At 44.5% G+C, this 72089-nt stretch overlaps 2 protein-coding genes across 4 annotated transcripts; both read right to left on the bottom strand.

The window, feature by feature from the left end:
- Nucleotides 1–9345: 9345 nt before the first annotated feature.
- Nucleotides 9346–17931, bottom strand: SNAI1 (snail family transcriptional repressor 1). Of its 3 annotated transcripts, none has more exons than XM_056547903.1 (4): nt 17792–17931; nt 11871–12149; nt 11168–11686; nt 9346–10453 (listed from the first exon to the last, which is right to left on the bottom strand). In XM_056547903.1, exons 2-4 carry the CDS (start codon nt 12070–12072, stop codon nt 10272–10274), a joined length of 903 nt encoding a protein of 300 aa, XP_056403878.1. In that variant the 5' UTR covers nt 12073–12149; nt 17792–17931; the 3' UTR covers nt 9346–10271. The 3 variants fall into 3 exon arrangements, with proteins under 3 accessions (XP_056403878.1, XP_056403880.1, XP_056403879.1); XM_056547905.1 differs by having other exon boundaries at nt 11871–12144; nt 17792–17900; XM_056547904.1 differs by lacking the exon at nt 17792–17931 and adding an exon at nt 16553–16731.
- A 13135-nt stretch (nt 17932–31066) lies between these two features.
- On the bottom strand, nt 31067–57909 carry RNF114 (ring finger protein 114). Its single transcript, XM_056547907.1, has 6 exons — nt 57691–57909; nt 52020–52170; nt 49160–49266; nt 36114–36228; nt 35926–36033; nt 31067–33927 (listed from the first exon to the last, which is right to left on the bottom strand). Exons 1-6 carry the CDS (start codon nt 57816–57818, stop codon nt 33862–33864), a joined length of 675 nt encoding a protein of 224 aa, XP_056403882.1. The 5' UTR covers nt 57819–57909; the 3' UTR covers nt 31067–33861.
- Nucleotides 57910–72089: the final 14180 nt, after the last annotated feature.

Genomic DNA, 72089 nt, shown 5'->3' with positions numbered 1-72089 from the left:
CTTGGAATCTTCCTCACATTAACCAGAAAGAATTGTGTAGAATGGTGCGTTATATTTGTCAGAGAAATAATAAACACCGCAACAGAAATTTGATTTGACTTTAAGTCAATGGGGACCAACAGGCGCCGTAGATGTCTACTGTGCATCAGCTTTGTGGTTCTGCTCTTATGAGCAGAACCAAAAGCCGCATCTACAAATCCACACCAAAATTGGCACAGTTTGGTGCAGATTTGTCTTGCGGACTGTCTGCTAAGATTTTGTGGCAGAAATGATTCTATGTAATAGAGGATCAGGAGGCAATTAGTATATATAACATCATACCGCTCTATATACACTTGCTGCAGGTCTGTAACCAGGTAGGGGCTGTGTGCAGGAAATACGGCACTGTGCAGGTGTGTACTGAATTGCACCAGTAGGGAGCAGGTAGTAAAAGAATTGGGGACAAAAGGATGAGCTGCTGAGAAGAAAGTGACAATGGGAGCTTCAAGTGCGGATGAAAGTAGGAGAGCTTAGAGAACAATGGGTAAAACCAAGATGGTTTTTATGTTGTAGGAATCAGCAGGGCTCAATTGTCTCCTTAGTAATACCTGAGCTCTACATTACGATTAGACAGTACAGGGGCCCATTCTATTTCACAATGACATACCTGACAAATACCCAGAGAACACCAGGGATATTGCTGATATGAATGAGCACCTAACAGCACCCAAGGGCCAATTCTAAAGGGCGTCATCATCCCTCCAGGTGGGTGTGCACTCAATTCCTTATTGTATTGTTACACAAGAGAACATGAGAATGACACAAAACGTATGGAACTGACATCTAGTCCCTATTCATTATGATTTTATAGCAGTGAATCCACTGAACATTACTGAAAGGTGTAAAGCCACATTCACACAGAGAAGAAAATTTTCCACTTTAGATAAGGCCAGGTGGATTTTGCTAAGTGCAAATCATGGTAATTGAAAAAACCTATTCACTTGCAACACGTGGCAGAATACTGTTAAAAAAACACAACATGCAGTCAATTAAAGGGTTAATCCAGTCCATAAAAATATATTACCTATCCACAAGATAGGGGATATTTGCCTTACCATAGTGGGGGGGGGGGGGGGTACTGACCTCTGGGACCTGACTTTCCTCACTGAGCACTGAGTGAAGCATTGGGTCGGCACATGCTCCAGTTATGTTTATACCAGTTTAGTGCTGTACTTAGGTATCTTCAGTGCTCCCCGATGGATCATGCCTAGCATGCGTACACATCAAAGTAGGGGCCACATGCATCACGAATGAAGCCGTATTACAGCTCCATACAAACCATGACCCCGATTTAACAACCAGTTTGAGAACAAACACTGTTGGTTTAGCCCATATCAACCAATCCCAGCTCAGCTTTCATATGGTACAAAGTTCTGATAAAATGAAAGCTGAGCCGTAATTCATTCTTATGGGAAAACCACGCTTTTTTTTCCTGGCCTATGTGACACATGCAGGAGCCCTAAGATCTACAGCAGAGTTTTCCAAACTTTTTATGTTGGTGACAACATTTTTAGACATGCATAGTTTTGTGACAAACTCTACCAATTGATACCATTATCAGCATTACAAATGTGGCTGCTATCCCCTTGTGCCACTTGATCAACCCATGTGCCCCTTCATCACCGTCTTAATTACCCCCTGTGCAACTTTATCACCCCCTTTATCACTGCCTGTGCCACTTTATCACCTCCCTTCATCACTGCCTGTGCCACTTCATCACCCCCTTCATTACCCATTCTCTCACTTCATCACCCCTTCCATTACCCCTTTGCCATTTCATCACCCCTTCATCACCCCTATGTCATTTCATTACTCCCATCATGACCCCTGTGCCATTTCATTATCCCTGCACCATTTCATCACCCCCTGTGCCACCTCATCCCCTCCTTTGAATGCCCCCTGTGCCATTTCATTCCCCTCCCTCTTGATCCCCCCCCCAAGTGTCACTCTCCCCCCCACCCCCCTCCTTAATTCCCCCATGTCCCTTCTCACCTGGCCTGTGTCTCTCAGTGTGCAGGTGAAGGTTTGTCAGCTTGGCAGGTCTGACGAGTGGCATCCTTTTGCGCGGCACTGATGAAAGACATCGGGAGGTCACTTGTCAGATGTCCAGGCAGCGCAGCTCACTGATTTAAAGTGGCTGTGGCCCTGGCTGCCAGTTCAAGATAAGGCAGCACGGACCATGGCCTCTTAAGAACAGTGACCAGCGGCTACTGCCCATTTTGGAAAGCACTGGTCCAAAGTAATATGGATATCTTAGGCAAGAGAAGGACATGGCAGCAAAGCTGTGCACATTCAATACATATTAACATCATAAGAGGAAAATTCTCCTCAGTGCCACTTTATTAGGCATTTGTGCTAGGACCTAAGAAAACCCGCTTACACACTGAAAAGTGGCGGAGAAGATAATGACAGGCTTTAGTTTGCGGCTTTCCATGTTTGGATTCCTTTCTGATTAGTCCCTTAATCACTACATCTCTCCATTAAATGCTGGCTACATAATATATAGGCCCGCTGAAAGCTCTGGGCAGATCTGTCCAATGATCCTCATGTTTTATGCAGGGAATGCATGGAAGTAAAATCCTAAATAAATCAACATGTGAATGCGAGCATGCCAAATAATAATGACTTGCCAATTACAAAAACAAGGAAACATCAGTTAACGTGAATTTACTTCTGAGCGTGGAAACCCTCAAAATATATTCATGTTTTCTTAGAAATAGATCCAAAACAGTCCAGATAGAAATCTGTGATTTTTCATGTTCAGCAGGGCTCTGTACATATGTATGCGTTGGCCCAGTACGGGATGGTGTTGCCCCATACCTTTCCTGCCCTGTCAGGCAGTGTCCCAGGGCCCCCTGTAGTTGTTTCCAAAAGATGTGTTATGTCTTTAATAAAAACGTACCATGTGATTGTTACCCAGGAGGTATCAGTGATCCGCTGACCCCCAGAGTGACCTATGGGCTCCCTCCTAGTCTCCCCTATATAAGCCCTGGGTGGAGCTTCTCTCTCTTGGTTCTTGCTGAGGTCCAGTGGAGTCGTGCCTAGTGTGTGTGTCCAGAGTAGTGGAGGCCTCAAGTCAAGTCCTGCAGCCACAAGTCAAGTGCAAGTAAGATAAAGTCACCGTCCTGTCAGTCACAAGTCAGTCAAGTTATCTGTCTACCCAGCGTGGCCTGCACTAAATTCTCCTGTCCAACTACAAGTCCCAGCAAGCCTGATAGGCCTCTGTGTCACTGGTCACCTCATTGGGCCCTGGCTGTACTGCATACACTGTTACAACTGTCTACCCCCAGTAAAGCTACTATTGTCCGTAACTTTGCGTCGGTGTCTTCATTGCCCCCGTGCCTAGCCCAGGATCCAGCGGTATACCTTCGGTGGTTAAGGCTGAACCACGCCCTGGCGTTACGAACACAAGGGGTTAATACCATCTGCCCTGCACCTCACACCCACCATACCACTGGTACAACATGCTTGTGATCTGCACAAAAGCAAAGCTTAAAGGGGTACTCCGGTGGGAAAAAAAATGTCATACCAACTGGCTCCAGAAAGTTAAACAGATTTGTAAATTACTTCTATTTAAAAAAATCTTAGTCCTTCCAGTACTTTTCAGCTGCTGTATATTACAGAGGAAGTTGTATGGTTATTTTCAGTCTGACCACAGTGCTCTCTGCTGACACCTTTGTCTGTATCAGGAACTGTCCAGAGTAGAAGCAAATCCTCATAGCAAACCTCTCCTGCTTAGGACAATTCCTGTATTCCTAGGATATGACATCACTTTATGATCAAACTTTATTTTATGATCCAAATTCTTATGATCCCACTAATCCAGAGAAATAAGGATCTCCAGGGCTAATTTAGCGCTGTGAACTCTTTCCCACCAGATAGTATGTGACTGAGGTGTGGCTGTGCAGGAAAAATACATAAGCGGATAAAGCCCTTAGTCAATAAGGGTGCCCCTTCATTCTCGAGATATGTGGGGGTCCAGATCCTAAAGAGATGACATCCCAATGATGTCACTTTGTAAGATCGGAATATCCCTTTAATAATACAGGCTGATAAAAGGGTTGGACAGAGTGTCACAACGGACAACAATGGATCACAGGTCACACTGACTTTGAATGGGGTTTGTTGGGTTCTTCTGATTAGATGTCTGTTATTTTGAAGGATTGCCTAACCACTAACCCCACCATTCCCCCACCAACTCCTGAAGGCACCACTAACCCTACCATCCTCCCACCAACACCTCTGAGCCCCACAAACCCAAGAACCCCCACCAAAACACCTCCGGGCACCATCAACCCCACTATCCTCCCACCAATATCTGCAAGCACTACTGTAACCACCAACAACTCTGGGCACCACTAACCACCACCATTCTACCACTAACCCCACCATCCCCCACCACCAACATCATCTTGTACCCCAAGTGTCATTATCCTGTACCCCAAGTGTCAGCATGTCATTATCCTGTACCCCAAGTGTCAGCATGTTATTATCCTGTACCCCAAGTGTCAGCATGTCATTATCCTGTACCCCAAGTGTCAGTGTCATTATCCTGTACCCCAAGTGTCAGTTTATTATCCTGTACCCCAAGTGTCAGCATGTCATTATCCTGTACCCCAAGTGTCAGTGTCATTATCCTGTACCCCAAGTGTCAGTATGTCATTATCCTGTACCCCAAGTGTCAGCTTGTCATTATCCTGTACCCCAAGTGTCAGTGTCATTATCATGTACCCCAAGTGTCAGTGTCATTATCCTGTACTCCAAGTGTCAGCATGTCATTATCCTGTACCCCAAGTGTCAGCTTGTCATTATCCTGTACCCCAAGTGTCAGTGTCATTATCATGTACCCCAAGTGTCAGTGTCATTATCCTGTACTCCAAGTGTCAGCATGTCATTATCCTGTACCCAAAGTGTCAGTGTCATCATCCTGTACCCCAAGTGTCAGCATGTCATTATCCTGTACCCCAAGTGTCAGCATGTCATTATCCTGTACCCCAAGTGTCAGTGTCATTATCCTGTAGCCCAAGTGTCAGTGTCCTTATCCTGTACCCCAAGTGTCAGCATGTCATTATCCTGCACCCCAAGTGTCAGTGTCATTATCCTGTACCCCAGGTGTCAGCGTGTCATTATCCTGTACCCCAAATGTCAGTGTCATTATCCTGTACCCCAAGTGTCAGCATGTCATTATCCTGTAACCCAAATGTCAGTGTCATTATCCTGTACCCCAAGTGTCAGCAAGTCATTATCCTGTACCCCAAGTGTCAGCTTGTCATTATCCTGTACCCCCAAGTGTCAGTGTCATTATCCTGTACCCCAAGTGTCAGTGTCATTATCCTGTACCCCAAGTGTCAGCATGTCATTATCCTGTACCCCAAATTTCAGTGTCATTATCCTGTACCCCAAGTGTCAGCATGTCATTATCCTGCACCCCAAGTGTCAGTGTCATTATCCTGTACCCCAAGTGTCAGCGTGTCATTATCCTGTACCCCAAATGTCAGTGTCATTATCCTGTACCCCAAGTGTCAGCATGTCATTATCCTGTAACCCAAGTGTCAGTGTCATTATCCTGTACCCCAAGTGTCAGCAAGTCATTATCCTGTACCCCAAGTGTCAGCTTGTCATTATCCTGTACCCCCAAGTGTCAGTGTCATTATCCTGTACCCCAAGTGTCAGTGTCATTATCCTGTAACCCAAGTGTCAGTGTCATTATCCTGTACCCCAAGTGTCAGCATGTCAGTATCCTGTACCCCAATTGTCAGCGTGTCATTATCCTGTACCCCAAGTGTCAGCATGTCATTATCATGTACCCCAAGTGTCAGCAAGTCATTATCCTGTACCCCAAGTGTCAGCTTGTCATTATCCTGTACCCCAAGTGTCAGCTTGTCATTATCCTGTACCCCAAGTGTCAGCTTGTCATTATCCTGTACCCCAAGTGTCAGCTTGTCATTATCCTGTACCCCAAGTGTCAGCTTGTCATTATCCTGTACCCCAAGTGTCAGTGTCATTATCCTGTACCCCAAGTGTCAGTGTCATTATCCTGTACCCCAAGTGTCAGCGTGTCATTATCCTGTACCCCAAGTGTCAGTGTCATTATCCTGTACCCCAAGTGTCAGCATGTCATTATCCTGTACCGCAAGTGTCAGCATGTCATTATCCTGTACCCCAAGTGTCAGTGTCATTATCCTGTAACCCAAGTGTCAGTGTCATTATCCTGTACCCCAAGTGTCAGTGTCATTATCCTGTACCCCAAGTGTCAGTATGTCATTATCCTGTACCCTAAACCTTAGCTTGTTATTGTCCTGGCTCCTTTATTTAACACACAATAGTTTTTGTATACATTGCTGTTCTTCCCACCCAGTTTAAATAACATTTTTTTTTCTTATTTAATCTTTCATTTTCTGTTCAGATTGTGGAGTTTTCTTTTCTCCTTTGCTTTATTTCTGTATAAGGAGTAAATACCTTCTAAAACCATCCATAATAAAACCTTTTGCCATCCTCAGAATTCCTTGATCTCCGGCTGGAGGCAATAAGAAGTTACGGTATTTTCACTCTCCAATTAACTTTTCTACACTCTGCTGTTAACCTGTAAGGAGATAGAAGAGCAGCGAGTCCTCAGGCCAAATGCAGAGAATGATGAGCCTCGATCACCAATCATCTGCAGCCCTGCAGGGCACCATAGGATTCCTCATATAGAAAGCCATCAGGACTATTTTATCCTCTAGGTTCAAGGATAAAAAAAAATGCTGCTGCCTTAGGCTGGGTTCACACTACGTTTTTGCCATACTGTTTTCAATCCGTTTTTCTAAAGAAAACCGTATGGCAAAAAAACGGATGGAACAGTATGGAAAAAAGTAAACCGTATGCGTTTTAAACCGTATACTGTTTTTAAAAGTGCATACAGTTCCGTCAGTTTTCATAGAAAAAAAAACCATACGTTTTTGAAAATTTTGTCCATTTTTAATGGGAGGGGTCTTGGGTGGGGACTTTAGGATTCAAATGCGCATGTGCAAAGTAAAAACGTATACGTTTTTCCCGTATGGAACCGTATACATGTGCGTTTCCCATTGATGTCCATGTTAAAAAAAACCGTATGCGGTTGCAGTACGGTTTTTAAACCGGAGTCAAAACCGTGGTTGACCACGATTTTGTCTCCGGTTTAAAAACCGTACTGCAACCGCATACGTTTTTTTTTAACATGGATGTCAATAGGAAACGCACATGTATACGGTTCCATACGGGAAACACGTATAAGTTTTTACTTTGCACATGCGCATTTGAATCCTAAAGTCCCCACCCAAGACCCCTCCCATTAAAAATGGACAAAATTTTCAAAAACGTATGGGTTTTTTTCTATAAAAACTGACGGAACTGTATGCACTTTTAAAAACAGTATACTGTTTAAAAACGCATACGGTTTACTTTTTTCCATACTGTTCCATCGGTTTTTTTGCCATACGGTTTTCTTTAGAAAAACGGATTGAAAACAGTATGGCAAAAGCGTAGTGTGAACCCAGCCTTAGCTGAAACGAAAAGTGCAAAGCTGCTGCAGAACATCTTATTCTAATCACCGCCATCACCTTGTTCTTCCTTGGGAGGAGGAGGATGGTTGACAAATGTAGCAATACAATAGCTGCTAGCTCTGTCTATTCAGAATATCCATTTAAAGAAACTTGCCCCACAGCAATTGACCCCCTCTCCCTCCCCAGGTCAGCTTGTCCCGATGTTGTTAACAGTTTAGCCAAATAGAGAATACACTGTCAACATTGCCAGGCAATTGTCCCAGGGTATAATCACCCCTAGGGGGGTCAGTTATCAATGGACTTAGTTACAAAAATTTGTTACAACTTGAACCAAAAAGAAGTATAATGAGAGATTTGAAGAAGGCACCAAAAGGATCAATATATAATGAAAGAGATTCTACTATACGGCAGCATTTTCCAATCAGTGTGCCTCCAGCTGTTGAAAAACAACAACTCCCAGCATGCCTTGACAGCCTTTAAAAGTGGTTTCCCAAGCAGTGTGCCTCCAGCTGTTGCAAAACACTTTTATAAGGACATGAAAGAAAAAAAAAAAAAGTGAAGACCTAACTGATAACTGTTGGGAATATATTGGAATCTTTATAGTCTTTTACTTTGTGATAAGAGGCTGGGAATCTGCTCGGTCACTTCACCTGCCTCTTACACATGAAATAGTTTACAAGAGAATAGCAGGTGTTTCCTAGTGGCATCAAGTGTACATTGTTCTGCATGACTTCCTCATATCCTCAATTGTTTTATGCTACATTGTTGGCAAGGCAGAGGAAACCTGGGTCGTGGCAGCTGCTGGGGAACTACAAATCACAGCATGTCCTTCATACAGCTGCAATAGGTTGCATGTATCAAGGCTTTTATGGTGAAAGAAAACAGAAAATATCCCTGAAATACCTCATAAGTATCACCGCACCAGTCAAAACGGACTTGTAGCTGGTAAATCCACCGTATGTGAATGTAAACTTGCCTAGGCTAAACGGATAGCTATTTTAAGATTAAAGGGGTTATCCAGGAAAAAAAAAAAAAAAAAATATATATATATATATATATGTATATATATATATATATCAACTGAAAGTTAAACAGATCTGTAAATTACTTCTATTAAAAAAAAAAAAAATATCTTAATCCTTTCAGTACTTATGAGCTTCTCAAGTTGAGTTGTTCTTTTCTGTCTAAGTGCTCTCTGATGACACCTGTCTCGGGAACTGCCCAGTTTAGAAGCAAATCCCCATAGCAAACCTATTCTATTCTGTGCAGTTCCCAAGAGAAGCAGAGATGTCAGCAGAGAGCACTGTTGCCAGACAGAAAAGAACAACTCAACTTCAGCAGCTGATAATTATTGAAAGGATTAAGATTTTTTTTTTTTTTTTTTACAAATCTGTTTAACTTTCTAGAGCCAGTTGATATATTAAAAAAAAAAAAAAAAAAGTTTTTCCTGGAATACCCCTTTAAGAGAATGTAACTAATAAAAAAAACAAAAAAAAAAAAGACAATCTTCTACGGCAGTGTTTTCCAACCAGCGTGCCTCCAGCTGTTGCAAAACTACAACTTCCAGCATGACCAGACAGCCGAAGGCTGTCTGGTCATGCTGGGAGTTGTAGTTTTTCCAACAGCTGGAGGCACCCTGATTAGGAAACCCTGTTCTATATTTCATTGATCCATGAGCCAATCCTGGGACCTTTACAATGTACCCAACGCATTCCGAACTCATCCCCCCCCCCCCACCAGGAAAAGAAAATATGGAAGCAAAGTTTTATAAATTAAAGTTTTTTGGTTTTTTATTTAATATCAAATAAATTGTGTTTAACTATAAAAGATTCATCAGTACAAAAAAGTGGAAGATAAAAAAATATAAATACCAGTGTACCATCGAAATGTAAACATTCATCTGTATGGGTTATGTAGAAAAATATGGATAAAAAATAAAAATAAAAAAGAGCGCGAACAAGCGACACCTTTTTTTTTTCTCCTGCACATAAATAGGAGGTTTTTCTTAAGGCGTCCACCTGTCCGTGGGCCGGCGCTCACAGGCAGCCATTGTATCGGCTGACAACTGCTGACTATTAATACGGGATCTCATGAAAGGCAGTTGTTTAAGAGTCGCATTAACAGGTGCTCGAGAACTCTGTAAACACAATTGTTGTTTGGTAACCACAAGCATCTCGCTCTTATTCCTGATCATTGTTAACGCTGCCCGTCAGAGTGCTGCGGCCCCGACAGCTGCCCTGTAAGTGGGAGATCATCATTGCATAGTAACACCTTCTCGGCATACAATTATCTATATACAATCACAAAAATATGAATGCATTGTAACACTTTGACTTTGTCCTTCATAAAAATAGAGGAAATAGCCCTTTTTTTTCCTGCTTTCATCGAGAAAGACTTTGGTTTTGACAACCTGCCGGTTTGGCGAATCACAAGTTTTTCAGCATTTACGGACTATGACCAGTCACAGTGGAATATCGCTGCTTTTCGTCACCTCGCAATGTAGTGTGCAGGTGTCCTGTAATATCGCAGTAAGGCTCTGGAATGCGGTGAGCTACTTTCAGCACCTAAGAGCATTATATAAGTGTCATAGATACCCCCCAAAACCACACAAGTGCACCCGCAGCACTTGGCCAAGGCACTTGTCTTTGGGGAAGGGGGGGCCCCCAAAAACCCTTTGTAAGTCTTTAACAGTCACTTCTGCGCAAGAAGAGATCAATGGTTCCCGGAGCAGCCCGACTCCTCGTGTTTATGAAGGAGGGACATGCGTGAGAAAGTCCTGGAGCAGGTTCTGCACTGATATTTCTTGACATCGGAATGGGTCTGCAGGTGGGCGCGGAGATTAGAGCGGTCGGCAAAGGCTCGGTTACAGTGTGTGCAGGAAAATGGCTTCTCACCTGAAAAAAAAAAAAAAATCAAATTAGTGGTTGAGGAAAGAAACTAAATTCTGCGCAAAATGTCACCATCCACACATCACGGTTGTGTACGAGGGGCGTGAGATTTCCATTAGGAAGAAAAGACCTTAACGAAATGGTCATTCAGTCTTTGTATAAAATGCTAACGGGCCTACGAGTCATTGAGCGGACACAATCGAGTCTTTAGCACTTGAAGAGGGTGTGAAATCAAAGCCGTACAAGACATAACAATCAGAGCGGGGACCAAGGTGTGGAGTGAATGTGATCTGTTGCTTGGAACGTGAGCCCGGGTGGCAGCTGGGGGGGGGGGGGGGGGGACCGTGGCCTCGCCACAACTGTACCAACAGGTGCAACACACAACACACTACTCTACCAGCAGCCGCTAGCTACCCAGCACGTACAGCAGCTACTCTGAAGGTGTCTAAGAGATTAGCTCTATCATAGTCACATGACAGCCAGGACTATACATCTATCATAGGGGTCAACAATATATCTCAGCTCACAGAAACACTGATAAAAGCAGTGTTTCCCAGTGTGCCTCCAGCTGTTGCAAAACTCCAACTCCCAGCATGCCCGGACAGCCTTCGGCTGTCCGGGCATGCTGGGAGTTGGAGTTTTGCAACAGCTGGAGGCACACTGGTTGGGAAACACTGACGTAAAGCATAGTCCATCCAGAAGGGGTGAGCAGACCCTTACCTGTGTGGGTTCGGATGTGTCCTTGCAGCAGCCAGGGTCTGGAGAAGGCTTTGCCACAGATCTTGCAGACACAGGGTAGTGTGTGGCTCCTGATGTGCATCTTGAGGGCCCCTAAACTGACATATTCCTTCTCACAGTATTTGCAGCTGAAAGACTTTCTGGTCTGAGAGTCACAGTGAAGCTGCTTGTGCTTAGAGAGTCCAGCAAAGGTGGAGTAAGACTTGGTGCATTGGTTACAGTGGAACTTCTCGGCTTCTGTGGCGGAGGAGGCAGGGCTTGGGGGGTCCGATGTTTTGCCCTCATCGTCCTCGCTGGAGAAGGAGGTGAGGTCCAGGGGTTTGGAGTCATCGCTGGAGGTGGAGATCGGAGACTTGCTGTAGTCAGGCTCAGGGGTGAAGAACGTGGTAAGTAACCCGGTGTCCCAAACCAGAGGAGGGAAGTAGGCGCCTGGGCTGAGGAGGTCAGGCTGAGCGATCACCGGGATGGAGAACTTGTCATACAGGAAAGGGGAGATGTAAACTGCGGAGAGAAGACGACGACGTGACGCCACTGTGCGAGGATACCCACCAACTCTGCTGCAACTTCATTACTAGTCAGCAGACTCAAATTATATATATATATATATATATATATATATATATATATATATATATATATATATATATATACATGCATATATATACCCTGCAGTTTGTGTCCTTACCTGTCTGGCTCTCCAACTCGCTGTAGTTAGGCTTCTTGGTGGCAGAGAAGTGTTTCTTGACCAGGAATGATCGTGGCATGGTGCCGGAGGAAGATGCGGCTTTCTGTACTGTCCTATACAGCGCGGCGCCCCCTAATATGCAGCCTCCGGCCCCGGGACCTCCCATGTAAATGAGCATTGTCAGCTTCCAGCCAATCAGCATGCAGGGGGCGGGACAGACACCACGCCCCCTTCTTTTAGCAGGTGCCTGGAGCGGTGGATTTTGGTGCAACTTCTACCCTGTAATAAAGTGGAGAAACTCAAGAACGTAGCTGGAGGCTGCAGAGACTGGGACACAGCCCTACCCGGGGAACACACTGAGCACCCAGCACCCGGACCTAATAATACAGCACCCATATCTGAGCACCCAGCACCCGGACCTAATAATCCAGCACCCATATCTGAGCACCCAGGACCCGGACCTAATAATACAGCACCCATATCTGAGCACCCAGCACCCGGACCTAATAATACAGCACCCATATCTGAGCACCCAGCACCCGGACCTAATATACAGCACCCATATCTGAGCACCCAGCACCCGGACCTAATATACAGCACCCATATCTGAGCACCCAGCACCCGGACCTAATAATACAGCACCCATATCTGAGCACCCAGCACCCGGACCTAATAATACAGCACCCATATCTGAGCACCCAGCACCCGGACCTAATAATACAGCACCCATATCTGAGCACCCAGCACCCGGACCTAATATACAGCACCCATATCTGAGCACCCAGCACCCGGACCTAATATACAGCACCCATATCTGAGCACCTAGCACCCGGACCTAATAATACAGCACCCATATCTGAGCACCCAGGACCCGGACCTAATAATACAGCACCCATATCTGAGCACCCAGGACCCGGACCTAATAATACAGCACCCATATCTGAGCACCCAGGACCCGGACCTAATAATACAGCACCCATATCTGAGCACCCAGGACCCGGACCTAATAATACAGCACCCATATCTGAGCACCCAGGACCCGGACCTAATAATACAGCACCCATATCTGAGCACCCAGGACCCGGACCTAATAATACAGCACCCATATCTGAGCACCCAGGACCCGGACCTAATAATACAGCACCATTATCTGAGCACCCAGGACCCGGACCTAATAATACAGCACCCATATCTGAGCACCCAGGACCCCAACCTAATAATACAGCACCCATATCTGAGCACCTAGCACCCGGACCTAATAATACAGCACCCATATCTGAGCACCCAGGACCCCAACCTAATAATACAGCACCCATATCTGAGCACCTAGCACCCGGACCTAATAATGCAGCACCCATATCTGAGCACCCAGGACCCGGACCTAATAATACAGCACCCATATATGAGCACCCAGGACCCCAACCTAATAATACAGCACCCATATCTGAGCACCCAGCACCCGGACCTAATAATACAGCACCCATATCTGAGCACCCAGGACCCCGACCTAATAATACAGCACCCATATCTGAGCACCCAGGACCCGGACCTAATAATCCAGCAGTGATAATACTAGAGCAACCAGCACCTATACCTGAGAACCCAACACTGATAACACCTCATAGTACCCAGCACTGACAATACCTGTTCACCCAGCACCCATACCTGTGAATCCTACACTAACACCTGAGCACCCAGCACTGACAATACCTGAGCACCCAGCACTGACAATACCTGAGCACCCAGCACTGACAATACCTGAGCACCCAGCACTGATAATACCTGAGCACCCAGCACTGACAATACCTGAGCACCCAGCACTGATAATACCTGAGCACCCAGCACTGACAATACCTGAGCACCCAGCACCGACAATACCTGAGCACCCAGCACTGACAATACCTGAGCACCCAGCACTGACCATACCTGTGCACCCAGCACTGACAATACCTGAGCACACACAAATGATAATACCTGAGCACCCAGCAATGATAATACCTGAGCACCCAGCAATGATAATACCTGAGCACCCAGCACTGACAATACCTGAGCACCCAGCAATGATAATACCTCAGCACTGACAATACCTGAGCACCCAGCACTGATAATACCTGAGCACCCAGCACTGACAATACCTGAGCACCCAGCACCGACAATACCTGAGCACCCAGCACCGACAATACCTGAGCACCCAGCACCCATACCTGTGAATCCTACTCTAACACCTGAGCACCCAACACTGACAATACCTCAGCACTGACAATACCTAAGCACCCAGCACTGATAATACCTGAGCACCCAGCACTGACAATACCTGAGCACCCAGCACTGACAATACCTGAGCACCCAGCACTGATAATACCTGAGCACCCAGCACTGATAATACCTGAGCACCCAGCAATGATAATACCTCAGCACTGATAATACCTGAGCACCCAGCACTGATAATACCTCAGCACCCAGCACTGATAATACCTGAGCACCCAGCACTGACAATACCTGAGCACCCAGCACTGACAATACCTGAGCACCCAGCACTGATAATACCTGAGCACCCAGCACTGACAATACCTGAGCACCCAGCACTGATAATACCTGAGCACCCAGCACTGATAATACCTGAGCACCCAGCACTGACAATACCTGAGCACCCAGCACTGACAATACCTGAACACCCAGCACTGACAATACCTGAGCACCCAGCACTGATAATACCTGAGCACCCAGCACTGACAATACCTGACCACCCAGCACTGATAATACCTGAGCACCCAGCACTGACAATACCTGTGCACCCAGCACTGACAATACCTGAGCACCCAGCACTGACAATACCTGAGCACCCAGCAATGATAATACCTGAGCACCCAGCACTGACAATACCTGAGCACCCAGCACTGACAATACCTGAGCACCCAGCACCCATACCTGTGAATCCTACTCTAACACCTGAGCACCCAGCACTGACAATACCTCAGCACTGACAATACCTAAGCACCCAGCACTGATAATACCTCAGCACCCAGCACTGACAATACCTGAGCACCCAGCACTGACAATACCTGAGCACCCAGCACTGACAATACCTGAGCACCCAGCACTGACAATACCTGAGCACCCAGCACTGACAATACCTGAGCATCCAGCACTGATAATACCTGAGCACCCAGCACTGACAATACCTGAGCACCCAGCACTGATAATAGCTGAGCACCCAGCACTAACAATACCTGAGCACCCAGCACTGACAATACCTGAGCACCCAGCACTGATAATACCTCAGCACTGACAATACCTGAGCACCCAGCACTGATAATACCTGAGCACCCAGCACTGACAATACCTGAGCACCCAGCACTGATAATACCTGAGCACCCAGCACTGATAATACCTGAGCACCCAGCACTGATAATAGCTGAGCACCCAGCACTGATAATACCTGAGCACCCAGCACTGATAATACCTGAGTACCCAGCACTGATAATACCTGAGCACCCAGCACTGATAATACCTGAGCACCCAGCACTGATAATAGCTGAGCACCCAGCACTGATAATACCTGAGCACCCAGCACCCATACCTGTGAATCCTACTCTAACACCTGAGCACCCAACACTGACAATACCTCAGCACTGACAATACCTAAGCAGCCAGCACTGATAATACCTGAGCACCCAGCACTGACAATACCTGAGCACCCAGCACTGACAATACCTGAGCACCCAGCACTGATAATACCTGAGCACCCAGCACTGATAATACCTCAGCACCCAGCACTGATAATACCTGAGCACCCAGCAATGATAATACCTCAGCACTGATAATACCTGAGCACCCAGCACTGATAATACCTCAGCACCCAGCACTGATAATACCTGAGCACCCAGCACTGACAATACCTGAGCACCCAGCACTGATAATACCTGAGCACCCAGCACTGACAATACCTGAGCACCCAGCACTGACAATACCTGAGCACCCAGCACTGATAATACCTGAGCACCCAGCACTGATAATACCTGAGCACCCAGCACTGATAATACCTGAGCACCCAGCACTGATAATACCTGAGCACCCAGCACTGACAATACCTGAGCACCCAGCACTGATAATACCTGAGCACCCAGCACTGACAATACCTGACCACCCAGCACTGATAATACCTGAGCACCCAGCACTGATAATACCTGAGCACCCAGCACTGACAATACCTGAGCACCCAGCACTGATAATACCTGAGCACCCAGCAATGATAATACCTCAGCACTGATAATACCTGAGCACCCAGCACTGATAATACCTGAGCACCCAGCACTGATAATACCTGAGCACCCAGCACTGACAATACCTGAGCACCCAGCACCCATACCTGTGAATCCTACTCTAACACCCGAGCACCCAACACTGACAATACCTCAGCACTGACAATACCTGAGCACCCAGCACCCATATATTAGAACCCAGCACCTGAAATTGAGCACCCAGCACCAATGGCTCAGTCCCTCCCCACTAATAACCGTGCCCTAGCCTGGGATTACAGTGGGGGGCACAGGGGGTCTATCGGAATTATCCCACATTGTCACCAGCACAAAACTCCATTGTGGCAGCTCCACATAGGAGACAATGCGGGAACCTGCAGAGTTTTCTCTCCCCCACCCCGTCCCCTCTTTACAGCTCTTTACCCCTGAGTTGCGCTGCTTTGTGCTCTGCTCCTTATTTACACTGGGGGACAATGCTGTGCGGTAAATGAAGCTGAGCCCGCTGTGCTGTTCAATGGGGAAAACACACAACAACACAACAACATGTTGTCTAGTCAGGGTCAGCACCCGGAGTCTGTCATGTGTCTGTATGAGGGATGTGCCGATGCTATTTACCACAACACTGTCTCAAGCTGTTGTAAAACTACAACTCCCAGCATGCCTGGACAGCCGAAGGCTGTCCAGGCATGCTGGGAGTTGTAGTTTTACTACAGCTGGAGACAGACTGTTTGGAAAACACTGCCTTATATAACAGGTTGCAATACTGAAGTCCTGTCCACCATTATCGTGACAGACAGGTGCCAGACTATCAGATAGTCTCAACTATCGGATGGATAATAGCCTAAAAAGTGTTAGGCTATGTTTCCACTTGTTTTTCTTCAAAAAGCCCCCCAAAATGCCACATGCTGCGCCGCCTTTTTTTTGGGGGGGGGGTACAAAAATAAGAAGCGTCCAGATATAAGCTGAAAGTCAATAGGGGCTTCTGAGATGCCATACCCACTTGGCATTTGTTTTTTTGTTAGTTTTTTTTGGCATTTTTTGGCTCAGAGGGCGATTTGAAAAATCACAGCATGTGGAGACGATGGCGTTTTTTTTTTTTTCCCTCATAGAAATCTGTTTCTCTCCCATAGAAGTCTATAGGAGAGAGACATACAGCCATAAAAAATGCAATGTAGGTTTTAAGTTGGCATTTTTTATTTTATTTTTTAAGTTAAAAGGGATGGACACGGGAACAGGACAAACTGCTGAAGGAAAAAAACACCAGAAAAATTTAAAAAAAAAAGCTGGTAAATGCAGTGGCGTTTTTTCTGGACGAAGAAAAATATAAATAAATAAATAAAAACGCTGGCAAAAAAAAGGGGAAACCTAGCCTGGTTTCACATATGGCGTTTTTCCCAGATAGAAACGCAATAGAAAAGTAAAAAAACAAACAAACAAAAAAAACACTGCTGACAATGAGGCAGTAGTCACCAACCTGTGGCTCTCTGGCCGCTACCAGACTACAACTCCCAGCGTGCCCAGACAGCCTGGATGTCTGGACATGCTGGGAGTTGTAGTCTCGTGGGGAACACAGCAATAGCGAAATCATGACTTGCAATGAGAACAAGGCAACAAAAATAACGCAAAGAAGAGGCCTTAGGGTATGTTCACAGTGACTAAAACCTTTCTGAGGAATTGTTGAGGAGATCCTTGCCAAAATCTTCATCACGAATCCTCCTCAGATTTGGAGCAGAATTTCAAAGCACAAAGGGGGAGATTTATCAAAACCTGTGCAGAGGAAAAGAGCCCAGTTGCCCATAGCAACCAATCAGATCGCTTCTTTCATTTTGCAGAGGCCTTGTTAAAAATGAAAGAAGCGAGCTGATTGGTTGCTATGGGCAACTGAGCAACTTTTCCTCTGCACAGGTTTTGATAAATCTCCCCCAAAGGGATTCGTCAAAACCTGTGCAGAGGAAGAGTGGTGCAGTTGCCCATAGCAACCAATCAGATTGCTACTTTCATTTTTGCACCACTCTTCCTCTACACAGGTTTTGATAAATTCCCCCCCCCCCAACTCCACACGGAATCCTCGCCAAGAATGAACGTCAATTCTTGAAGTGCGATTTCACATGGTTGCAGATTTTCCATTGAAATCAATGAGGCTTGTGTTTTAGGCAGATTTCGTGTCTTGAAACCGAGTGCAAATTAGGGTGCATGCATACCACGTTTTTGCAATACAGTTCCTGTATCAGGTTTTTGATGAAAAACTGACTGAACTGTATCAAAAAGTGTGTACAAATATTAACCCATATAAGGTTGAAAACCGTATACGGTTTGAAAAATGATGTCCGGTTGCATCAGTTTTTTAAGAAAAAAACCTATACGTTTTTAACTTTTCACTCCATTTTGAATAAAGTTTCACTTGTTTGATTGAAATTATAAGAAAAGAAACTGTGCAAAGTAAAAAAACGTATGGTGAAAACCTGATGGAACCGTACACACACACAGTTCTGTGCGGTTCCCATTGACTCCCATGTTTAAAAAAAAAAACGTATACGGTTTAATACAGTTTTTCACTCAGACCAAAAAATGTGGTAGACTACAGTTTTGGGTACGGGTAAAAAACTGGACAAAACCGTATGAGATGCAAAACGGACTAAACCGGATGATGCGTTTGACATACAGTTTACAATGTTAAGTCAATGCGTACAGTTTTCTATACAGTTCCATACGGTTTTTAACTTGAAACCGTATACGGGAACTGTATAACAAAAACGTGGTGCGCATGTACCCTGATTTAGGCTAACTTCGGAATACTTGCAGAACGTCCTTCCGGAAAAAACGGGCCGACATTCCACCTTGTGTGCGGTGCAGCAGAATCCCACTGAAAACAATGGGACTCTGCTGCAACAGAATTTCCGAGTGTAATTTTTCCACCGAATTCTGCTTGGAAATTCCGTCGTGTGAACACGGCCTTGGCGTGAACCTATTTTGAGTAAGGAAATCGGCTGCTCTGATTTTGTCTGCTCTGTACTGATTCTGGATTATTGGGTGCTGGATTAAAGGAATCTCATTGGGGAGCATTGGCTGTCCTATTTGAAGTGTCGGGGGCTGCGGTTTAACCTCTCCATGGTGCAGGGATTGTAAGGAAGAGCTGTCCAGGTTTTTTCGGGAGCCGCTCTTCAGACAGGCCCACACGTGTCGTCCAGATGCCACCTGACCCCTGTGCATTCCTCGGACACCACAGTATGGACAGGTGACAGTAGACCCAGGGGGATCCCGGCTCCTGCCGCTCACTTTTAACTTTCCAAAGTCTCTCATGTTGTCTGTGGGTGGCTGGGAAATGACTGTGAGGGTATACAGCTTGTATACAGCCAGTACAGATCCCTGGATGGAGCCCAGTAGTCTGATGTTTACTCTGAGCATCCGGTTGAAGAAGAACATTCCAGATCACAGAGTGGGGTGTAAAATGATACAAAGATCACTGAGTAGGTTATAGGACTGTATTAGACTCTAGGCAGGACTCCATAGTAAGGACCGCAGAAGTGATACAGACCAGGCCTGGGAACCGAGAAGAGCAACTATATACAATAGTCAACACAGCAACCCTCTTGTGTGCTTGGGTCAGGATCCGGGACCGTCCTATCAAACTCTCTCAGGGAAACACCTGCAGCCGTGGACCAATTTTTTATTTTTTATATAAAAAAAAATGTCAATTTTTTTTTCATTTGGCACCAAGCAAAATATAATGACCTATGGCTCAACAAAACTACTCATCATACTCATGTCATCATGGAGATGCTATACAGCAATGGTAATCAACCTGCGGACCTCCAGATGTTGCAAAACTACAACTCCCAGCATGCCCGGACAGCCGTTGGCTGTCCGGGCATGCTGGGAGTTGTAGTTTTGCAACATCTGGAGGTCCGCAGGTTGATTACCACTGCTATACAGTGTACCCCAACCCACGGTACTACAACTCCCAACATGCCCAGATTAATTTTGGTCAGTATTTTTTGTCTGTTTACCAAAACCATAAGTGGAATCCACACAGATAAATACACTGCTCCAAAATAAATAAAGGGAACACTTAAACAACACAATGTAACTCCGAGTCAATCACATTTCTGTGAAATCCCACTGTCCACTCAGGAAGCAACACTGATTGACAATCAATTTCACATGCTGTTGCGCAAATGGAACAGACAACAGGTGGAAATTATAGGCAATTAGCAAGACACCCCCAATAAAGGAGTGGTTCTGCAGGTGGTGACCACAGACCACTTCTCAGTTCCTATGCTTCCTGGCTGATGTTTTGATCACTTTTGAATGCTGGTGGTGCTTTCACTCTAGTAGTAGCATGAGACGGAGTCTACAACCCACACAAGTGTCTCAGGTAGTGCAGCTCATCCAGGATGGCAAATCAATGCGAGCTGTGGCAAGAAGGTTTGCTGTGTCTGTCAGCGTAGTGTCCAGAGCATGGAGGCGCTACCAGGAGACAGGCCAGTACATCAGGAGACATGGAGTAGGCCGTAGGCAACAACCCAGCAGCAGGACCGCTACCTCCACCTTTGTGCAAGGAGGAGCAGGAGGAGCACTGCCAGAGCCCTGCAAAATGACCTCCAGGAGGCCACAAATGTGCATGTGTCCACTCAAACGGTCAGAAACAGACTCCATGAGGGTGGTATGAGGGCCTGACGTCCACAGGTGGGGGTTGTGCTTACAGCCCAACACCGTGCAGGACATTGGGCATTTGCCAGAGAACACAAAGATTGGCAAATTCGCCACTGGCGCCCTGTGCTCTTCACAGATGAAAGCAGGTTCACACTGAGCACATGTGACAGACGTGACAGAGTCTGAAGACTTTGGCGATGGGTCAGTAATGGTGTGGGGCGGCATTTCTTCGGGGGGCCGCACAGCCCTCCATGTGCTTGCCAGAGGTAGCCTGACTGCCATTAGGTATCAAGATGAGATCCTCAGACCCCTTGTGAGACCATATGCTGGTGCAGTTGGCCCTGGGTTCCTCCTAATGCAAGACAATGCTAGACCTCATGTGGCTGGAGTGTGTCAGCAGTTCCTGCAAGAGGAAGGCATTGATGTTATGGACTGGTCCGCCTGTTCCCCAGACCTGAATCTGATTGAGCACATCTGGGACATCATGTCTCGCTCAATCCACCAACGCCACGTTGTACCACAGACTGTCCAGGAGTTGGCGGATGCTTTAGTCCAGGTCTGGGAGGACATCCCTCAGGAGACCATCCACCACCTCATCAGGAGCATGCCCAGGCATTGTAGGGAGGTCATACAGGCACGTGGAGGCCACACACACTACTGAGCCTCATTTTGACTTGTTTTAAGGACATTACATGAAAGTTGGATCAGCCTGTAGTGCTGTTCTCCACTTTGATTTTGAGTGTGACTCCATATACAGACCTCTATGGGTTGATAAATTTGATTTCCATTGATAATTTTTGTGTGATTTTGTTGTCAGCACATTCACCTATGTAAAGACGAAAGTATTTCATACGATTAATTCATTCATTCAGATCTAGGATGTGTTATCTTAGTGTTCTCTAATTTTTTGAGCAGTGTATTATAATGAAGAGACTTGCATCTTTTTCTGGTTTTGGTAAAGATTCTGACCAAAATGATCCTAAAAGGGGTGGGAACATAGCCCAATTTCATTTCAGTGACATTGAAAGCCAGTAAAAATCAATGTCAAGGCCCCTCTTTTTTTGCCATTTCTTTTATTTTAAAACATCTTTGGGCAGTTTTCAATCACAAAAAAATTCTGGTTTGCAAATTGCATATTAGCATTTGCAGTAGCCAAATAAATGGTTGAAAAACATTTACAAATAGGTTTAAAAAAAAAATTACTTAAATTGTAGAAAAAGTGACTAAAATGTTTTGAATGAAAAGCTGCCTTTTTGAGGCTGAAAATATGGACCAAGAAACGGTATGTGCTATAAAGATAAATAGCAAAGGAACTATTGTAGGTGTATAGCAAAGCAAAACACACAGTGACCTGACACCTAGTGGTGAAATGGTGGTATAACAATCACAATAATTTTACAGATCTGTGTTATATAGTAGATATAAAAAAAAAGTATTCACCCATTTACAATGCCAGGTTCTTGTCATACTAAACAATGAGACAAAGATAAATCATGTGATAACTTTTTCCACTTTTAAAGGGGTACTCTGTCCCTTAACATCTTATCCTCTATCCTTTGGATAGGGGATAAGATGTCTAGGGGCGGAGTACCCCTTTTAGTGTGTCTTATAAAGTGAACCATTCAATTGCAAAACCTGCATTTGATACACAAAAACAACACACTATATAACCTGGCTGCATAAGTAGGCACACCCTCTTGTAACTAGGGTGTGGTTGTGTTCAGAATTAACCAGATTCAAACTCACTGTAAATAGAGGTCATCACACACCTGCCAGCATTTAAAGGGGTTAGCCAGAAATAGAAAAAAAAGAGCTAATTTGTTCTAAAAACAGCACCACACCTGTCCTCAGGTTGTGTGTGGTATTACAACTTTGCTCCATTTAATAAAAAAAAATACCAGACACATCCTGAGGACAGCTGTAGTGCTGTTTTTGAAGAAATCAGCTCTGCTTTTCTTATCATGGACTCTGAAAAATCCAGCTTTTCTAGTCTGATTGCCTGCAGCATTGATGTGTTCCAATATGCTGGATGGTCCTTAGGGCCAGCACTATACTCTATTATTATTATTATTATTATTAATGGGACATTAGATACAATGCTGGACATATATCTGCGGGCCCTCGTATCAAGTTGTCAGGGCACCAAGTGTAAGGCAAATAAACGGCAGGAAGGCCTGGAAGTGCCAAAACTTTATTTTAATTTTACATTTCACAATACAATTCTTATAAGATTTGTAATAACTGACCTAAACTAAAAATACCTCGGCCTTGAGACTCACATCCTGATGTTTGACATATAAGAGGAAGTTCCAATAATATGTGACAAGCAACACTGCGCTCTAGTGGTGGAGAGTGGTCATTACACCTTTGCCTTTACCCTGCATTTTTCAGTTTGTTTTCTATAGCCTCTAATGATTTTGCGCCACATGGTACGGTTTGGTGGCACATGGCGTTATGTAAACCATTGATAAAAGCTGCTGTGGTCGTCTGCACTCCGGGCGTGATCATTTATTTTCATTGTAAAAAGCTGTAACAGTGCAGAATCCTCTGTATTGCAGGAAGCCATAGACAATACAGTAGTTAGTAGTGATCTGTAAGGGGCTGTTCACATCACAACTTTGCTATCTGTTGAGCGTTAGTATTTGAATTAATGATAAAGAATATTGAAATATATGACTTGGTGTACTCCTCGACGACTTTCGCCTTTTTTATGATTTCCTTTTTTTTTGTAAGATACGAGAGTGTCGTGTATAAGACACTCTTCCGTCATTCTTGAAAAAAAGTATACCCAATGCATATGTATATAGAATTTTAAATTTAAATATATATTTTAATATTTTAGCATTAGTCAATAAAAAACAGAGCCTTTAATGTAGCTATATTTTTTTATGTTTTGTCATGTGCAAAGCAAAAAATTGTCTAGAAACTAAATATTAAAGCTGCTGAGTTGCTCATAGTAACCAATCAGATCTCTTCTTTCATTTTTAAAAAGGCCTCAGAAAGATGAAAGAAGCGATCTGATTGGTTGCTATAGGCAAGGACAGGTTTTGGACAGGTTTTGATAAATCTCCCTCATGGTCTTTAACATACACTTAAAAAAAAAAAAAAACATTCATATAGTTGCACATGTTTTGTGAACCTCTTATGAATATGTTAAGTGTGTATTAGTATGTTCACTATGTGATTCAAGGATTTCTAATAAAGAATTTGGAGAGGGGGATGGGACACAGGAAAACAAACGTTCACATACATGTACACATGCGTTGTTTTGGGCTTTTTGTTTTCCACCCATACAGGCCTACGAGAGGAAAAAAGTCACAAAATTAGGAAAAAGAAAGAAAGCCGGAGAATTCCACCACATAATGCAGGGTTCACACGGCCAGAAATGTGCGGAATATCTGCTCTGAAAACACACGCGGACATTCTGCACATTTGAATAATCCGGCAGGCAGAAACATCTTCCGTGGAAATTCCGCAGTGTGCACAGTGCAGCAGAATCCCATTGAAATCAATGGGTCTCTGCCACAGCAGAATGTCCGTGCGGAATATTCCGCCATGTGAACATACCCTAAGGGTTAAAAAAAAATTACAAAAACACAAATCCATCCACCTCCCTGACCCCAATTATAAAACAACACTCTTGCCTTCCTTGCTGACGGTATGACGGAGCTTCAGTCCCTTTGTTCAGTGCCCCCTGGGTACTTGGATGTGATGTAACATGCCCGCACAGCCAATCAGGGGCTAAGGCGGGACACCACTAAGGCCGCTGACTGTATGAATGGGCAGGGGCTGTCAATAGCGCATATGTCCTGGATGGAGTCCCTAGGCGACTGTACGGCCATAGAAAGCAATGGGGTCCACTGTCCCGTGAACAGTATACGTTGGAATCCAGTTTTCAATGGCAGAAAACCCGTAGTGTGAACCGGCACTAAGGCAGTTTTCAAGCGAATGTCTTGGGTCTAACATCCTGGTGATCTATGACGCTTTCAGTTCAGGTCACTAGACCAGCTGTTGGGCCAGGATTTGCCGCCATATTACACTTGTCTTAAATTGGCCTTAGTTGCAGAAAATTGAATGTGAAAACAAATACAACAATGCACTACAAGGCGATTCTGTGCTGATCTTGTGAGGTCTCGGACCACTGACACACTGAGTGGAATCGCACAGGATCCGGGAAGTGTCAGATCAAACAGTCATAGGTTAACTCTTAATGTTGCTGGCCATTTACAAAACCAAATTAACTCTTTGACACATTCCCCAACACATTTATTAATGAGGTGCGCAGTGAATCCACAAGTACCAGGCACCTGCCCGCTCACACATCATCCAGAGAATGGAGAGGTGATAATCACAATGGATTTTAGCATAAGGAGATGCAAAGTAGGGTGTAAGGAGGGAGCGGTCTGGGGACGAGCTTCCTGTTGTCAGCCAGGTAGCAATATACAGGACAGGTGTAGAGGGCTGCGTCTGGACTGAGGACGAATCAATACATAATCTAGCGGACATAGATGGGGAGATCAATAAGAACTGTGCATCTCATTACAGCTGCTATAGAGGTTAGCATTCAGCTTTCTAAGATCTCTAAGAGGCAAATATACATCGTTGATGTTCCCCCCCCTGCTCAGGATTTGGTGTGGACAAAAATCTGGGCCATTAGGCTGACAGTCTTGTAAAAGATATAAAATGATATAAAAGGGCTATAAAATGGTAGCCATATAAATGGTCTCCTATATTTGTCAGGAAATAGTTCACCCCAAGGAGTGGCTGAATACAGTCTGTTTATGCTAGCCTGCTGCTCCTTAAAAGAGGTTATCTCAAAATTATTTAAAGGGGTACCGTACTCAACGTTGATTTAAATCAACTTGTGCCAGAAAAATAAACAGATTTGTAAATCACTTCTATTAAAAAAATCTTAATCCTTCCAGTACTTTTGGGGGGCTGTATACTAAAGAGAAATCCAAAAAAGAAATGCTTTTCCTCTGATGTCATGACCACAGTGCTCTCTGCTGACCTCTGCTGTCCATTTTAGGGACTGTCCAGAGCTGAAGAAAATCCCCATAGCAAACATATGCTGCTCTGGACAGTTCCTAAAATGGACAGCAGAGAGCACTGTGGTCATGACATCAGAGGAAATGCATTTCTTTTTTGGATTTATCTTTAGTATACAGCCCCTAAAAAGTACTGGAAGGATTAAGATTTTTTTAATAGAAGTGATTTATAAATCTGTTTAACTTTCTGGCAACAGTTGATTTACAAAACAAAAGTTTTCCACATGAGTACCCCTTTAAAGGACTGCTGGACCCCCACAATCATGAGTATTGAGGTCACTTGTTCCACTGTCTTAAAAGGGGTACTCCAGTGGAAAACATTTTTTTAAATCAACTGGTGCCAGAAAGTTAAACAGAATTGTAAATGAGTTCTATTAAAAAATATTTACCCTTCCAGTACTTATTAGCAGCTGTAGGCTACAGAGGAAATTCTATCTTTTTTAATCTCTTTTTTGTCTTGTCCACAGTGCTCTCTGCTGATACCTCTGTCCGTGTCAGGAACTGTCCAGAGCAGGAGAAAATCCCCATAGCAAACCTATGCTGCTCTGGACAGTTCCCGACACGGACAGAGGTGTCAGCAGAGAGCACTGTGGACAAGACGAAAAAGAAATTTAAAGAAGAAAAGAATTTCCGCTGTAGCATACAGCTGCTTAAAAGTACTGGAAGGGTTAAGATTTTTTTTAAATAGAAGTCATTTACAAATCTGTTTAACTTTCTGGAACCAGTTGATTTAAAAAAATAAAAATAAGTTGTTTTCAAAAGTGTTTTTTGTACTTCCGTGGAAAACTTTTTTTTTATTTTTTAAATCAACTGGTGCCAGAAAGTTAATCAAATTTGTAAATCACTTCTATTAAAAAATGTTAATCCTTCCAGTACTTTTTAGGGGCTGTATACTAAAGAGAAATCAAAAAAAGAAATGCATTTCCTCTGATGTCATGACAACAGTGCTCTCTGCTGACCTCTGCTGTCCAAAGCAGGAAAAAATCCCCATAGCAAACATATGCTGCTCTGGACAGTTCCTAAAATGGACAGCAGAGGTCAGCAGAGAGCACTGTGGTCATGACATCAGAGGAAATGCATTTATTTTTTGGATTTCTCTTTTAGTATACAGCCCCTAAAAAGTACTGGAAGGATTAAGATTTTTTTTTTTAATAGAAGTGATTTACAAATCTATTTACCTTTCTGGCACCAGTTGATTTAAAAAAAAAAAAAAAAAAAAAAAAAAAAGTTTTCCACCGGAGTACCCCTTTAAGGGAGCAGCAGTTGAGCATGCACAATGCTGCTCCATTCACTATAGGACTGTCAGAGATATCCAAGTGCTGAACTCTGCTATCTCTATCAGCCTCATAGAGTGAATGGATCCACAGCTCAAACACAGGGGGTTCCAGCAGTCAGACCCCCCATGATCAGATACTACTGTGTATAGGCGAGAGGTTGTAATTTCGGGATACACCCTTTAATTATATCTGGTTCTAGTGCAGCTCCCACAAGTTTTTCTTACACCAGTCTTTCCAAACCAGTGTGCCTCCAGCTGTTGCAAAACTACAACTCCCAGCATGCCCGGACAGCCTTCGGCTGTCCGGGCATGCTGGGAGTTGTAGTTTTGCAACAGCTGGAGGCACACTGGTTGGGAAAGACTGTCTTACACCTTTGACATGGAAATAAAGGACTAAAGAGAGTATTAACAATTTTACAAACAAAGCTATGCTGCTGTTTCCTCGGATGCTGCTGTATGTAGCTGATGTTAACCCCTCCCATACACACAAGGAATGCACACGGCTCATTGAATTCCTCTAAGTGCTTTATTGCTGCTCAGAATTACAAACAAGGTTTTAAAAAATTTGTGTAAATTATCTGATACATTGAGAGTCTTTGATTTGCATAAATAAACAATTATAACAAAAAAGGAGGAGCTTCCCGGGGTCATCTGTCCTGGGAGCAGTGCAAGAAATCAAAAGGGGGGGAGGGGAACCCAAATGTGCCCGGTGAGGACACGCTGTGATGTTTATTGTCATTGATTTGTTAATTCGCACGTATATTGCCTTCTATGAAAGGAATAAAGACCGTACAGCACCAGAGGGAGACAAAAAATTACCTAATCACACATCAATGCGATCACCTGTTAACACTGCATGTGCCAGACAGGAGATGACTGTGCCAAAATGATTGAAATATGCTTAGAATCCTTAAGAGGTTCTCAGGGTTCATACCTTCACAGTAAGCAGTGGTAGTGATTAGGGATCGACAGATTATCGGTTTGGCCGATATTAGCGGCCGATATTCACGATTTTGGAAGTTATCTGTATTGGCAATTACCTTACCGATAATGCGGGCACTTTAAATCAATGAACTGCAGCGGCTTTTGCGGGGCCACCCGCTTCTCTCCCCCTGCCTGTCCTGGGGTCCTGTGTCCAACCTCCGCCGCTGCCCACCTCCTGCCTATCCTCTGGCCAGAGACTGCCGCCACCCGCTTCTCTCCCCCTGCCTGTCCTGGGGTCCTGTGTCCAACCTCCGCCGCTGCCCACCTCCTGCCTATCCTCTGGCCAGAGACTGCCGCCACCCGCTTCTCTCCCCCTGCCTGTCCAGGGGTCCTGTGTCCAACCTCCGCCGCTGCCCGCCTCCTGCCTATCCTCTGGCCAGAGACAGCTGCCGGCCGCTTCTCTCCCCCTGCCTGTCCTGAGTCCAACCACCGCCGCTGCCCCATTGCCTCCCCCATCCCCGGTTTCATAATTACCTGTTTCTGGGTCCCGCGCTACTTCTGGCTCCTGCAGCGTCCTGCGCTGTGGCTGTGCACTGCGCAATGACGAGTGACGTTCTCAACGCGACGTCACAGTCAGTGCGCACAGTGACAGCTCAGGACGCCGCTGGAGCCAGAAGTAGCGCGGGCCCCAGGAACAGGTAATTATGAAACCGGGGATGGGGGAGACAATGGAGCAGCGGTGGTGGTTGGACTCAGGACTGGCAGGGGGAGAGAAGCGGGCAGCGGCAGTCTCTGGCCAGAGGATAGGCAGGGGGATCGGGTAGCGGCGGTGGTTGGATTCAGAACCCCAGGACAGGCTGGGGGAGAGAAGCGGGTGATGGCGGCGGCTGTCTCTGGCCCCGCAAAAGCCGCTGCAGTTCATTGATTTAAAGCGCCCGCTTTAAATCATTGATTTGCAGCGGTTTCTGCAGGGCCAGAAACAGTTTATCCCGGTATACCCGCACACACACACACATTTTATCACGGATATTTGGGGGGTGGGGAGAAATAGCCGATAACTTATACCGGAATATCGGTATAAGTTATAGGCTATCGGCCTGAAAGTTCACAGGTTATCGGCCCTAAAAAAAAAAGTCAATATCGATCGATCCCTAGTAGTGATACAGAAGTGTGTGTGTGTATATGTGTGTGTATGTGTATGTGTGTGTGTGTGTGTGTGTGTATATGTGTGTGTGTGTGTGTGTGTGTGTATGTATGTGTGTGTATGTATGTATGTATGTATGTGTGTGTGTGTGTGTGTGTGTGTGTGTATATATATATATGTGTGTATGTGTGTATGTGTGTATGTATGTATGTGTGTGTATGTGTATGTGTGTGTATGTGTGTGTATGTGTGTGTATGTGTGTGTATGTATGTGTATGTGTGTATGTATGTGTATGTGTGTATGTGTGTATGTGTATGTGTGTGTGTGTGTGTGTGTGTATGTATGTGTGTGTATGTATGTGTGTGTGTGTGTGTGTGTGTGTGTGTATATATATATGTGTGTATGTGTGTATGTGTGTATGTATGTATGTGTGTGTATGTGTGTGTATGTATGTGTATGTGTGTGTATGTGTGTATGTGTGTATGTGTGTGTGTATGTGTGTGTGTGTGTGTGTGTGTGTGTGTGTGTGTGTGTGTGTGTGTGTATGTGTGTGTATGTGTGTGTCATAAAATGTAACTGTACATCATTTTTAATGCTACCATTTTTTTCTACTCACGTTAATAGATGGAAAAAGATAAGACATGTTTTTGGCTGCCTAGTGTGAACAGATCACCCAGCATTTGGATGCTTTCTATGAACCTCTACACTAAAACAGTGCAATAGACAATGAAAATGATAAGGTTTTTATGGGTTTTCAGCCCCTGGATGTATGCAATAAAGTATCTAAAATGATGAGAAATTGGAACACAAAGGCCATATTTTGCTGCATATTTTCCTTCACATTGTGAATGGGTAGCAAAATCAGCTGCCTATTGTAGGAAAATATGCAACAGCACATAAACAGTAAAATATGGCACGTGTGACCCTACGCTTAGTAATTATTAAATATTGGAGTAATGCTTTAAAAGAAGAAGTATCATGCATAAAAATGTATCCCCTATCTGCTATGGCTGCCGCTTCATGCAGGGGCAGCATGCCCGATTCCTAGGGAGAGCAGGGGGCTCGTACAGGAGATTGCGGGGGTCCCAGCGATCGGACCCCCATGATCTAAAACTTGTTCCCTATCCTGCAGATAAGGCATACGTTTTTATGCATGATATGGCTCCTTAAAAACAGTGCTCCCTACCCTGTGATTCTCCAGCAAAACTACAATTCCCATCATAACCTACAGCAGTGTTCCTGAACCAGTGGCTCTCCAGCTGTTGCAAAACTACAACTCCTATTATACCGTGACAGCCAGATGCGTTGCAGCCTTAGGGTACGTTCCCACACGGCGTATTTGCTGCGTATTTGCTGCTGCGTATTTTATTTTCTCTGTTGAAGTCAATGGGTAGGAAAATACGCAGCACCAAATACGCAGCAAATACGCAGCAAAATACGCCGTGTGGGAACGTACCCTTATAGAACAAAGCAAGCAAACTGACCCGGTACCACAGGGGATAAAGACAAGAGTCACATATCAGTCATGACAAGATATGTTAAGGTAGACTTAACATGGAAAACCAATGCAAAACTCTGACCCCCCAAGTATTGAGATACAATGTAAAAGGCAAGTAAAGGAATCATGCTATAGAGAAGTGGTCTTCAACCTGCAGACCTCCAGATGTTGCAAAACTACAACTCACAGCATGCCCGGACAGCCGTTGGCTGTCCGGGCATGCTGGGAGTTGTAGTTTTGCAACAGCTGGAGACACACTGGTTGGGAAAGACTGGTGTAAGGCAAACTTGTGGGAGCTGCACTAGAACCAGATAGATTATATATATATATATATATATATATATATATATATATATATATATATATATATATATATATATATATATATATATATATATATATAAAAGAGGTGTATGTCCAGGCATGCTAGGAGTTGTAGTTTTGCAACATCTGGAGGTCAGCAGGTTGAAGACCACTGCTATAGAGCAAGACACTACAGAAGGGAGACTATAAAACCAACCAACCAGCTGCAGCCATAACACACAAGGCTTGCACTGCTGCTCCTCCCCCGATGCTGAGCGATTTCCATACAAAAAGTTATTGCAAAGGATTCTATAATGCTACAGATATAAAGAAGGAATTGCGAATCTCCACAAGCCGATAACGTATTGCAGAAGAGAGCACTGGGATTTTGTCAGTCACTGCTCAGACGCTGAAGGTAGAGCCAAGAACTCCTCCCTCCTATTACAGAAGAACTCAAAAAACACATAAAACTGTACAAAAGAATATTCAAAACGTAGAGCTACATAAAGCCAAGCATTTGCTCAGCTGACCGCTCTCTTTTCTGATCCCCACATACACATGGACGATCAGCCTAGTCGAAAGTGCATTTATTCTAAATGGGGAGAAATCTGCTGCCTGACCCCTGTGTCCATCCACCTACAAAGAATCCCTTCAGATCACTTGTCCCCCTATCCAGATACTTTTGTCCCCCTCCATACTCTTCTTCCACTTCTTCAGACTCCTGTGCCCAATCTAAAGTAATAAAAGTAATTTGGGGGGGGGGGGGGGGACGACAACATTAGCCAAAAAGATTTTTAAACTTTAGGTTATTCAGTTCAGCACAAAAGAAGGCTTAGGGGCGATGTAATAACTATGTACGGTATAAATATATCAGGGGACAGTACAGAGATCTCTCCCATGATCTATTTATACCCAGGACTGTATCTATAACAAGGAGAGGAAAGAAGGTTTCTACACCAGCACAGACATGGGGTTCTTTACTGTAAGAGCAGTGAGAAAAAGGAACTCTCTGCCAGAGGAAATGGTCATGGTGAACTAAAAGAGTTGAAAAGGGGCCTAGACGTGTTTCTGGACAGTAATAACATTACAGGTTATGGATATTCGTTTTATAGGAACAGAACTAGATCCAGGGATTTATTTTGACTGCCGTATTGGAATCGGGAGGGAATATTTCCTCTGTAATGGGGCAATTGGCATCAGCTTCATAGGGTGTTTTTTTTACCTTCTTCTGGATCAACACAAAAGAAATATAGGCTTAATTGACTCTTGTCTATTAGAACCTTATAAAATATATCTTTATGCTTCTCCTCAAGGCTTATATGTCTCCCTTCAGATCTGTTCTCCTCTTCCTTCCTCTGTGCCCCCCAGACTCTTGTGCCCAATCCCTTTGTGCTCCTCCTTCAAAATCCTCTGTATCCCTCTTCCTCTAGACCCCTCTCTCCAAAATACCAGGCATCATCTGTAGAATAAGGCGATCCCTATATTTATATATAATTAATAGTCAGCCAGCCTTGCTAAAATTAGGGGAGGGGGGGATAGAGGGTCTTTGGCCAATTTTAATATAATGTGTATGGCCAGAATTCTTTAGAAAAATTTGATAGAGGGATACTATGCCAAATGCAGTATCTGTGCTAGGGATCCCACCCATCTACCATATCAAATGTTTTGCTAATCACTCTGTGGGCTGTGCCCTACCCTCAATGGTTTTAGAGGCAATAATGGACGTGCACTTTAAAGAGGTTGTTCCAACCAGGATAGCATCTGGAGGTGCCCATCCCTATCAGTGGGTGACCATATAGTAATAAGACATCTTTAAGGCAACATTCCCCCACCTGTGGCTCTCTATTTAGTCAAAGACTGTTTAAAGGCATACTCCGGGGAATTATAACTTATCCCCCTATTCACAGGATAGGGGATAAGTGTCTGATTGCAGAAGGTCTGACAGCTGCCCCCCCCCAACGATCTCCTGTACAGGGCTCAAATACTCACCCATTCTCGGCATGCGCCAGGCCCCACCCTCAAGATGAGCTTCAATGACAGCCGATTCAGCCAATCATCGGCTGAGCCAGGGTCCCATCTAAATGGGCCACCAATAAAGCTCATCTCAGAGGGTGACCCGGCGCGATCAGACACTTCTCCCCTAGTTAGAGGATAGGGGATATGTTTTAGTCCCCCAGTGCACATCTTCAAGCATGGTACAATGCAGACATTGTGCAGCTGGGACAACAAATCAGTATAATAAAAACCCTATGATTTACAGTTCATACATTATATGTATAAAAAATAAAAAAAATAAAAAACACAGGATAGACCACAGGAGTGGATGTGATGGAGAGAAAAAATAAAAAAAAATAAGAAAAACCTTGACTATATCTTGCCCTGAGGTTGCATTTGATGAACTCAGACTTGAAAACACATTCTTTGAAGAGTTAAACAGGATGATGTGAGATTTGCATAAAAACACATTGACGCTTATGATCAATGATAACCAATAAAAAGAAAAAACTCTGAAAGCAATAAGAAATCAGCTATAAAATCCAGCGGTATACTTTATACAGAGACACTTCTCTCTCCCTTCCTACAAAATACATGAATACACAAAGAAACCTGTACACAGTTATACCAGGACAATATATGGGGGGGGAGAAAGCATCAGCTGTAGTGATCGTGAAAATTATATTCTTCATGACCGTCAGTGAAAACGATTGACACACAGACATATATCACCTGGACACACTGAGCAGTGAAGAAACACCCAAGTTCAATGTCTACACAAAACAGTAACTTTCTGCTCTTCCACAGACGATCGGTTACACAAATGATCCGGCTGAAGGAGGATCAGCAACACACTCAGTCAATGTGGAATCCTTGGTCGCCACTTTATTCTCAATTTTCTGTCATAGATCGGACCAGAGCTTCACGCATCATGGCATCCTCATCAGCACTGTAATCCTAAATGAGAAAAAAAAATAAAAAATTAAAAAAAAGAGTTGGGGTGATGTAATTCTAGTAAGCTCCACTAGATGGAGCCAGAGAAGAACAAATTATGGCATCCATTTTTCTAGATGGGATTCAATAAGGCTGCATTCACATCACGATTTTGCTATACAGTTGCCGTATACGTTTTCTACTTGAAAACCATATACAACAGTATAGCAAACTGTATACATAGACCAACCATACAAAAACTTACACAACTAGATCTATCAGGTTTTGTAAGATTTTTTTTTTTTTTTACTGGTACGGCTTTGGGTGTTTTTTTCCTGTGCAAAAAACAGAAGTCTACCATGGTTTTGTGCACGATTCTGCACTGTTTTGGAACAGTTACCGTATTTTTCGCCATAGAAGATGCACTTTTTCTTCTGTATAAAACTGAGGGGGTGGGAGAAAAGTTGGTGCGTCTTATATGGCGAATACACACCTATCGGGTCGGTCCCTGCAGCCATCAACGGCCGGGACCCGCGGTGATGCCCTGTATTAACTCTTCAGACATAGCGATCAACGCTGACTGCCGCGTCTGAAGCGAAAGTGACAGTAACCCGGCTGCTCAGTCGGGCTGTTCGGGACCGCCGCGGTGAAATCGCGGCGTCCCGAACAGCTTACAGGACACCGGGAGGGACCTTACCTGCCTCCTCGGTGTCTGCTCTGTGCCTGGATCCCCTGCATGGCGGCGCTCTCCTTAGACGTCATCACGTCGTCCCGTCATCCAATAGGAGCGGCGTGCTTAGTGACGTGATGACAGCGACGGAGAGCGTGGATCCCGTGGAAGACGACGTCCGGAGCGTCGGGGACACCCCGGGGATGCGGCGACGGGGACACGTGAGTATTACCTCCTATCCAGTGGTCTTCAACCTGCGGACCTCCAGATGTTGCAAAGCTACAACTCCCAGCATGCCGGGACAGCCAACGCCTGTCCGGGCATGCTGGGAGTTGTAGTTTTGCAACATCTGGAGGTCTGCAGGTTGAAGATCACTTTTGGGTGCAGAATCTTTTTTTTCTAGATTTTGCACCTTTAAAATTGGGTGCGTCTTATATGCCGGTGCGTCCTATAGGGCGAAAAATACGGTACTTTAAAAAAAAAAAAAAAACTTTACTCCACAGCCACCCGGGACTCCTGCAGTGCTGCGGTACTACTACTACTCCCATTGTGGAAAAGACTCTTTCCCACGATGGGAGTAGTAGTCACCCCTGGCAGCAGGTTTTGGTGACTGCAGTAGTGCTTGCAAGGAGACAATGTCAATGTATGCTACATCTGTTAGTTGTGCCTCCTGTATAGGAGCCACGTAAGTGGTATAAATAAAGTTTCTGCATACATTGCATATATTGCATATATTCTTAGCAATTACTTAAAGGGAACCAATCAGATTTTACCCTATATAATGCTTGGCAAAGTGTTCTATAGGGTAAAATTGTTGTCCTCACCATCCCCGGGGACGCTCCTGCCCCCATGGATGGTGAAGATATGAAGTTATAAACTTTTCACCGCCGCCGCCGTAAGTAGTCACCTGGGCGGGGAGCTTCACTCACGTACTCCCGTTCTTCGGCCGGGAGCGACGCCCCCTCCGCTTGATTGATGGGCCGCGTCATTGTTCCGCTCACTGAACAGACGGAGCAGAGCGATGACGCGGACCATCAATCAAGCGGAGGGGACGTCGCTCCCGGCCGAAGAACAGGAGTTGGTGAGAAGAGCTCCCCGCCCAGGTGACTACTTACGGCGGCGGCGGTGACTAGTTTATAACTTCATATCTTCACCATCCCTGGGGGCAGGAGCATCCCCCCGGGAATGGTGAAAATAAAGATTTTACCCTATATAATGCTTTGCCAAGCGTTATATAGGGTAAAATCTGATGATTGGTTCCCTTTAAATATTTTACTTAAATATTTCATTCTTACATTAATGCCGCTGAACAGCATTATTTCTTTCATGGGTTATTATATAGATTTACTAACCACAAACGTATCATATGAGAACCTGTGGCGGCGGTGGATGTGCTCCATGAAATTGGCGCTTCTATAGCCAGGGTCTCCCCAGGGCATGGAGGCACAGATAGGGCATACCTAAAAAAATAAATATATAAAATAAGGGGTAAAATGGCAGAAGACAGGAAGTGGGTATATAAGGTGACAGGAGGCCTTACCACTGGGGTGGGGTCGGAGAAGTGGAATTTATTGCAATGTTCCACTAAACCCTCCTGGTCCAGGTTCTGTTGTCTACAGTACGGACACACAAAGGTGAAGCGGTTTGGGACATCGCTGCAATGGAAACAGAAAAATAGCTACATGGAGGATGCTAAACACTTCAGAAATACATTGCATATACACATTACATAACAATCCATTTTCTACCTCTAGGGGGCTTTTAGGATACCCCCATTCTAAACACAAATGGGGAGATTCATCAAAACCTGCCCATAGCAACCAATCAGATCACTTCTTTCATTTTTGAAAAGGCCTGTGAAAAAGGAAAGAAGCAATCTGATTGGTTGCTATGGGCAACTCAGTAACTTTCCCTCTGGACAGGTTTTCATAAATGTACGCGATCGTGCCCAGCTTTCACTCTTCTGGGAACAATTTCTACAAGATTTTGGAGGTGTCTGTGGGAATCTTTGCCCATTCATCCAGAAGAGCATTTGGGAGGGGTCGGACTCTGATGTTGGATGAGAGGGCCTGGCTCACAATGGGGGAGATTTGTCAAAACCTGTGTAGAGAAAAGTGGTGCAATTGCCCATAGCAACCAATCTGATTGCTTCTTACAGTTTTCAGAGGTCTTAAAAAAAAATAAAATTTTTTTTTTATTTATATATATATATATATATATATATATATATATATATATATATATATATATATATATATATATATATATATATATATTAACCCCTTAAGGACCAGGCCATTTTACACCTTAGGACCAGAGCGTTTTTTGAACATCTGACCACTGTCACTTTAAGCATTAATAACTCTGGGATGCTTTTACCTTTCATTCTGATTCCGAGATTGTTTTTTCGTGACATATTCTACTTTATGTTATTGGTAAAATTTTGTCGATACTTGCATCATTTCTTAGTGAAAAATTCCCAAATTTTATGAAAAAAATTGAAAATTTTGCATTTTTCTAACTTTGAAGCTCTCTGCTTGTAAGGAAAATGGATATTACGAATAATTTTTTTTTTGTGTTCACATATACAATATGTCCACTTTATGTTTGCATCATAAAATTGACAAGTGTTTACTTTTGGAAGACATCAGAGGGCTTCAAAGTTCAGCAGCAATTTTCCAATTTTTCACAAAATTTCCAAAATCACAATTTTTCAGGGACCAGTTCAGGTTTGAAGTGGATTTGAAGGGTCTTCATCTTAGAAATACCCCACAAATGACCCCATTATAAAAACTGCACCCCCCCAAAGTATTCAAAATGACATTCAGTCAGCATTTTAACCCTTTAGGTGTCTCACAGCAATAGCAGCAAAGTGAAGGAGAAAATTCACAATCTTCATTTTTTACACTTGCATGTTCTTGTAGACCCAATTTTTGAATTTTTACAAGGGGTAAAAGGAGAAAATGTATACTTATATTTGTAGCCCAATTTCTCTCGAGTAAGCACATACCTCATATGTCTATGTAAAGTGTTCGGCGGGCGCAGTAGAGGGATCAGAAGCGAAGAAGCGACAAGGGGATTTTGGAGAGTACGTTTTTCTGAAATGGTTTTTTTTGGGGGGGGGGGGGCATGTTGCATTTAGGAAGCCCCTATGGTGCCAGAACAGGAAAAAAAAAAACCACATGGCATACCATTTTGAAAACTAGACCCCTTGAGGAAGGTAACAAGGAATAAAGTGAGCCTTAATACCCCACAGGTGTTTCACGACTTTTGCATATGTAAACATTTTTTTAAAATGTGTTTCCTCCCAAATTTCACATTTATGCAAGGGTTAATAGCAGAAAATACCCCCCAAAATTTGTAACCCCATCTCTTCTGAGTATGGAGGTACCCCATAAGTTGACCTGAAGTGCACTACGGACGAACTACAATGCTCAGAAGAGGAGTGATATTTGGCTTTTTGAGAGCAAATTTTGCTCGGGGGCATGTAGCATTTAGGAAGCCCCTATGGTGTCAGGACAGCAAAAAAATACCCACATGGCATACCATTTTTGAAACTAGACCCCTTGAGGAACGTAACAAGGAATAAAGTGAGCCTTAATACCCCACAGGGGTTTCACGACTTTTGCATACGTAAAAAAAAACAAAAAAAACATTCACTAAAATGTGTTTCCCCCCCAAATTTCACATTTTTGCAAGGGTTAATAGCAAAAAATACCCCCCAAAGTTTGTAACCCCATCTCTTCTGAGTATGGAGGTACCCCATAAGTTGACCTGAAGCACACTATGGGCGAACTACAATGCTCAGAAGAGAAGGAGTCATATTTGGCTTTTTGAGAGCAAATTTTGCTCGGGGGGCATGTCACATTTAGGAAGCCCCTATGGTGACAGGACAGCAAAATAACCCCCACGTGGCATACCATTTTGGGAACTAGACCCCTTGAAGAATGTAACAAGGGGTACAGTGAGCATTTACCCCCCCCCCCACTGGTGTCTGTCAGATCTTTGGAACAGTGGGCTGTACAAAATTTTTCATTTTCACGGACCACTGTTCCAAAGATCTGTCAGACACCAGTGGGGAGTAAATTCTCACTGCACCCCTCATTACATTCCGTGAGGGGTGTAGTTTCCGAAATGGGGTCACATGTGGGTTTTTTTTTTTTGCGTTTGTCAAAACCGCTGTAACAATCAGCCACCCCTGTGCAAATCACCTCAAATGTACATGGCGCACTCTCCCTTCTGGGCATTGTTGTGCGCCCCCAGAGCACTTTGCCCCCACATATGGGGTATCTCCGTAGTCGGGAGAAGTTAGAGAGATTGCATTACAAATTTTGGGGGGCGTTTTTCCCTTTTACCTCTTGTCAAAATGAAAAGTATGGGGCAACACCAGCATGTTAGTGTAAAAAAATTTTTTTTTTTTACACCAACATGCTGGTGTAGACCCCAACTTCACCTTTTCATAAGGGGTGAAAGGAGAAAAAGCCCCCCAAAATTTGTTAGGCAATTTCTCCCGAGTACGGCGATACCCCATATGTGACCCTAAACTGTTGCCTTGAAATACGACAGGGCTCCAAAGTGAGAGCGCCATGCGCACTTGAGGCCTGAATTAGGGATTTGCATAGGGGTATTCTATGCCAGTGATTCCCAAACAAGGTGCCTCCAGCTGTTGTCAAAGGCTGTCCGGCAATACTGGGAGTTGTTGTTTTGCAACAGCTGGAGGCTCCATTTTGAAAACAGTGGCGTACCAGACGTTTTTCATTTTTATTGGGGAGGGGGGCTCTGTAGGGGTATGTGTATATGTAGTGTTTTTTACTTTTTATTTTATTTTGTGTTAGTGTAGTGTAGTGTAGTGTTTTTAGGGGACAGTCACACGGGCGGGGGGTTACAGCGAGTTTCCCGCTGCGAGTTTGAGCTGCCGCGCCAAATTTGCTGCATCGCAAACTTGCAGCCTGATACTCACTGTAAGCCCCCTGCCCATGTGAATGGGGGGGGGGGGGGGGGGGGGAGAACCTCCAGCTGTTGCAAAACTTCAACTCCCAGCATGCACAGTCTATCAGTGCATGCTGGTAGTTATACTTTTGCAACAGCTGGAGGCACACGGGTTGGGAAACACTGAGTTAGGAAACAGACAAGGTTTCCCAACCAGTGTGCCTCCAGTTGTTGCAAAACCACTACTCCCAAACATTCTCAGGCATGCTGGAAGTAGTAGTTCGGCAACATCTTTAGAGCCAGATGTTGCCGAACTACAACTCCCAGCATGCTTGGAGTTGTAGTTTTGCAACATCTGGAGGACTACAGTTTGGGAACCACTGTATTAGTGGTCTGCAATCTGTGCCCTTCCAGATGTTGCAAAACTACAACTCCCAGTATGCCAAAACTGTCCAGGCATGCTGGGAATTGTAGTATACAGGGTCCCAATACAGCAATGCATGTCGCTTTACAGCGACGTGCATTGCTGTAAAGGGCCCGACCGCGGCTGAAGATCTACTCACCTGTCGCTGCCGCCGTCTTCATCGCCGGGATCCGGGTCTTCAGGGACGAGGTAAGTACCGGGGCCGGTCCCCAGCACTCCCCCGTCCCCCGCCGCGTCCTCCGGTCTTCCTCCCGTCCTCTTCGGACTTCCAGGGGCCGGGCAGGGCGGGAGGAAGTAACCGCCCCCCCCCCCTTGCGATTGGTCAGTTAACTAACCGAAGAATCGCAGGGGATCGGAGGAGGTGGCAGGCTTGCAACCTCGCTCCTATACTTTAGCATGGTCCTGGCTGTCTGTGACAGCCGGGATCATGCAAAATTATCGGGCGGTTGGGTCCCAGAGACCCGATCAGCCCGGTATCGCTGCAGATCGCAAGGGAGATTTACATGGCCCCCCTCTGCGTTTGCTCTGGATGCCTGCTGAAGGATTTCAGCAGGCATCCGGTTCCGATCTCTGCCCGGCGAGCGGCAGGGACCAGAAAATGCCATGACGTTGTGGAACGTCATTGGTCCTTAAAGCCCAGGGTGCCATGACGTTCCACAACGTCATTGGTCCTTAAGAGGTTAAAGAAGCAATCTGATTGGTTGCTATGGGTAACTGCACCACCTTCATCCTACAGTGATAGATGGGGTTGAGGTCAGGGATATATCAGGGCCAATCAATGGCTTCCACACCAAACTCCCCCAATCATACCTTTAGGGACTTTGAGAACGGAGTCAGTTGGATTGTTCCTGAAGCTAGTCCTAAGGCTGGGTTCACACCACATTTTTGCAATACAGTTCCCGTATACGTTTTCAATTTGAAAACCGTACGGAACTGTTTTGAAAACTGTATGCATTGACTCTCCAATGAAAACCGTATGCCAAAAGATGCATCCAGTTGTGTCCATTTTGCATCCTGTACGGTTTTGTCAGTTTTTTTTCCCATACCCAAAATCGTAGCCTACCACAGTTTTTGGTCCGGGTGAAAAACCGTATTGAAACGTATACATTTTTATTTATTTTTTAACATGGGAGTCAATGGGAACCGTATGTGCCTACGTATACTTTTTTTTCTTAAAAAAACAGATGCAACCGGACATCATTTTTCAAACCGCATACAGTTTTCAACCATATACAGATTAAAATGTATACACACTTTCTGATACAGTTTAGTCAGGTTTTGAGGAACTTTTTTTTTTTTAAATTAAAAACCCAATATGGGAACTGTATTGCAAAAACGTGGTGTGAACCCAGCCTTAGCTGTATTGTTTCAGAAAGTGGTGTGTACTTTTAGTTAGGGGGGTGTCCTTAACTATGTACTCTAGTATTGCTGCTGTGTTAATGGGAGAGTCTCTGACACACTTGGTCAGAGTGCTTACTGTTAGTTTCGGCATTGGCAAAGCTTAGCTCGGCGCATCCTTTTGTCTGCCCACCTGATGCTTCGGACGTCAATATTCTGTGCAAGGGACGGGTGTTCCTTCCTGGTTATGGTCGGCGCCAGATGTGCAACATTACGTAGGTCCGTGCTATCACATGCATTCGCCAGGGGTGTGCCCTGATTTCAGTGGAGCTGAGGAGTTGGGGTCACAGTAAAATGGCTGGGAGATTTTACACGTTTGGCCTCCGATGTGTCAAGCAGCCAGATCTCTTCGCCATTACAGTATGTATCTCACTGGAGGAGCACATGTGCTCTCTCTAATTCAGTCCCTTATACCTATGCATCTTATTCTAGTACATGTCAAGCAAATCAACTTCCTCCTGCTAAAAAGTGTTCTATGCATAAGTCGTCCCTGTGTATCAGCTGAATTCAGCCTTTCCCTACTGACTGTTCTGTGCCAATTCAATTTTCTAGAGATGAGATTATGAGAGAAGCTACGAAAGTTCTATGCAGAGGCGTAGCTCGTAGCTTCTGGGACCGATGCAAAATCTGCAACAAGGCCCCATATGCCAATTATAACACGATTTATAATATAATCTTATGGGGCAGATGTGCTTTTGGGGCCTACAGTAGGGCAAAAATAGTATGAAGTCTGCCACCAATTCTCCCACTTAAAAAGATGATAGAGGCCTGTAATTTTCATCATAGGTATACCTCAACTATGAGAAAAAAAAATAATCACAATGTCTGATTTTAAAATAATCTATTTTCAAATTACGGTGGAAAATATTTGGTCACCTAAAAGCAAGCAAGATTTCTGTCTCTCACACCCCTCCCTGTAACAACTTCTTTAAGAGTCTCCTCTGTCCTCCACTTGTTACCTGTATTAATGGCACCAGGACAGGTGTCTTAGTATAAAAGACACCTGTCCACAACCTCAAACAGTCACTCCAAACTCCACTATGGCCAAGACCAAAGAGCTGTCGAAGGACACCAGAAACAAAATTGTAGACCTGCACCAGGCTGGGAAGACTGAATCTGCAATAGGCAAGCAGTTTAGTGTGAAGAAATCAACTGTGGGAGCAACTATTAGAAAATGGAAGACATACAAGACCACTGATAATCTCCCTCGATCTGGGGCTCCATGCAAGATCTCACCCCGTGGTGTCAAAATTATCACAAAAATCCCAGAACCACACGGGGGGGGGGGGGGGGGGGCTGGTTAATGGGGGGACCTAGTGAATGACCTGCAGAGAGCTGGGACCAAAGTAACAAAGGCTACCATCAGTAACACACTACGCCGCCAGGGACTCAAATCATGCAGTGCCAGATGTGTCCCCCTGCTTAAGCCAGTACATGTCCGGGCCCGTCTGAAGTCTGCTAGAGAGCATTTGGATGATCTATAAGAGGATTGGGAGAAGGTCATCTGGTCAGATGAAACCCAGAAGAACTTTTTGGCATATACACAACTCGTCGTGTTTCGAGGAGAAAGAATGCTGAGTTGCATCCAAAGAACACCATACCTACTGTGAAGCATGGGGGGTGGAAAAGTCATGCTTTGAGGCTGTTTTTCTGCTAAGGGACCAGGACGACTAATCCGTGTAAAGAAAAGAATGAATGGGGCCATGTATAGTGAGATTTTGAGTGAAAACCTCCTATCAAGCAAGGGCATTAAAGATGAAACGCAGCATGACAATGATCCCAAACACACCGCCCGGGCAATGAAGGAGTGGTGTTACGTCACGTCTCCAGTCCCGGAGACATGAATGGAGGGGGCTTGACGTGACATCATGAGAGGGTGTGACGTGATGTCATGAAGGGCGTGGCGTTACATCACATCTCCAGTCCCAGAAACTTCCGGGTTTCCGAGCCTGGAGACGAAGCCCTGCGTATAATGCGGCGGGCCCCCCACGATCAGACATCTTATCCCCTATCCTTTGGATAGGGGATAAAATATCTAAAGCCGAAATACCCCTTTAATATGGACAGCATGGAGGCCTACAATAACTGATCGCCTGTGTGATCACTGTTGTCCTTTACTAACTGTGGTGCTAACACTCACTGGCAATTGAAGGGGTACTCCTGTGGAGAAAAAAATAATTCATATCAACTGGTGCCAGAAAGTTAAACAGATTTGTAAATTACTACTATTAAAAAATCTTAATTCTTTCAGTACTTATCAGCTGCTGTATGCTCTAGATGAAGTTGTATAGTTATTTTCTGTCTGACCACAGTGCTCTCTGCTGCCACCTCTGTCTGTGTCAGAAACTATTCGGAGTAGAAGCAAACATCTCCTGCTCTGGACAGTTCCTGAAAGACAGAGGTGGCAGCAGACAGCACTGTGGTCAGACAGAAAAGACCAACTCAACTTCCTCTGTAGTATACAGCAGCTGATAAGTACTGGAAGGATTAAGATTTTTAAATATAAGTAATTTACAAATCTGTATAACTTTCTGGCACAAGTTGATTTGAGAATAGTTTTCCACCGGAGCACCCCTTTAATAGCCAGTGACTGTTTGCACCACCGTTAGAAAAGGACATCAGAGCTCTCACAGGCGAACACTAATGAGTGCGCTCAGAGTCTATGAAGTGCACTCAGAAGCTGAGCGTGCTTTATAACCCCTTAAGGATGAAGCCTGTTTTGGCCTTAAAGGGTACTCCAGTGGAAAACTTTTTTTTATTTTTTTTAAATCAACTGGTGCCAGAAAGTTAAAACAGATTTGTACATTACTTATATTTAAAAAAAAATCTTAATCCTTCCAGTACTTATTAGCGGCTGTATAGTACAGAGGAAATTATTTTCTGTCAGGAGAAAATCCCCATAGCAAACATATGCTGCTCTGGACAGTTCCTAAAATGGACAGAGAAGTCAGCAGAGAGCACTGTGGTCAGACGGAAAAGTCACAAAAGAAAATAATTTCCTCTGTAGTATACAGCCGCTAATAAGTACTGGAAGGATTAAGAATTTTTAGTAGAAGTAATTTACAAATCTGTAACTTTCTGGCACCAGTTGATTTAAAAAAAAATTAAAGATAAATAACTCAGAAGCTTTTACTTATCATTCTAATAGTGTTTTTTCATTAAATTTTTCTAAATTTGAAAACGCTCTGCTTGAAAGGAAAACGGTCATGCCAAATAAATGACATATTGATTCAATTTTCACCTAAATTTTAAAATCTTAAATTTTTTAGGAACCAGTTCAGGTTGAAGTGGATTTGAGGGGCCTTTAAAATCCCCTATAAAAACCCCACCACTCAAAGTATTTAAAAGGACATTCAGAAAGTTTGTTAACCCTTTAAGTGTTTCAGAGGAAAAGCAGCAAAGTGGAGGTGAAGTGTCAAAATCTCCACTTTTTACACTAACATGTTGTTGTAGCCCTGATTTTTTTAATTTTTACAAGAGGTAAAGATTTGCATAGGGGCGGACTCGGATGGAAACATGGCGTTTGCCTCCACCACCAAAAATACCCTACGGCAGTGTTTCCCAAACCGTGTGCCTACAGCTGTTGCAAATTTACAACACCCAGCATGCCTGGACAAACATAGGCTGACGGGCATACTGGGAGTTTTAGTTTTGCAACAGCTGGAGGCTCTATTTAGTAAACAGTGCTGTACAAGCAGTTTTTTTTAAAATTTTTATTGGGGGGGGGGGGAAATGGGGGACTCTCTAAGGCAGTGCGTATATTTTGTGTAGGTGTAGTGTGGTGTTTTTATAATACGTACACATGGTCGAGTTTCCCGCTAAAGGTTTAAGCCACGGTGGGTTTTCCACAACTCAAACTCTGAGAGGGAACATTTCTGTAAACCCGCCCGTGTGCTCTAGCTGTTGCATAACTGGGAGTTGTAGTTATGTACATTCACCTGTTGCATAACTACAACACACAGCATGTTTTTTGACTGTCCGTGCATGCAGGGAGTTGTACTCATGCAACAGCTGGAGACACTTCTTTGCTATCAAATTGTGTGCAGCTGTTGTATAACTACAATTCCCAGCATGCACAGACAGCCGAAGGGCATGTTAGGAGCTGTAGTTATGCAACAGCAGGAGACACACAACTATAACTCACAGCATGCCCTTTGGCTGTCGGTGCATTCTGGCAGTTGTAGTTATGCAACAGCTAGAGGGAAAAAAGTGCCACTAGCTATTGCATAACTACAACTCCAAAACATGCACGGACAGCCAAAGGGCATTCTGGGAGTTGTAGTTGTGTGCCTCCAGCTATTGCATAACTACAACTCTCAGCATGCTAGGAGTTGCACTTATGCAACAGCAAGAGGCACACAGCCTTCCACTCCTACTGCCGCTGGTCAGGACCATGCCGCCAGTCCCAGTGAAGAAGACGCTGCCGCCCAACGTGCACCCCCATTAGGTACCCCTACCAGACCGATGTGCACCCACTCTGCCCTCTGGACTAGGGGTAGGACAAGTGCCTTGCAGCAGGAGCCCTGATTGGTTGGCAGGTCCCAGCCGACCAATCACGGTGATCGTGAGGGTCAACAGAGACCCGAATGGCCCGGAAATGGCGTTATTCACTGGTCAGAATTGATCAGCCAATCACGGCGATCGCTGAAGGGTGGGGGTGGGGGTTAGGGGGAGTCGTCTCAGGATCCCACTGGGCAATATACTGAGATGGCTGCTGTTAGATAACAGCAGCCATCCTGGCCTGATCACCGAGTCCCATGATGCAGTGATATTAGGCATGTCGCTAAGCACCATATTGTTCTTCTGCTTCCCTGGCACTGTGGACCCCCCAGGATAAGCCCTGAAAACCGTACATCTTAAAGGACATATTTAGTGGATAAAAACCTTTTTCCTATCAATAGATAGGGGATAAGTTTTAGATGATGGGGGTCCGAGTGCTGGGGCCCCCTTGATCTCGTGTATGGATCCTCGGCTTTCCCCTGCCCAAAGTGGGGCAGTCATGCTCCTTCCGTATATATCTATTGGAGAGCAGAAAATAGCCGAACAGCCCTCCCATAGAGATATATGGAGGGGGCGTGGCGGTTCCCGCTTCGGGTGGGGGTCATGAAGTGCCACTCCAGAGAAGAGTCGGTGATCTTTACAGGAGATTGTGGGGGGGGGGGGGAAGGAATCACTTTTCTCAAGCTTGATACAACTTCAAACAGCTATGTTTTTGCAAAATTATTGTGCTCTATGTAAGACTATGAGTAATTGTGCAAACAGTAATACATATATACACTGCTCAAAAAAAATAAAGGGGACACTTAAACAACACAATGTAACTCAAAGTCAATGACACTTCTGTGAAATCACACTGTCCACTCAGGAAGCAACACTGATTGACAATCAATTTCACATGCTGTTGTGCAAATGGAACAGACAACAGGCGGAAATTATAGGCAATTAGCAAGTCACTCCAATAAAGGAGTGGTTCTGCAGGTGGTGACCACAGACCACTTCTCAGTTCCTATGCTTCGTGGCTGATATTTTGGTCACTTTTGAATGCTGGCGGTGCTTTCACTCTAGTGGTAGCATGAGACGGAGTCTACAACCCACACAAGTGGCTCATGTAGTGCAGCTCATCCAGGATAGCACATCAATGCGAGCTGTGGCAAGAAGGTTTGCTGTGTGTCAGCGTAAAGCATGGAGGGGCTACCAGGGGACATGGAGGAGGCCATAGGAGGGCAACAATCCAGCAGCAGAACCGCTACCTCCGCTTTGTGCAAGGAGGAGCACTGCCAGAGCCCTGTAAAATGACCTCCAGCAGGCCACAAATGTGCAAGTGTCCACTCAAACTGTCAGAAACAAACTCCATGAGGGTGGTATGAGGGCCCGACGTCCACAGGTGGGGGGGGGGGGGGGGGGGTTGTGCTTACAGCCCAACACGGTGATTCATTCAGATCTAGGATGTGTTATATTAGTGTTCCCTTTATTTTTTTGAGCAGTGTGTGTGTCTCTATAACAAAAAAAAACAAAACATTTTTGGCATCCATAAAAATAAGTGACCTATAGAGTGCTATAAAATACTGACGTTTTAATAAAGGGATGTTGTACCCTGTGGTCCCATTGCTGACTTTCAGGCAACCATAACTTAGCTCCAAAAGCTTGAATTCTTGTTAAACTAAAAAAAATTCAGACTTCAGCTGTACTATGTGTTAGTCTTTTCTAGGCCTTTATTAAATACTCCCTTTTTTTTTTAAAGAAAAGAAGCTAAATATCAAGGCCAAGATAACCATCTGATATGCTCCCTGTAATTCTTTATGCCTGCTTACAGCCTCTCTATAAGCTGGTCCGTGGGTATGAATGAATATCCGGCACCTCCAGCAGGAAAGTCTATAGGCCGGAGACAGGAGCCTCATCAGTCTATCTTCTCCAGTGAAAATGTCTGCACCAGCCCACAGGAGGCTGAAATGGTGGTTACTGGACAAGAACCTTGATACCAGACAGTCCATGAAAGCTATCCATATAGCTCTGTTACACTTCAACCCTCATCTAAAAAGGTAGGTACGTCTTAGTCCAGCCGGATAATCTTGTCTCAGTTCTTTACCTGGACAAAAGTGAAGACACCTGCAGCACTGTACCCCTGAACTAATCCAGGTTATTTTATTGGAAAGCTGTTAACATCCGGGGAGCAAGGAATTCTCGGGCAGACCTATTGAGCAGGAAGACCCTACATCCTGGAGTCCTCAATTCAATTTACATTCAGATGGTTACATAGATGGAGCGGTCTACAATAAGAATTGATGGCAACTCAAAAGAACCACAAACAGCTACTTTTGCTTTGTTTCAGGAAGACCAAACATTAATCCTAGACGCCTTCACGAATTTGTGAAGAAGTTCAGAAAATTGCAGGCTCTCTCCTCAAATGAACCCTTCTTGAAGTTTGTCCCAAATGGTGTGCAATTAAAGGGGTATTCCAGGAATGTTTTTTATTTGACTGTGCTACAGGGGCTGTGAAGTTAGTGTAGTTCATAATATATTGTCTGTACCTGTGTGTGATGGTTTTCTCACAATTCTTCTGTGATTTTCACCCCAATATTTATGTTTACCAGCATACAAAATGACTGCTGTCTCAGATCTTTCCCAGCTTGCAATGCGGCCGAGACCTGACTCACTAGTCAGCTGATGACAGGGAGCCTGTCTGCTTCAATGGGTGGAGGGATCAATCTGCAATTAATGCAACAGCTGTAGGCACCCTGATTGAAAACCACAGGTGTTTTGGTTTCAATGGGTGGGGTGGCTGATGTGTGGGAGGAAGGAAAATGGAATTGTGGGATTTGTAATAAAAAAAACATAAGTCAAACAGGAAATACAAGTTCACAAACAGCTAGCCACAGTGTTATGGTAATCTCACAACATAGCCATTTAGCCCCAAGACAAGTGCAGATCCTTCCTAAGCATGCCCATTACTGTCTGCCAGGTAAGGACTAAAATCACTTAATGGTGAATAACCCCTTTAAGAACTGTGCCTACTCTTATTCCTAAGGTTGACTCCAGTGCTAATATTAACAGAGAAGTTTTTTTTTCTCCAGAATTCTTCCCTAATCCAACTTCAGAGGATGTAATAATACATTAAGGTGCCCAACTCCTTTAAGATTCACCAGTAATGGAACTAATAGGCCTAGGCCAACCACCAAAAACACCACCATAGCAGTACCCCTTCTCCACCAAAGTTGGCACAATGCAGTCAGGCCGGTAACGCTCTCCTGACATCTGCAAAACCCAGACTGGTCCTTGAGATTCTTTTTCACTATAAAGTCCATTGAAGCTTGCGTTAAGTTGCTTAGGACCCTTACCTGGCAACCTGTGACTGCTCCTTCTTCACTGACTTTATGCCCTCCATGACATAGCTCTCGTACTTGGAACAGGTGGCAGAGTGGCCACGCATGTTTGACAGAGCCATCTGTGAAGAAAAGGATGAGGTTACCCATTAGGAAAGATCTCTCAGCAGACACGTATATGAGAACTGCATGGCTGGAAATCCCCAAGACTGATTCAAAGAAACAAAACTGAGTGGAAAGTCCAGAACTTTCTCAGTACCGATAACAGGACTTACCTCAAGGGCCGACAGCACCGAGTATGAGCAGAGATGTCGCTGTGCTTCTCTACTGCCAGAAATGGTTGATTATTCTGTCCAGGAATTAAAGGGGTACTCCGGTGAAACACTTTTTTTTTTAAATCAACTGGTGCCAGAAAGTTAAACAGATTTGTAAATTACTTCATCCCCAATGAGAAAAGAAGTGCAGGGCACTCACCATTTGATGCTTTAGTGTTCTTTATTTGGTAGATCTTGTTACATCAGTGCGGTCAGACGCTCAACAGGGGTGCATTTTGATGCCCCGAAATACACCCCTGTTGAGCGTCTGACCGCACTGATGTAACAAGATCTACCGAATAAAGAACACTAAAAGCATCAAATGGTGAGTGCCCTGCACTTCTTTTCTCGTTGTGGATGAAGTTGTATATATGCCGGTGACTATATTGCAGTGAGCACAACCAGCAAAACTTTATTAAGATCTGCTATAAGGTGAGCGTCTGAAGAGCATAGGTGCTTGAGCCGGGCAGTGCCGGGTGCGCTTTTTTGATTGAATGTAGATTTGTAAATTACTTCTATAAAAAAAATCTTAATCCCTCCTGTACTTATTAGCTGCTGAATACTACAGTGGAAATTCTTTTCCGTTTGAAACACAGAGCTCTGTGCTGACATCATGAGCACAGTGCTCTCTGCTGACATCTCTGTCCATTTTAGGAACTGTCCAGCGTAAAAGGAAATCCCCATAACAAACATATGTCCTTATGGACAGTTCCTAAAATGGACAGAGATGTCAGCAGAGAGCACTGTGCTCATTATGTCAGCAGACAGTTCTGTGTTTCAAAAAGAAACGAATTTCCGCTGTAGTATTCAGCAGCTAATAAGTACAGGAAGGATTAAGATTTTTTAATAGAAGTAATTTACAAATCTGTTTAACTTTCTGGCACCACTTGATTTAAAAAAAATAAAATAAAATAAAAAGTTTTTTACAGGAGTACCCCTTTAATGGAGCCGTTCAACAATAACCTTAATACTTGCCAGTTTTTAATTATGTAAAACTACAACTAACACAATAATGTACAGCAGAATATACAGTGATCCCTCAACTTACAATGCCCTCAACATACAATGGTCTTTTCTGGACCATTTTAAGTTGAAACCAGACTCAACATACAATGTAGAGACAGTCCAGATCTGTGAAACGTGTCAATGACAGGAAGATCTGACCAATCAGAATGGGCATTCACTGGTAAAACCCCTGTATTACTGAAGTGCATGCACTGACTGATGTCTGGTAGCGTCCCCTACAGTACAGGGTGGTATTACATGTTCTGTACACTTTACCTGTACCAGGGTTATCTGCTCCTCTGGACACCAGGTGAGGGCGACTCCATGTTACTTTTTTAGGACATTGCCTGTACTGTACAGGACCCTGAAGAAGCTCCTGTCCTCTACATAGACCAGTGTTTCCCAAGCAGGGTGCCCCCAGCTGTTGCAAAACTACAACTCCCATCATGCCAGGACAGCCTTTGGCTGTCCGGGCATGCTGGAAGTTGTAGTTCTGCAATAGCTGGAGGCTCCCTGCTTGGGAAACACTGACATAGACAGTGATTACAGCTCCCAGCAGATCTTTCTTACTTTTATATGTAAAGATTTGCTATATCTGTATTAGCCATCTACTTATTTTTCTTTAATTTTCACTTTTTCCTATTCTTGGATGACATTTTGGTGCCTTTAGAACCAATTACCAGGTTTCCGTAGAGTTATGGTCTCAACATACAATGCTTTCAACATACAATGGTCGTCCTGGAACCAATTAATATTGTAACTTGAGGGACCACTGTACAATTAACTGAAAAGTAAACGAAAGGGAAGTCTTGTGAGCCAACAAGAACCTACAGAACTGGCATTGCAGCTCTGAGTGGGACTGGAGTATACACTACAGTGGTCCCTCAACATACGATGGTAATCCGTTCCAAATGAAACATCGTTTGTTGAAACCATCGAATGTTGAGGGATCCGTGCACTGTAAAGAATAGGAAGTTGTACTCATCTGTCCCCGCCGCTCCGGATCGTCACCATTGCCCTGGATGTTGCCCTCCATCGCTGTTGCTGTGTCCCCGTGATGTCCCCGCCGCTCCAGAACGTCTCTGCTGGCTGGGAATGTCGCTCTCACGTCGCCGTCATCACGTTACTACGCACGCCGCTCCTATTGGATGATGGGACGGCATGCGTGGCGATGTGATGATGACGATGGAGAGCGCCGGCGATGGAGGGGATCCCGAAGAGAATGCTCCGGAGCCCCGAGGACAGGTAGGAGACCAACACTGGAGCACACAGGGCACCGTAAACGGCTATCCGGTGGCAGCTGAAGCAGTCTGCGCTGCCGGATAGCCGTTTATGTGATGGCCCCGACATAGAAAAGCATTGTATGTTATGTTGATGCTGCCTTCAACATGCGAAGGCCTCTGAGAGGTCATCGCATGTTGAAATTTTCGTATGTCAGGGCCATCGTGGGTCGGGGGGGGGGGTCACTGTATAAGGTCTGGTTACTGCCCAGTTAAGTTACTGCACGTAAAAAATGGGTGGAGAACGTGTGTCCCCCTCAGTCCATATTCACTCACTTGTAAATGACAACCTTTACATGTGGCAAGGATGTCTCGCATTTGTCGCTCCAGGTCAGAGGCTTTCCTGCTGGGGCTAAGGGCAGAACGACACACGGCACAGATGGGACTTTTCTGCTTCATGCACTGCTGGAGACAGGTGGAGCAAAATCTGCAGAGAGATAAGAGAAGAGCTGAGAGACGCAAGGAGACAAAGCTACAAAACAAGTGCTTCATGGATCCCCAGCAGTCATCAGGCTACAACTCCTAGTATGAGGGAGCCACAGGCTGCAGACTGCTCATTCTAAGGAGACAGACACAGGTTAGGGGTCATCTGTGGTCTCTGAAAGAGATATAAGCTTTTTAGGGTTCAAGAAAAGCCAACTGAGAACCCACGAGGAAGTAATAATACAGTACTGTCCACGTAGCAGTTAGGGCTTGTTCACACTGTCATGGTGCACCGTCTTTTTCAGTTTCTGTCAGGCACAAAATAAAGCCGACTGGACCCTTAGCACATCTGACACCCCTGGGTCTGAGTGATTTGAATAAGGTTCTTCGACCGTCACGTATTTTAGAGGAGTAAGGCGTAGGAAAAAAATTAAATCAGACATGCAGTATTTTATTTCTCTGCTCAATACTCAATACTTCAAATGTGTTCCCTTTACATAGAAGCATAGAATGTGTCGGCAGATAAGAACCATTTGGCCCATCTAGTCTGCCCAATAATCTGAATCCTATGAACAGTCCCTGGTCCTATCTTATATGAAGGATAGCCTTATGCTTATCCCATGCATGCTTAAACTCCTTCACTGTATTTGTAACTACCACTTCTGCAGGAAGGCTATTCCCTGCATCCACTACTCTCTCAGTAAAGTGATACTTCCTGATATTACTGCAGAAACCTTTGCCGTCTAATTTAAAACTATGTCCTCCAGTGGTAGTTTTTCTTTTAAATATCTTTTAAATATCTTCTCCTTTACCGTGTTGATTCCCTTTATGTATTTAAAAGTCTATCATATCCCCTCTGTCTCTTTCTTCTATACATGTTAAGGTCCTTTAGCCTTTCCTGGTAAGTTTTATCCTGCAATCCATGTACTAGTTTAGTAGCTCTTCTCTGAACTCTCTCTAGAGTATCTATATCCTTTTGGAGATACGGCCTCCAGTACTGTGCACAATACTCCAAGTGAGGTCCCACCAGTGATCTGTACAGTGGCATGAGCATTTCTCTCTTTCAACTGCTTATACCTCTCCCTATACATCCAAGCATTCTGCTAGTGTTTCCTGCTTCTGAAATAATTACTCCTAAATCCCTCTCCTCTGATACTGAGGTCAGGACTGTATCAAATATTCTATATTCTGCCTGAGGGTTTTTATGCCACAGGTGCATTATCTTGCACTTGTCCACATTAAATTTCAGTTGCCAGAGTTCTGACCATTCTTCTAGTTTGCCTAAATCCTTTTCCATTTGGCGTATCCCTCCAGGAACATCAACCCTGTTACATATCTTTGTGTCATCAGCAAAAAGACCAATACCGAACCATCGAGACCTTCTGCAATATCACTAATGAAGATATTTAACTTTAAGGGGAGTAAAAAAAAAAAATTCTAAATCAACTGGTGCGAGAAAGTTAAACATATTAGTAAATTACAATCCAAAAGAGCGAGAAAGGAGAGAGCACACTAAAGTGTTACTGTACCTGGAACGGAGGTACTTCGAGATATCGGTGGCCCAAAGTGAGTCTCCTGCGGGGTGCACATGCGAAAAGGGTAAAAGTATCAATATCTATAACAACAAAGGCACGTACGTGCACTCACCGCTCAGCGGAGACAACTCTGACCCCCTTGCCGAGTTGTCTCCGCTGAGCGGTGAGTGCACGTACGTGCCTTTGTTGTTATAGATATTTGTAAACTACTTCTATTAAAGTTGATTTAGGGAAAAAAAATGTTTTCCAGCGGAGTACCCCCTTTAACGACGCAGGACGTAAATGTACGTCCTGGTGATGTGGTACTTAACGCACCAGGACGTACATTTATGTCCTGAGAATAACCGCGGGCATCGGAGTGATGACGGCATCATGCGCGGCAGGTCCCGGCTGTGGATCGCAGCCAGGGACCCGCCGGTAATGGCAGACACCCGCGATCCCGCGGATGTCCGCCATTAACCCCTCAGATGCCGTGATCAATACACAGGATGATCACTGATCACTTAACAGGATGATCAGATCGCCCGCAGCGATCAGACCATCATGCACTGCAGACGGAGGTCCCCTCACCTGGCTCCGCTGCCTTCCGGGAGTCTTCTGCTCTGATCTGCCTTCCCGCAGACCAGAGCAGAAGATGACCGATAACCCTGATCAGTGCTATGTCCTATACATAGCACTGAACAGGATTAGCAATCAAATGGTTGCTATAAATAGTCCCCTATGGGGACTATAAGAGTGTAAAAATAAAAGTAAGTGAAAAAAAAAAAGTGAAAAACCCCCTCCCCCAATAAAAACGTAAATTGTCCCATTTTCCCTATTTTACCCCCAAAAAGTGTAAAAAAATTATTTTATATACATATTTGGTATCGCCGCGTGCGTAAATATCCGAACTATTAAAATAAAATGTAAATGATCCCGTACGGTGAACGGCGTGAACGGAAAAAAAAAGTCCAAAATAGCTGCTTTTTTATAACATTTTATTCCAAAAAAAATTTATAAAAATGTAATAAAAGTTTTTTATAAGCAAACATGCCATTAATAAAAAGTACAGATCACGGCGCAAAAAATGAGCCCTCATACCACCGCTTATACGCAAAAATTAAAAAGTTATAGGTCTTCAAAATAGGGGGATTTTAAACATACTAATTTGGTTAAAAAGTTTGCGATTTTGCAACAGTAATAGAAAAGTATGTTATCATGGGTATCATTTTAATCGTATTGATCCAGAGAATAAAAAACACGTCATTTTTACCATAAATTGTATGGCGTGAAAACAAAACCTTCCAAAATTTGCAAAATTGCGGTTTTCTTTTTACATTTCCCCACCCAAATAGCTTTTTTTTTGGTTGCGCCATACATTTTATGGTAAAGTGAGTGATGGCATTACAACGGACAACTGGTCGCGCAAAAAACAAGCCCTCATACTAGTCTGTGGATGAAAATATAAAAGAGATGATTTTTTGAAGGGGAGGAGGAAAAAACGAAAACGTAAAAATAAAATGTTCTTAGTCCTTAAGGTCCAAATAGGCTGAGTCCTTAAGGGGTTAAAATGTTTCCTTAGTGTGCGTAACCATTCCCTATGCTAATGAAGAGGACTTCCCAAGGTTCTAGGAACAAATAGTTCATAACATGATCCTTAACGTCATGGCCGTAAATGTTGGCACCCCTGAAATTTTTCAAGAAAATGAAGTATTTCTCACAGAAAAGGATTGCAGTAACACATGTTTTGCGATACACATGTTTATTCCCTTTGTGTGTATTGGAACTAAACCAAAAAAGGGAGGAAAAAAGCAAATTGGACATAATGTCACCAAACTCCAAAAATGGGCTGGACAAAATTATTGGCACCCTTTCAAAATTGTGGATAAATAAGATTGTTTCATGCATTTGATGCTTCTTTAAACTCACCTGGGGCAAGTAACAGATGTGGGCAATATAAAAATCACACCTGGAAGTAGATAAAAAGGAGAGAAGTTCACTTCGTCTTTGCATTGTGTGTCTGTGTGTGCCACACTAAGCATGGACAACAGAAAGAGGAGACGAGAACTGTCTGAGGACTTGAGAACCAAAATTGTGGAAAGGTATCAACAATCTTAATGTTACAAGTCCATCTTCAGAGATCTAGATTTGCCTTTGTCCACAGTGCGCAACATTATCAAGAAGTTTGCAACCCATGGCACTGTAGCTAATCTCCCTTGGCCTGGACAGAAGAGAAAAATTGATGAAAGGTGTCAACACAGGATAGTCCAGATGGTGGATAAGCAGCCCCAAACAAGTTCCAAAGATATTCAAGCTGTCCTGCAGGCTCAGGGAGCATCAGTGTCAGCTCGAACTATCTGTCGACATTTAAATGAAATGAAACGCTATGGCAGGAGACCCTGGAGGACCCCACTGCTGACACAGAGACATAAAAAAGCAAGACTACATTTTGCCAAAATGAACTTGAGTAAGCCAAAATCCTTCTGGGAAAACAACCTGTGGACAGATGAGACCAAGATAGAGCTTTCTGGTAAAGCACATCATTCTACTGTTTATTGAAAAGGGAATGAGGCCTACAAAGAAAAGAACACAGTATATACAGTGAAATATGGTGGAGGTTCAATGATGTTTTGGGGTTGTCTTGCTGCCTCTGGCACTGGGTGCCTTGAATGTGTGCAAGGCATCATGAAATCTGAGGATTACAAACAGATTTTGGGTCGCACTGTACAGCCCAGTGTCAGAAAGCTGGGTTTGCATCCGAGATCTTGGGTCTTCCAGCAGGACAATGACCCCAAACATACGTCAAAAAGCACCCAGAAATGGATGGCAACAAAGTGCTGGAGAGTTCTGAAGTGGCAGCGATGAGTCCAGATCTAAATCCCATTGAACACCTGTGGAGAGATCTTAAAATTGCTGTTGGGAAAAGGCGCCTTTCCAATAAGAAAGACCTGGAGCAGTTTGCAAAGGAAGAGTGGTCCAACATTCCGGCTGAGAGGTGTAAGAAGCTTATTGATGGTTATAGGAAGCGACTGATTTCAGTTATTTTTTCCAAAGGGTGTGCAACCAAATATTAAGTTAAGGGTGACAATAATTTTGTCCAGCCCATTTTTGGAGTTTGTTGTGACATTATGTCCAATTAGCTTTTTTTCCTTCCTTTTTGGTTTAGTTCCAATACACACAAAGGGAATAAACATGTGTATAGCAAAACATATGTTACTGCAATCCTTTTCTGTGAGAAATACTTCATTTTCTTGAAAAATTTCCGGGGTGCCAATATTTACGGCCATGACTGTATACTGATAACATCCACATTACAGCACAGCGCTCAGTACTGCCCCTAGTGTAACAAAGCCACTTTATCTATTGTCCCCTTGTTTCCATCAGTTACACCAGTGTTTCTTAACCAGGGGGCCTCCAGCTGTTGCAAAACTACAACTCCCAACATGCCCGGACAGCCGAAGGCTGTCCGGGCATGCTGGGAGTTGTAGTTTTGCAACAACTGGAGGCACACTGGTTGGGAAACACTGCCATGACAGCCATGTTGGAGCCTCTTCCTTGGTCTGTGGGGTTCACAGAAGTTGGGGGCCAAAAGGGTCATATAAATAAAGCAAAGCAGGGGTGGCATGGCTGATCATTGGGGAGAATGATTGTGTTTGTCTTTATCCTTACTAGTTATTGTAAGAACAAGCTCCTCCCCCAATCATCTTACATGGGACTGCAGCTCCCCCCCACTACACCCCATATGAGACTGAAATTGCTCCTCTCCACTCTTCTTACATAGGACTGCAGTTACTCCAACACCCCCACCTTCCTTACATTGGTCTACAGCAGCACGCCCAGGAACTTAAAACATGAATCCGGGAAATAACAGATGACGGTAACAGGGCGCTTCCTCTGGACACTACAACTCCCAGAATGCCCTGACACATATACCCACTGGGGGGAGGATACACATCATCCAGACAATGATACATTGTAACAGCGCGTCAGCTGACTAGGCGGGGACTTACGTGTGCCCGCAGGTGACCCGCACCGGGTCCAGATACACCTCCAGGCAGATGGGACAGATGAATCGGTCCATAGGGTCCACGTCCCGGGCCGCCCCGGAGCTCCTCGCCCAACGTTGCTCCGCCGCCATCACTCCGACACTTCCGCGTACACCATCTGACGTCACATAACTAAACCCCGCCCCCGCTGGTGCAACACATGACCGGCTTCTTCCCCGAGTCACATGACACTATGAAAACTTGCTGTCGACGTCACGAGCCTGCAGTTGGTTTCTTATTCGGCAGCTTCTTATTCACTGAAGTAGGTTTCTTATTCGGCAGCCTCTTATTCACTGAAGTAGGTTTCTTATTCGGCAGCCTCTTATTCACTGAAGTTGGTTTCTTATTCGGCAGCTTTTTATTCACTGAAATAGGTTTCTTATTCGGCAGCCTCTTATTCACTGAAGTTGTTTTCTTATTCGGCAGCCTCTTATTCACTGAAGTTGGTTTCTTATTCAGCAGCTTCTTATTCACTGAAGTAGGTTTCTTATTCGTCAGCTTCTTATTCAATGAAGTTGGTTTCTAATTTGGCAGCTTCTTATTCACTGAAGTAGGTTTCTTATTCGGCAGCTTCTTATTCACTGAAGTAGGTTTCTTATTCGGCAGCTTCTTATTCACTGAAGTGGGTTTCTTATTCGGCAGCTTCTTATTCACTGAAGTTGGTTTCTTATTCGGCAGCCTCTTATTCATTGAAGTTGGTTTCTTATTCGGCAGCTTTTTATTCACTGAAGTTGGTTTCTTATTCGGCAGCTTCTTATTCACTGAAGTAGGTTTCTTATTCGGCAGCTTCTTATTCACTGAAGTTGGTTTCTTATTCGGCAGCCTCTTATTCACTGAAGTTGGTTTCTTATTCGGCAGCCTCTTATTCACTGAAGTTGGTTTCTTATTCGGCAGCCTCTTATTCACTGAAGTTGGTTTCTTATTCAGCAGCTTCTTATTCACTGAAGTAGGTTTCTTATTCGTCAGCTTCTTATTCAATGAAGTTGGTTTCTAATTTGGCAGCTTCTTATTCACTGAAGTAGGTTTCTTATTCGGCAGCTTCTTATTCAATGAAGTTGGTTTCTAATTCGGCAGCTTCTTATTCACTGAAGTAGGTTTCTTATTCGTCAGCTTCTTATTCAATGAAGTTGGTTTCTAATTTGGCAGCTTCTTATTCACTGAAGTAGGTTTCTTATTCGGCAGCTTCTTATTCAATGAAGTTGGTTTCTAATTCGGCAGCTTCTTATTCACTGAAGTAGGTTTCTTATTCGGCAGCTTCTTATTCACTGAAGTGGGTTTCTTATTCGGCAACCTCTTATTCATTGAAGTTGGTTTCTTATTCGGCAGCTTCTTATTCACTGAAGTTGGTTTCTTATTCGGCAGCTTCTTATTCACTGAAGTTGGTCTCTTATGCGGCAGCTTCTTATTCACTGAAGTTGGTTTCTTATTCGGCAGCTTCTTATTCACTGAAGTAGGTTTCTTATTCGGCAGCTTCTTATTCACTGAAGTAGGTTTCTTATTCGGCAGCTTCTTATTCACTGAAGTAGGTTTCTTATTCGGCAGCTTCTTATTCACTGAAGTAGGTTTCTTATTTGGCAGCTTCTTATTCACTGAAGTTGGTCTCTTATGCGGCAGCTTCTTATTCACTGAAGTCGGTTTCTTATTCGAGCATTTTCTTATAGATGACGATGACAAATAAACCTTTTCTCCTCTTATTCCTCTGCAGTAAACCTGTTCTTTTTATACATAAATGTTGAATATTATTTAGGAACAATCAAATTCAGAAAAAAAAAAACTAGACGCATAACGGCAACTCCTGTGTAGTGCCCATGTAAAACCTTCCCACTGCATACTTCCCCATACCCTCCTTCCCCAGTCTTCCTCCCCCCACCTCTCCCTGTTTATTGTATAATATGTGCATTAATACTATATCCATGTGTACAGATGTCTTCTCTATAAATGCCTGTTTTCTAGAAGTCCAAATTACTTGAGGTGGTATATCCACAAGCCACTTGTTCATGATACTCAATAAGTAACTGATGAATTTAAGGAGTTAAACGTGTTTGGGCCACTGAATTAAGTGTTCAAATATAAAGGGTAAGGGCCCCTCCATAATACCCAACTGTATCCGGCCTGGCCCAAACATTGGATTGGCAAGAAAACAGATGACAACCTTGCCAACTATGTACATTTTCTGCATTTTGAATAAGTAACAGGAATTTTAGGGGTTAAACGCCATTGGGCCACTAACCTAAGGGTGTAGATAGAAAGAGCAAGGGCCCCTCCATAATACCCAACTGTATCCACCCTGGCCCAAACTGTGGATTGGCCAGAAAACAGTTGCCAACTATATCATTTTTTTAATTATTATTTTGAATAAGTAACTGAGGAATTTAAAGGGTTAAATGCCATTGGGCCATTAACCTAAGGGTGTAAATATAAAGATTAATGGCCCCTGCATAATACCCAACTATTTCTCACGTGACCCAAACAGTGGATTGGTAGGAAAACAGGTGCCACCTGCTTATGTGTATTATGAATAAGTAACTGATGATTTTAAGGGGTTAAACACCATTGGGTCTCTAGTATATATACAGGAAACCATTTCCTGTAATAACAAATAATTAACTTTATTGAATCAATTCTTATGAAAACATAAAAACCGTCCTCAATATCTGGACAATTAAAATTTGCAGATAAAGATCGAGCACAGCGGAGGAATCACACCGCCATATTTCTGCTGAAAGCGTCATATACTGTATGCCCAGCCACATCACATACTAGGAATCATACCGCCATATTTCTGCTGAGAGCGTCATATACTGTATGCCCAGCCAGATCACATACTAGGAATCATACCGCCATATTTCTGCTGAGAGCGTCATATACTGTATGCCCAGCCAGATCACATACTAGGAATCATACCGCCATATTTCTGCTGAAAGCGTCATATACTGTATGCCCAGCCAGACCATATACTAGGAATAATACCGCCATATCCCTGCTGAGAGCGTCATATACTGTATGCCCAGCCACATCACATACTAGGAATCATACCGCCATATTTCTGCTGAAAGCGTCATATACTGTATGCATAGCCACATCACATACTAGGAATCATAACGCCATATCCCTGCTGAAAGCGTCACATACTGTATGTCCAGCCAGACCATATACTAGGAATAATACCGCCATATCCCTGCTGAGAGCGTCATATACTGTATGCCCAGCCAGACCATATATTAGGAATCATTCCGCCATATTTCTGCTGAAAGCGTCATATACTGTATGCCCAGCCACATCACATACTAGGAATCATACCGCCATATTTCTGCTGAGAAAAATGCCCAGCCAGACCATATACTAGTAATCATACCGCCATATCCCTGCTGAGAGCGTCATATACTGTATGCCCAGCCAGACCATATACTAGGAATCATACCGCCATATCCCTGCTGAGAGCGTCATATACTGTATGCCCAGCCAGACCATATACTAGGAATCATACCGCCATATCCCTGCTGAGAGTGTCATATACTGTATGCCCAGCCAGACCATATACTAGGAATCATACCGCCATATCCCTGCTGAGAGCGTCATATACTGTATGCCCAGCCAGACCATATACTAGGAATAATACCGCCATATCCCTGCTGAGAGCGTCATATACTGTATGCCCAGCCAGACCATATACTAGGAATCATTCCGCCATATTTCTGCTGAAAGCGTCATATACTGTATGCCCAGCCACATCACATACTAGGAATCATACCGCCATATTTCTGCTGAGAAAAATGCCCAGCCAGACCATATACTAGTAATCATACCGCCATATCCCTGCTGAGAGCGTCATATACTGTATGCCCAGCCAGACCATATACTAGGAATCATACCGCCATATCCCTGCTGAGAGCGTCATATACTGTATGCCCAGCCAGACCATATACTAGGAATCATACCGCCATATCCCTGCTGAGAGTGTCATATACTGTATGCCCAGCCAGACCATATACTAGGAATCATACCGTCATATCCCTGCTGAGAGCGTCATATACTGTATGCCCAGCCAGACCATATACTAGGAATAATACCGCCATATCCCTGCTGAGAGCGTCATATACTGTATGCCCAGCCAGACCATATACTAGGAATCATACCGCCATATCCCTGCTGAAAGTGTCATATACTGTATGCCCAGCCAGACCATATACTAGGAATAATACCGCCATATCCCTGCTGAGAGCATCATATACTGTATGCCCAGCCAGACCATATACTAGGAATCAAACCGCCATATCCCTGCTGAGAGTGTCATATACTGTATGCCCAGCCAGACCATATACTAGGAATCATACCGCCATATCCCTGCTGAGAGCGTCACATACTGTATGCCCAGCCAGACCATATACTAGGAATAATACCGCCATATCCCTGCTGAGAGCGTCATATACTGTATGCCCAGCCAGACCATATACTAGGAATCATTCCGCCATATTTCTGCTGAATGCGTCATATACTGTATGCCCAGCCAGATCACATACTAGGAATCATACCGCCATATTTCTGCTGAGAAAAATGCCCAGCCAGACCATATACTAGTAATCATACCGCCATATCCCTGCTGAGAGCGTCATATACTGTATGCCCAGCCAGACCATATACTAGGAATAATACCGCCATATCCCTGCTGAGAGCGTCATATACTGTATGCCCAGCCAGACCATATACTAGGAATCATACCGCCATATCCCTGCTGAGAGTGTCATATACTGTATGCCCAGCTAGACCATATACTAGGAATCATACCGCCATATCCCTGCTGAGAGCGTCATATACTGTATGCCCAGCCAAACCATATACTAGGAATAATACCGCCATATCCCTGCTGAGAGCGTCATATACTGTATGCCCAGCCAGACCATATACTAGGAATCATACCGCCATATCCCTGCTGAGAGTGTCATATACTGTATGCCCAGCTAGACCATATACTAGGAATCATACCGCCATATCCCTGCTGAGAGCGTCATATACTGTATGCCCAGCCAGACCATATACTAGGAATAATACCGCCATATCCCTGCTGAGAGCATCATATACTGTATGCCCAGCCAGACCATATACTAGGAATCATACCGCCATATCCCTGCTGAGAGTGTCATATACTGTATGCCCAGCCAGACCATATACTAGGAATCATACCGCCATATCCCTGCTGAGAGCGTCATATACTGTATGCCCAGCCAGACCATATACTAGGAATAATACCGCCATATCCCTGCTGAGAGCGTCATATACTGTATGTCCAGCCAGACCATATACTAGGAATCATACCGCCATATCCCTGCTGAGAGCGTCATATACTGTATGCCCAGCCATACCATATACTAGGAATCATACCGCCATATCCCTGCTGAGAGCGTCATATACTGTATGCCTAGCCAGACCATATACTAGGAATCATACCGCCATCTCCCTGCTGAGAGCATCATATACTGAATGCCCAGCCAGACCATATACTAGGAATCATACCGCAATATCCCTGCTGAGAGTGTCATATACTGTATGCCCAGCCAGACCATATACTAGGAATCATACCGCCATATCCCTGCTGAGAGCGTCATATACTGAATGCCCAGCCAGACCATATACTAGGAATAATACCGCAATATCCCTGCTGAGAGCGTCATATACTGTATGCCCAGCCAGACCATATACTAGGAATAATACCGCCATATCCCTGCTGAGAGCGTCATATACTGTATGCCCAGCCAGACCATATACTAGGAATCATACCGCCATATCCCTGCTGAGAGTGTCATATACTGTATGCCCAGCTAGACCATATACTAGGAATCATACCGCCATATCCCTGCTGAGAGCGTCATATACTGTATGCCCAGCTAGACCATATACTAGGAATCATACCGCCATATCCCTGCTGAGAGTGTCATATACTGTATGCCCAGCCAGACCATATACTAGGAATCATACCGCCATATCCCTGCTGAGAGCGTCATATACTGTATGCCCAGCCAGACCATATACTAGGAATAATACCGCCATATCCCTGCTGAGAGCGTCATATACTGTATGTCCAGCCAGACATATACTAGGAATCATACTGCCATATCCCTGCTGAGAGCGTCATATACTGTATGCCCAGCCATACCATATACTAGGAATCATACCGCCATATCCCTGCTGAGTGCTGAGAGCGTCATATACTGTATGCCTAGCCAGACCATATACTAGGAATCATACCGCCATCTCCCTGCTGAGAGCATCATATACTGAATGCCCAGCCAGACCATATACTAGGAATCATACCGCAATATCCCTGCTGAGAGTGTCATATACTGTATGCCCAGCCAGACCATATACTAGGAATCATACCGCCATCTCCCTGCTGAGAGTGTCATATACTGTATGCCCAGCCAGACCATATACTAGGAATCATACCGCAAAATCCCTGCTGAGAGTGTCATATACTGTATGCCCAGCCAGACCATATACTAGGAATAATACCGCCATATCCCTGCTGAGAGCGTCATATACTGTATGCCCAGCCAGACCATATACAAGGAATCATACCCCCATATCCCTGCTGAGAGCGTCATATACTGTATGCTCAGCTAGACCATATACTAGGAATCATACCGACATATCCCTGCTGAGAGTGTCATATCCTGTATGACCAGCCAGACCATATACTAGGAATCATACCGCCATATCCCTGCTGAGAGCATCATATACTATATGCTCAGACAGACCATATACTAGGAATAATACCGCCATATCCCTGCTGAAAGCGTCATATACTGTATGCCCAGCCAGACCATATACTAGGAATCATACCGCCATATCCCTGCTGAGAGCGTCATATCCTGTATGCCCAGCCAGACCATATACTAGGAATCATACCGCCATATCCCTGCTGAGAGCGTCATATACTGTATGCCCAGCCAGACCATATACCTGGAATAATACCGCCATATCACTGCTGCGAGCGTCATATACTGTATACCCAGCCAGACCATATACTAGGAATCATACCGCCATATCCCTGCTGAGAGCATCATATACTGTATGCCCAGCCAGACCATATACTAGGAATCATACCGCCATATCTCTGCTGAGAGCGTCATATACTGTATGCCCAGTCAGACCATATACTAGGAATCATACCGCCATATCCCTGCTGAGAGCGTCATATACTGTATGCCCAGCCAGATCATATACTAGGAATATTACCGCCATATCCCTGCTGAGAGTGTCATATACTGTATGCTCAGCCAGACCATATACTAGGAATCATGCCGCCATATCCCTGCTGAAAGCGTCATATACTGTATGCCCAGCCAGACCATATACTAGGAATCATACCGCCATATCCCTGCTGAGAGTGTCATATCCTGTATGCCCAGCCATACCATATACTAGGAATCATACCGCCATATCCCTGCTGAGTGCTGAGAGCGTCATATACTGTATGCCTAGCCAGACCATATACTAGGAATCATACCGCCATCTCCCTGCTGAGAGCATCATATACTGAATGCCCAGCCAGACCATATACTAGGAATCATACCGCAATATCCCTGCTGAGAGTGTCATATACTGTATGCCCAGCCAGACCATATACTAGGAATCATACCGCCATCTCCCTGCTGAGAGTGTCATATACTGTATGCCCAGCCAGACCATATACTAGGAATCATACCGCAAAATCCCTGCTGAGAGTGTCATATACTGTATGCCCAGCCAGACCATATACTAGGAATAATACCGCCATATCCCTGCTGAGAGCGTCATATACTGTATGCCCAGCCAGACTATATACAAGGAATCATACCCCCATATCCCTGCTGAGAGCGTCATATACTGTATGCTCAGCTAGACCATATACTAGGAATCATACCGACATATCCCTGCTGAGAGTGTCATATCCTGTATGACCAGCCAGACCATATACTAGGAATCATACCGCCATATCCCTGCTGAGAGCATCATATACTATATGCTCAGACAGACCATATACTAGGAATAATACCGCCATATCCCTGCTGAAAGCGTCATATACTGTATGCCCAGCCAGACCATATACTAGGAATCATACCGCCATATCCCTGCTGAGAGCGTCATATCCTGTATGCCCAGCCAGACCATATACTAGGAATCATACCGCCATATCCCTGCTGAGAGCGTCATATACTGTATGCCCAGCCAGACCATATACCTGGAATAATACCGCCATATCACTGCTGCGAGCGTCATATACTGTATACCCAGCCAGACCATATACTAGGAATCATACCGCCATATCCCTGCTGAGAGCATCATATACTGTATGCCCAGCCAGACCATATACTAGGAATCATACCGCCATATCTCTGCTGAGAGCGTCATATACTGTATGCCCAGTCAGACCATATACTAGGAATCATACCGCCATATCCCTGCTGAGAGCGTCATATACTGTATGCCCAGCCAGATCATATACTAGGAATATTACCGCCATATCCCTGCTGAGAGTGTCATATACTGTATGCTCAGCCAGACCATATACTAGGAATCATGCCGCCATATCCCTGCTGAAAGCGTCATATACTGTATGCCCAGCCAGACCATATACTAGGAATCATACCGCCATATCCCTGCTGAGAGTGTCATATCCTGTATGCCCAGCCAGACCATATACTAGGAATCATACCGCCATATCCCTGCTGAGAGCGTCATATACTGTATGCCCAGCCAGACCATATACCTGGAATAATACCGCCATATCACTGCTGCGAGCGTCATATACTGTATACCCAGCCAGACCATATACTAGGAATCATACCGCCATATCCCTGCTGAGAGCATCATATACTGTATGCCCAGCCAGACCATATACTAGGAATCATACCGCCATATCTCTGCTGAGAGCGTCATATACTGTATGCCCAGTCAGACCATATACTAGGAATCATACCGCCATATCCCTGCTGAGAGCGTCATATACTGTATGCCCAGCCAGATCATATACTAGGAATATTACCGCCATATCCCTGCTGAGAGTGTCATATACTGTATGCTCAGCCAGACCATATACTAGGAATCATGCCGCCATGTCCCTGCTGAGAGCATCATATACTGTATGCCCAGCCAGACCATATACTAGGAATCATACCGCCATATCCCTGCTGAGAGCGTCATATACTGTATGCCCAGCCAGACCATATACTAGGAATAATACCGCCATATCACTACTGAGAGCATTATATTCTGTATGCCCAGCCAGACCATATACTTTGAATCATACCGCCATATCCCTGCTGAGAGCATTATATAGTGTATGCCCAGCCAGACCATATACTAGGAATAATACCGCCATATCACTGCTGAGAGCGTCATATACAGTATGCCCAGCCAGACCATATACTAGGAATCATACCGCCATATCCCTGCTGAGAGCGTCATATACTGTATGCCCAGCCAGACCATATACTAGGAATCACACCGCCATCTCCCTGCTGAGAGCATCATATACTGTATGCCCAGCCAGACCATATACAAGGAATCATACCGCCATATCCCTGCTGAGAGTGTCATATACTGTATGCCCAGCCAGACCATATACTAGGAATCATACCGCCATATCCCTGCTGAGAGCGTCATATACTGTATGCCCAGCCAGACTATATACAAGGAATCATTCCGCCATGTCCCTGCTGAGAGTGTCATATACTGTATGCCCAGCCAGACCATATACAAGGAATAATACCACCATATCCCTGCTGAGAGTGTCATATACTGTATGCTCAGCCAGACCATATACTATTAATCATACCGCCATATCCCTGCTGAGAGCGTCATATACTGTATGCCCAGCCAGACCATATACTAAGAATCATACTGCCATATCCCTGCTGAGAGCGTCATATACTGTATGCCCAGCCAGACCATATACTAGAAATAATACTGCCATATTACTGCTGAGAGCATTATATATTGTATGCCCAGCCAGACCATATACTAGGAATCATACCGCCATATCCCTGCTGAGAGTGTTATATTATTTTTGCCCAGCCAGACCATATACTAGGAATCATACCGCCATATCCCTGCTGAGAGCGTCATATACTGTATGCCCAGCCAGACCATATACCAGGAATAATACCGCCATATCACTGCTGAGAGCGTCATATACTGTATACCCAGCCAGACCATATACTAGGAATCATACCGCCATATCCCTGCTGAGAGCGTCATATACTGTATGCCCAGCCAGACCATATACCTGGAATAATACCGCCATATCACTGCTGTGAGCGTCATATACTGTATACCCAGCCAGACCATATACTAGGAATCATACCGCCATATCCCTGCTGAGAGCATCATATACTGTATGCCCAGCCAGACCATATACTAGGAATCATACCGCCATATCTCTGCTGAGAGCGTCATATACTGTATGCCCAGTCAGACCATATACTAGGAATCATACCGCCATATCCCTGCTGAGAGCATCATATACTGTATGCCCAGCCAGATCATATACTAGGAATATTACCGCCATATCCCTGCTGAGAGTGTCATATACTGTATGCTCAGCCAGACCATATACTAGGAATCATGCCGCCATGTCCCTGCTGAGAGCATCATATACTGTATGCCCAGCCAGACCATATACTAGGAATCATACCGCCATATCGCTGCTGAGAGCGTCATATACTGTATGCCCAGCCAGACCATATACTAGGAATAATACCGCCATATCACTACTGAGAGCATTATATTCTGTATGCCCAGCCAGACCATATACTTTTAATCATACCGCCATATCCCTGCTGAGAGCATTACATAGTGTATGCCCAGCCAGACCATATACTAGGAATAATACCGCCATATCACTGCTGAGAGCGTCATATACTGTATGCCCAGCCAGACCATATACTAGGAATCATACCGCCATATCCCTGCTGAGAGCGTCATATACTGTATGCCCAGCCAGACCATATACTAGGAATCACACCGCCATATCCCTGCTGAGAGCATCATATACTGTATGCCCAGCCAGACCATATACAAGGAATCATACCGCCATATCCCTGCTGAGAGTGTCATATACTGTATGCCCAGCCAGACCATATACTAGGAATAACACCGCCATATCCCTGCTGAGAGCCTCATATACTGTATGCCCAGCCAGACCATATACTAGGAATCATACCGCCATATCCCTGCTGAGAGCATCATATACTGTATGCCCAGCCAGACCATATACAAGGAATCATTCCGCCATGTCCCTGCTGAGAGTGTCATATACTATATGCCCAGCCAGACCATATACCAGGAATAATACCACCATATCACTGCTGAGAGCGTCATATACTGTATGCCCAGCCAGACCATATACTAGGAATCATACCGCCATATCTCTGCTGAGAGCGTCATATACTGTATGCTCAGCCAGACCATATACTAGGAATCACACCGCCATATCCCTGCTGAGAGCGTCATATACTGTATTCCCAGCCAGATCATATAGAAGGAATCATACCGCCATATCCCTGCTGAGAGCGTCATATACTGTATGCCCAGCCAGACCATATACTAGGAATAATACCGCCATATCCCTGCTGAGAGTGTCATATACTGTATGCTCAGCCAGACCATATACTATAAATCATACCGCCATATCCCTGCTGAGAGCATCATATACTGTATGCCCAGCCAGACCATGTACTAGGAATAATACCACCATATCCCTGCTGAGAGTGTCATATACTGTATGCTCAGCCAGACCATATACTATGAATCATACCGCCATATCCTTGCTGAGAGCATCATATACTGTATGCCCAGCCAGACCATATACTAGGAATCATACCGCCATATCCCTGCTGAGAGCGTCATATACTGTATGCCCAGCCAGACCATATACTAGGAATCATACCGCCATATCACTGCTGAGAGCATTATATATTGTATGCCCAGCCAGACCATATACTAGGAATCATACCGCCATATCCCTGCTGAGAGCGTCATATACTGTATGCCCAGCCAGACCATATACCAGGAATAATACCGCCATATCACTGCTGAGAGCGTCATATACTGTATGCCCAGCCAGACCATATACTAGGAATCATACCGCCATATCTCTGCTGAGAGCGTCATATACTGTATGCTCAGCCAGACCATATACTAGGAATCACACCGCCATATCCCTGCTGAGAGCTTCATATACTGTATTCCCAGCCAGATCATATAGAAGGAATCATACCGCCATATCCCTGCTGAGAGCGTCATATACTGTATGCCCAGCCAGACCATATACTATGAATCATACCGCCATATCCTTGCTAAGAGCATCATATACTGTATGCCCAGCCAGACCATATACTAGGAATCATACCGCCATATCCCTGCTGAGAGCGTCATATACTGTATGCCCAGCCAGACCATATACTAGGAATAATACCGCCATATCACTACTGAGAGCATTATATTCTGTATGCCCAGCCAGACCATATACTAGGAATCATACAGCCATATCCCTGCTGAGAGCATTATATACTGTATGCCCAGCCAGTCCATATACTAGGAATAATACCGCCATATCACTGCTGAGAGCGTCATATACTGTATGCCCAGCCAGACCATATACTAGGAATCATACCGCCATATCCCTGCTGAGAGCGTCATATACTGTATGCCCAGCCAGACCATATACTAGGAATCACACCGCCATATCCCTGCTGAGAGCATCATATACTGTATGCCCAGCCAGACCATATACAAGGAATCATACCGCCATATCCCTGCTGAGTGTCATATACTGTATGCCCAGCCAGACCATATACTAGGAATCACACCGCCATATCACTGCTGAGAGCGTCATTTACTGTATGTCCAGCCAGACCATATACTAGGAATCATACCGCCATATCCCTGCTGAGAGGGTCATATACTGTATGCTCAGCCAGACCATATACTAGGAATCATACCGCCATATCCCTGCTGAGAGCATCATATACTGTATGCTCAGCCAGACCATATACTATGAATAATACTGCCATATCCCTGCTGAGAGCGAGCGTCATATACTGTATGCCCAGCCAGACCATATACTAGGAATCATACTGCCATATCCCTGCTGAGAGCGTCATATACTGTATGCCCAGCCAGACCATATACTAGGAATCATACTGCCATATCCCTGCTGAGAGAGTCATATACTGTATGCCCAGCCAGACCATATACTATGAATAATACTGCCATATCCCTGCTGAGAGCGAGCGTCATATACTGTATGCCCAGCCAGACCATATACTAGGAATCATACTGCCATATCCCTGCTGAGAGCGTCATATACTGTATGCCCAGCTAGACCATATACTAGGAATCATACCGCCATATCCCTGCTGAGATTGTCATATACTGTATGCTCAGCCAGACCATATACTAGGAATCATACCGCCATATCCCTGCTGAGAGCATCATATACTGTATGCTCAGCCAGACCATATACTATGAATAATACTGCCATATCCCTGCTGAGAGCGAGCGTCATATACTGTATGCCCAGCCAGACCATATACTAGGAATCATACTGCCATATCCCTGCTGAGAGCGTCATATACTGTATGCCCAGCCAGACCATATACTAGGAATAATACTGCCATATCCCTGCTGAGAGCGAGCGTCATATACTGTATGCCCAGCCAGACCATATACTAGGAATCATACTGCCATATCCCTGCTGAGAGCGTCATATACTGTATGCCCAGCTAGACCATATACTAGGAATCATACCGCCATATCCCTGCTGAGATTGTCATATACTGTATGCTCAGCCAGACCATATACTATGAATCATACCGCCATATTCCTGCTGAGAGCATCATATACTGTATGCCCAGTCAGACCATATACTACTTAACATCCTTGGAGAGATAGGGCTGTGAGAATGTCTGCGAACCAAGTTTGTGTACAGTCCTTGCACATTATTCCTAGTGTATGGTCTGGCTGGACATACAGTATATGACGCTCTCAGCAGGGATATGGCGGTATGATTCCTAGTATATGGTCTGGCTGGACATAAAGTATATAACGCTCTCAGCAGGGATATGGCGGTATTATTCCTGGTATTTGGTCTGGCTGGGCATACAGTATATGACGCTCTCAGCAGGGATATGGCGGTATGATTCCTAGTATATGGTCTGGCTCGACATACAGTATATGACGCTCTCAGCAGGGATATGGCGGTCTGATTCCTAGTATATGGTCTGGCTGGACATAAAGTATATAACGCTCTCAGCAGGGATATGGCGGTATGATTCCTAGTATATGGTCTGGCTGGACATAAAGTATATAACGCTCTCAGCAGG

The sequence above is a fragment of the Hyla sarda genome, chromosome 12 (genome assembly GCF_029499605.1).
Source record: "Hyla sarda isolate aHylSar1 chromosome 12, aHylSar1.hap1, whole genome shotgun sequence".
NCBI classification, from domain to species: Eukaryota; Metazoa; Chordata; class Amphibia; order Anura; family Hylidae; genus Hyla; species Hyla sarda.
This window is presented reverse-complemented; position numbering and strand designations above follow the sequence as displayed.

What these genes read in the sequence shown, in the direction of transcription:
- SNAI1 (XM_056547903.1), bottom strand. Translation starts at nt 12,072, where the DNA reads ATGCTGATTGGCTGGAAGCTGACAATGCTCATTTACATGGGAGGTCCC. An exon ending in CGAGTTGGAGAGCCAGACAG is followed by an intron (nt 11,687 to 11,870) that starts GTAAGGACACAA and finishes TTCTCTCCGCAG; the next exon opens with TTTACATCTCCCCTTTCCTG. An exon ending in ACACATCCGAACCCACACAG is followed by an intron (nt 10,454 to 11,167) that starts GTAAGGGTCTGC and finishes TTTTTTTTTCAG; the next exon opens with GTGAGAAGCCATTTTCCTGC.
- RNF114 (XM_056547907.1), bottom strand. Translation starts at nt 57,818, where the DNA reads ATGGCGGCGGAGCAACGTTGGGCGAGGAGCTCCGGGGCGGCCCGGGAC. An exon ending in CGGGTCACCTGCGGGCACAC is followed by an intron (nt 52,171 to 57,690) that starts GTAAGTCCCCGC and finishes ATCTCTCTGCAG; the next exon opens with ATTTTGCTCCACCTGTCTCC. An exon ending in GTAAAGGTTGTCATTTACAA is followed by an intron (nt 49,267 to 52,019) that starts GTGAGTGAATAT and finishes TTTTCTTCACAG; the next exon opens with ATGGCTCTGTCAAACATGCG.